Source organism: Mucor mucedo (genome assembly GCF_025094135.1).
Source record: "Mucor mucedo strain NRRL 3635 chromosome Unknown EV154scaffold_229, whole genome shotgun sequence".
Classification (NCBI taxonomy): Eukaryota; Fungi; Mucoromycota; class Mucoromycetes; order Mucorales; family Mucoraceae; genus Mucor; species Mucor mucedo.
The window spans coordinates 1-60,687 of NW_026252513.1; the positions used below are offsets into that span (position 1 = coordinate 1).

General features: G+C 36.1%; 11 protein-coding genes across 11 annotated transcripts; 6 read left to right on the forward strand and 5 right to left on the reverse strand.

The window, feature by feature from the left end:
- Nucleotides 1-8,774: 8,774 nt before the first annotated feature.
- On the forward strand, nt 8,775-9,170 carry EV154DRAFT_488197 (uncharacterized protein; the record flags this gene model as incomplete). Its single annotated transcript, XM_051599073.1, has 1 exon — nt 8,775-9,170. One exon carries the CDS (start codon nt 8,775-8,777, stop codon nt 9,168-9,170), a length of 396 nt encoding a protein of 131 aa, XP_051450718.1.
- A 3,087-nt stretch (nt 9,171-12,257) lies between these two features.
- On the reverse strand, nt 12,258-12,995 carry EV154DRAFT_571451 (uncharacterized protein; the record flags this gene model as incomplete). The annotated part of the gene is made up of 1 exon (XM_051606269.1): nt 12,258-12,995. The coding sequence occupies one exon, from the start codon at nt 12,993-12,995 to the stop codon at nt 12,258-12,260; it is 738 nt and encodes a 245-aa protein (XP_051450719.1).
- A 319-nt stretch (nt 12,996-13,314) lies between these two features.
- EV154DRAFT_571452 (uncharacterized protein) lies at nt 13,315-14,372 on the reverse strand (the record flags this gene model as incomplete). The annotated part of the gene is made up of 3 exons (XM_051606270.1): nt 13,315-13,608; nt 13,670-13,900; nt 14,325-14,372. 3 exons carry the CDS (start codon nt 14,370-14,372, stop codon nt 13,315-13,317), a joined length of 573 nt encoding a protein of 190 aa, XP_051450720.1.
- A 4,389-nt stretch (nt 14,373-18,761) lies between these two features.
- On the forward strand, nt 18,762-20,637 carry EV154DRAFT_582261 (uncharacterized protein; the record flags this gene model as incomplete). The annotated part of the gene is made up of 4 exons (XM_051606671.1): nt 18,762-19,807; nt 19,871-20,063; nt 20,160-20,226; nt 20,288-20,637. 4 exons carry the CDS (start codon nt 18,762-18,764, stop codon nt 20,635-20,637), a joined length of 1,656 nt encoding a protein of 551 aa, XP_051450721.1.
- A 13,141-nt stretch (nt 20,638-33,778) lies between these two features.
- EV154DRAFT_582268 (uncharacterized protein) lies at nt 33,779-35,967 on the reverse strand (the record flags this gene model as incomplete). The annotated part of the gene is made up of 5 exons (XM_051606672.1): nt 33,779-34,436; nt 34,494-34,971; nt 35,112-35,132; nt 35,237-35,401; nt 35,688-35,967. The coding sequence occupies 5 exons, from the start codon at nt 35,965-35,967 to the stop codon at nt 33,779-33,781; spliced, it is 1,602 nt and encodes a 533-aa protein (XP_051450722.1).
- A 5,286-nt stretch (nt 35,968-41,253) lies between these two features.
- On the forward strand, nt 41,254-42,401 carry EV154DRAFT_582272 (uncharacterized protein; the record flags this gene model as incomplete). Its single annotated transcript, XM_051606673.1, has 3 exons — nt 41,254-41,602; nt 42,028-42,244; nt 42,308-42,401. Exons 1-3 carry the CDS (start codon nt 41,266-41,268, stop codon nt 42,399-42,401), a joined length of 648 nt encoding a protein of 215 aa, XP_051450723.1. The 5' UTR covers nt 41,254-41,265.
- An 874-nt stretch (nt 42,402-43,275) lies between these two features.
- On the forward strand, nt 43,276-43,912 carry EV154DRAFT_398212 (uncharacterized protein; the record flags this gene model as incomplete). Its single annotated transcript, XM_051595226.1, has 2 exons — nt 43,276-43,630; nt 43,704-43,912. Coding segments are annotated over 2 exons (564 nt in total), but the record flags the coding sequence as incomplete, so codon positions are not given.
- A 2,969-nt stretch (nt 43,913-46,881) lies between these two features.
- Nucleotides 46,882-49,194, reverse strand: EV154DRAFT_488204 (uncharacterized protein; the record flags this gene model as incomplete). The annotated part of the gene is made up of 5 exons (XM_051599074.1): nt 46,882-47,186; nt 47,248-47,314; nt 47,410-47,602; nt 47,800-48,781; nt 49,155-49,194. The coding sequence occupies 5 exons, from the start codon at nt 49,192-49,194 to the stop codon at nt 46,882-46,884; spliced, it is 1,587 nt and encodes a 528-aa protein (XP_051450725.1).
- Nucleotides 49,195-52,499: 3,305 nt separating this feature from the next.
- On the forward strand, nt 52,500-53,557 carry EV154DRAFT_571460 (uncharacterized protein; the record flags this gene model as incomplete). Its single annotated transcript, XM_051606271.1, has 3 exons — nt 52,500-52,547; nt 52,972-53,202; nt 53,264-53,557. 3 exons carry the CDS (start codon nt 52,500-52,502, stop codon nt 53,555-53,557), a joined length of 573 nt encoding a protein of 190 aa, XP_051450726.1.
- A 319-nt stretch (nt 53,558-53,876) lies between these two features.
- EV154DRAFT_582278 (uncharacterized protein) lies at nt 53,877-54,614 on the forward strand (the record flags this gene model as incomplete). Its single annotated transcript, XM_051606674.1, has 1 exon — nt 53,877-54,614. One exon carries the CDS (start codon nt 53,877-53,879, stop codon nt 54,612-54,614), a length of 738 nt encoding a protein of 245 aa, XP_051450727.1.
- A 1,874-nt stretch (nt 54,615-56,488) lies between these two features.
- Nucleotides 56,489-58,275, reverse strand: EV154DRAFT_488206 (uncharacterized protein; the record flags this gene model as incomplete). The annotated part of the gene is made up of 5 exons (XM_051599075.1): nt 56,489-56,595; nt 56,834-57,108; nt 57,142-57,383; nt 58,106-58,170; nt 58,248-58,275. 5 exons carry the CDS (start codon nt 58,273-58,275, stop codon nt 56,489-56,491), a joined length of 717 nt encoding a protein of 238 aa, XP_051450728.1.
- Nucleotides 58,276-60,687: the final 2,412 nt, after the last annotated feature.

Below are 60,687 nucleotides of genomic sequence, written 5' to 3' on the forward strand. Positions count from 1 at the left end.
TAAACTTCCCAACTGTTCTTTTTAACGAAAAACGGTATCGACCGAGAAATCTACTTATCCACTGTTGTGTTTTAAGGTAAAGTTAAATTATAAAAAGACTATAGGAGTAGTTTGAGACTGTTTACCAGATGTCTTTATTAATAAATGAAATATACGATTATTTATATAAAAGACAGTCTGCTGTGGTCATATCTCTAGTGCTATCTTGAAGCTATCATTGATTAACCAAACATTTATACGATCATTACGTACCCGCTAATTTAGTCTTGTTCTAATAAAGGTTAAGTCTTCTTAACTATCTTTGCTTTAAACTAAATTTTAAGTATTTTTCGGACGTACTAAATTAGACTTGTGATGTAATATCCTTATAGTTCTTACTTTGACATGTATTGTCAAGGTTATTACACAAATGGTATCAAAATGGATAAACCTTTGATAGCTCTAATATGGTTATAGTCTTGCTAGGTCACCACAACCACGCCCCAAGAAATGAATTATCACTGTAATATTCATAAACCTTATCTAAATATCAAATAATGTAGATTACGCGAGGACCCTATGGTTTTGTTAGACTACATCTTGTAGGCTCTCTATAACTCTGATAAAATGTTTTCTGGCCTAAGTCCGACCCTATCACAATACGTGTGACACATTGCTCCCCAATCTGTCTCAGATAGTTGTTGTGGTAAACTAGAACAACTGTTCGGACAACATATTAATCTGAAACCTCATATGGCATATAAGTCGTATACGTTTAGAAATACCAACCGCTCCAGCCAACTTTTAATGTTTATAGATCGACCGTTCAGCCTACCGTTCAAAAATTAAAAGACGACCGGTCAACCCGTCGGTCAAAAATTAAAAGACGACCAGTCAACCCGCCGGTCGAAAATTAAAAAACCGACTGGTTAACCGGGCAATTGACAATTAATAAACGACCATACAATGTACATTGCATCTATTTTAAAATTAACAATTATTTGTTCTGATGGTTTTAAAAAAAAGAAAAACTTATCCGCTAATTTTCTATCACGAAGAGATTATCCTGAGTGTATCGCAGCTCCAACTTCTGTTCAACCCACATATTTATAGAATACAACTCAAAATAATATTGCTACTAATACATTCGCCGTATTCTTAAGCAAACCGGTAAAATCTATCAAAGACAATCCTATACAATATTAGCCATCACTATATGTTTGAAGCCCCGACCAATGGCCCAAACAACTTCAATCAAAATTAAGTCAAAACCAAGAAACATTTATTGTCAAGAATCCACATGTATACAAAATAATGAAAAATACAAATAATACCGATACAACCGAATTAAAAAGTTTTCCATTTCATCAACGAGCTGATTTATTGATATCGTTCATACTGCAATTGGTCATTCGAGTCAAATCTCTGTCTACAATCAAATAAAATCTCGAGTTTGGTGACCAAATATGTAACTTGATAGCACAAACTGGTTAAAATGATGCCCAGCCTGTCAACGTACAAGTTGTCCTGAAAAGAATATCTATCATGCGCCGCTGAAACCATTGAATGTACCACCTGCTTTTTCGTCTTGGCATCATGGTATTGTTGGAGAATTACCAACCACCAAAAATGGCAATCTATGGATCTTAGTTGTTGTAGATTACCCAACCAATTGGCCGATCATGCGTGCATTAAAAAATGCCTGTGGTGATTAAATTGTTAAATTCATATATGAAGAAATTGTGTTGAAATTTGGAAAACCAGTAAAAATATTTACAGACAAAAATCGAACGTCTCCATCAAAAGTACTATGTAAAACAATATATGAATAAGATTAGATCGAAACACACATTTACAAGCGCATATCATCAACGAAGTAATTCAAAATGCGAAAGATTAAATCAAATTATCAAGACCATGTCAAAAAAATTCGTTATTGGCGATGTACACAGTTGGGACGAGTAAATTGACAAGGTGACATTTGCATGCGGCATAAGAAAACACTCTACTACAGTGCATCTATTTTATACTGAACAATTTTCGTTAAAACGGACTTTTTCAGAACTTAAAGGTCCGTTTTTTACACTGGTGATTTTCATATTTTTTGACAGAGGAATCAAATATATTCCGGGAAAGCGTTTAACCGCGATATATCTGGTAGATTTTCATGAATTTTTGCACTGTAAAACACCTCCTGGACATCTTTGGGTCTCGCCACTGTAAATGGGAAATTTTTTTTGCCATCTGTAAAAACGTTTGTGTGAAAAGAACAAACCCGGGCTCAATTAGTTTTTGAAGAACTCTCTAAAGAACATTATAGAGCCGGATTTTCGATAGATGTTAAATTCATCGAGGAGATAGCGTTTTTCCTTTTTTTTTTTGGAAATCGGAGCCAAAAATCAATCAGTATAACATAGATGCATTGTACGGGTTACATTCTACTTTTCTCATTTATGGTACTAGAGTGCATCCTCATTGTAATGGGCCAAAACGTAATCTGTGACATTTTTTAGCATTCATCTCCGACTAGTACAAGTAATATAAAAGGAAATTTATTCATAGCCAGATTTTTTTAATGTGGGGAGGTTTTTTTTTTTATGAAGAAAATTTTTAGAAAGGTACAAAAATAAACCAAACTTCTAGATTCACATTTCTATTTGTCATTTTTAAAGCTCCTGTGAAGTAATACGCTCAAAAACAGTAACCCTTTTGATGCGTTTGTAATTTTAAAGAACGTTCCATCTAATATTACTTAAGTAAACAAAGTTTTCATATTGTAGACGTTCTTACTTAATGTATGTCTACGATTTCTTACATCTTTTTTGTGTTTTACACTTCACCATATTCGATCTCAGTTTAGGTTTAACAGATTATGGCACTGATTACTTTATCTAACGAATATGACCTTTCAAATACATAAATTAAATAAACAACTAGTTGGATCTATTTTCAAAATACTATAAATTATATCTTTTGAATATGAAGTGTTTCTACTTAGTACATAAAATTTGTTTTATCCTTTTGGTGCCCTACAGTGTTGATCATATTTGATCTCAGACTATGATTTAACGGGTTGTGGGACTGATTACTTTATCTAATGAATACGACCCTTCAAATACATAAATTAAAAAAAACAACTACTTGGATCTATTTTCAAAATACTCTAAATTTTATCTTTTGAATATGAAGCGTTTTTACTTAGTACATAAAGTTTGTTTTATCCTTTTTGTGCCTTACAGGGTTGACAGTAAATGTCCTCAGACTTTCATTTAATAGGCTGCGATACTACGCATGCGGGCACTCAAATTGAGAGTACAGGCATTAAGCATTTTATGGTCCGAAGGCGGCAAATAGTATACGCGGGATAATACTATTGGTCGGAAAAGAAACATTTAAAATTTTGAACCTGCTAGTGACAAATATTTCCCCGCACACCTAAAATCGAGTTGTAAAAATCCCGGACCCACTTTTTTTTTTAGAGTAAGAAGTTCATATTCTCATTTTAGTCATGATTAAAATGATATCTGTCCAAAAATATTGGACCTTAATTATGAGGAAAGTGTGGTGGTCCAATTTTAATGTTTCTCTCTGCATAAATTTTTTTTTGGCACATTGAAGTCCAGATGCAATCTAAGCCGCGTATGCCGGGAGACTTTCATAGACCATACGTGAATGGTCGTTGTGAATTGGATGCAAATCTTATCACCGAAGATGCCTTCACCCGTATCCGCCACTTGCGTGAAGTAAGATTTGTAGCCGAAAAAAATATGCGAATTCAAGGTTTAAAAGATAGGGAAGGTGGGATAATGTTATAAAAGGTAAAGAGACACAAACTTCTAAAATAAAGGACTATGTTCTACTATATTTCCACGGTCAATTGGTCACTTTTTAAATTTCAATTGGTGACTTTTTTGAGCCTCAATTGGTCACTTTTTGAGTTTCAATTGGTCACTTTTCTGAAGATCACTTGGTCAGTTTTCAGAACTTCAACTGGTCACTTTTGTTTAGCCTCAATTGGTCAGTTACAGTGCCCCCAGTGTCAATTAACGCTTATTAAGATTAGCTCGAGCTTTTAAACATCCCAATTAGCGCTTTTTATAGAATTCAATTTGCGCATTGCACTGGCCCAATTTTCGCTTTTGACGAAACCAAATTCCATTTGCTGTAGATTATTTTATCTTTACTAAAGCCTGAAAATTCAAAAGTCGTACTATTTAATTATTCAATAAACCTCTATAACACTAAAATTGAAATCAATTTAAAAGCCTATATATAGAAATGGATGACTTGGGGCCATGGCAAGCACATCAAACTATTTTTTAAAGATCCCGATTAAGGACATTAAATGTTTTTTTTTTTTTTTTTTTTTTTTTGTGAAAGGTAACAGTTTTTCCAAATAGAATCTTTTAAAATTTTAATAATATATATGGACGATTAATAACAACATTAAACATTTTCAGTGCCAAGAAATCCGGATTGTCCAAGCGAAGAATTAAAATCTGCAGGCCCCAAAAACCTTCTATCAGATTATTTAATGTTCAAATCCGATTACTGAAATCACGAATGTTGTTTTATTTTTCAATAAGAGCCTTTCATTTTTATTGATTTACTTTTTTTCTGACATCTCCATTTTATTTTACAGATATGAGTTTTCAAAATTATTCAGGTACTGACTTCATCAATGGCCAACGCCCAAACCCTCCTGTGGTAAGAGGCCGACCCAGAGTAAACCCTCCGTCTGCTGCACAGCGTACCTGTTCCATCCTCTCTACTGGAATGAGGAGTCGTCATATTCTCTACGAGGCGTTGTCCAGTAGAATTGAGAATTTCCATTCTATCTTCTTCGAGAGATTCAGATTCTTCGTTGATTCGAACTATTAGGAGCTGCAACGGAGACACGACAAACGCAATTTTTTGTGGGGTTATCATTCTTAAACTGTAATTTTTATCTTTTTAAAATATAATAAAAAAATTGGTTAAACTGAAATTTTGTTTTTAAAAAATAAAGGAACAGATATTTTACTAATCTGCAAAAACTTTATTATTAATCATTTAAAATGGGTCATTTGAAAAGTAACGTCATGGATTTCAGAAAAAAATTTCTTTTGGAAGTTTGAAGTAACCTTTCTGAAAAAAAAAAAAAAAATTAAAGTCCTTAATCGGGATCTTTAAAAAATAGTTTGATGTCCTTGCGAGGGCCCTTGGTTATGCATTTTTTTATGATATTGGACTACATGAGAAAAAAATATGAAGGGGAGCGAGAAATCATACACCAAAGAGAACGAGGGAATCTTTTGTTTCGGACGTTTGGGATTGATTGCATCAATGGGTAGAGCAGCGTCTTCTTCCTCAAGTGCTCTTGAGATTTTGTACCGAGTCTCTATTTGATGCTCATTCAAATAGAATAATCTCTTGAAGTAGTCTATTATTTGTAGAATGTACCCAATTCGGCCAATTTCTTTAGGTACATCGATAGACAAAGGCCCCTCACAAGCACAGAAAAAAATTTTTTAATGGTCCAAATATAGGACTTTTTTTTTCTTCTCCGTTTTTTTTTTTTTTTTTTTTTTTGGTGAAAGGTTACCTCAGATTCCAAAAAGATGTATTTTCTCAGAAATTCGTGGCGATGCTTTTTAAATGGCTTGTTATGGATGATTAAAATTGATGTTTTCTCGAATTGCTAAAATGTCTGGACTGGATTTCATTTTTTATTTTTTTATTTTTTCTTTTGCCCCCTTTCCATAATTTATTTTATTTTTTAAGTTAACAAAAATGAACCCTCTTCAAATTGCAACTGTCATGTCTCAATTACACCTTGATATTATGGAACTTTTAGAAAATTCACGTCGTTTGGAAGAAAATGCCAACAGTCTTCACTCGATTAGTGAACTCTTGATTGCCGAACGCCTTCAATATGGTTATATTGCTAGTGACTTCCAGAGTCAATTCGGTGTTGGCATCACCAGTTTACCCATTTTTTTCGGGGGTGAATATGTCGAGAGAACCTGAACGGTTGTTGGTGCCGATGGTCGTAGAGAGTCTCGTCGATACCACTTTTGGAAATTGGAACACCCTTTTCTGAACGACGATGACGAGAATCAAGTCAACAGTTACCGGGCAACATACCGCATGAGTAAGCATGCATTCGAGCATTTGGTGAACGATCTGTCCTTGCACGAGGCGTTCAACCTTGTCGCACCTAACACCATCCCGATCTACATTCAGATCGCAACGGCTTTATTTCGTTTGGCCAATAGTCATATCGGATATCATCAAGCGTATATGCATTTGGGTGTTTCTTACGGTAGTTATATCAACTTCACCAAACGAACGGTCAAAGCAATCAAAGGAAGACTGGGTCACTTAGTTGCTTGGCCAACTGACCCAGAGGAAGCAGGTGAAGTAGCTCTCGGGTTTGGTAGTAACGATGGTCGCAGGTTGAGCCACGTTATTGGTGCTGTGGATGGCAAGAATTTCAAAATTCACAAGCCTTCTGGTGAAGCTAGTGGGATGTTCAGAGATCGTAAGAATGATTACTCTGTCAAACTGACTGCACTTTGTGACTCTGAGTTGCGATTTACGTACATCAGAGTAGGTGATTCAGGTATTGTAACCAAAGCCAAAAACCTAAAAAATACAAATATGCTAATATGTATTAATCTATCAGGAAGAACACATGATGCAGCCGCATTCACCTCGAGTGATCTCTTTAGAACCATTCTTGCGAACCCTGAGACCTACTTCCCTGGTCGTACGTTTTTGGTTGGTGACTCTGCATATCCTTTGGGTCCCAATTTAATTACACCCTTCCCGGAAAGTCAATGTTTAGTTGACAGCAATAAACGTACATTCAACCATATACATTCGGCCACAAGAATGGCTACTGAAAGAGCGTTCGGTGTACTGGTGGCTCGTTGGAGATTTACTGGTCGATATATCTACCTCTTAGATCAGCTGTCAATCAATGAGGTTATTACTTCAGCCTGCATCTTGCACAATATGTATATTGATCTTCGTGATCCTGGCTTTACAGATGTTGTTCTGGAAAATATCCGTGGTGCTGTTGGTACAGAAGAGGCAAATTCGGATATAAATGGAAATGATAGACGAACCGAATTCCTTACTAGCTTGATCCGTACCAGAACAAACTATAGAAACAGAACAAGGGAAGTATAAAAAAGAATTTATTTACATAAAAAAAAATTAAATGTTATTATCATTAGAGGAAGGAGGGGAAGGGTTGTGGTTGTTGTCGCTAGTATTGGTCGTGGAAGGGGAAGAGGTAGGAGGGGGGTTATTATTTGCAAGAGATAAAGCAAACAATTCGGCCATTCTAGTCATAGCCGAAGTAGCTTCTCTCAACCTCTCCGAATTTTCACGTCTTAGACGGTTATTCAACTCGATTTGCTCTCGATGAAACCGACGATCATCAGCTCTCTCTTGACGAATTCTTTCGTCAATTTCTTCCATACGGTTTGCCATAAACCAGACAGACACATCAACGTTTCGAGGTCGTCTAGTCCCAGGCTCCTCCACATCATCATCATCTTCTACTGTGAATTGTCTACGTCTACCAGAGGTGTGTTGCTCACGATTATCAACAGTTTCACCCAAAAGTGAACTATATAGCACGTGTGGGTTGACCGTTGCTATACGGGTCGTTGCATCTTCCATGGCATCATAAAACCCCCAATGCGGAAGAGGAGCACTACCAGTAGTTCTAGCTGCATCTCGTTTTTCTCTGTAGGATGCAATCATATCATTCCACTTGTTCTTCATCGAGGTAAGACTCCTGGTAACATTCACAGCTTCATGATCGTTAAAGTTTCTCAAAACTGCAGCGTCAAGTGCGGCCTTTTCCTCAGTAGACGAGGTGTTGGTTATTTGCATGGCATAGTCTCTAAACAACTCAATCAAAACGTACGTGCTAGGTGCGGCCCAGTTTCTGCCAGTAGATGATTGACGAGTTGCGCCATCAGAAGAAGCAGACTCAGAAGGAGTTGCTGGAGCTGCTCCAGAAGAAACAGGTGCTTCAGAAGAAGCTGGTAGGTTTGCATCGGTGGGAGCAGTGGGGTTAGTAGGAGGAGTGGGGTTAGTAGGAGGGTTGGGAGGAGTAGGAGGAGTAGCAGCTGTAGAAGCAGTGGTAGGGGTAGCAGGGGTAGTAGGTACCGAGGCAACATTTGATGTGACAGGTACATCAGGTCTGGCAGGTGCTGGTCTGTTGGCTCTGGGTTGACCCCTTTGTGTGTTGCCGTTAAAATCGTTGACAAAGTTTTCGCTGGTGTAATTTTGGAAACTCATTTTTTTTTTAAATTGGATGATAAAAAGGATAGAGAGAGAGAAAAAACGTGAAGGGGTTGCAAATAAAAATTTATTTTAGAAAAAAAAACATTATCGTGAATTCAGTAGTCCGTTTTGGGTTTTTTTTCAAATAATAGAAGGGTTTTTGGTACTGTCAGATTTTAATCCTTTATTTGGATAATTCCTTTTTTCGGCACTGAAAATTTTTCGACCTTTTTTATAATTATCTCTTTTTGTAACATTAATTTTTTAATCCTTCAAAATAGAATCTGATGTAACATTTCACCAAAAATAAAAAAAACGGACAACGAAACAAAAAGCCCTATATTTGGACCATTAAAACATTTTTTTTTGTGATTGTGAGGGGCCAAAGTCTCTGCCAATTGTGTGACTTATTCTTTGAATGTTCAGACCAAGTAGAACCATGTTATAACGAATGCATTGCACCACAACCACCTTACAATTGTTTTTCTTTAACATCAAACGGCGAGAAAATGTGCCAAAAGGAACCAAGTCTATTTAATGAGAACTCAGGATTGGATTTGAAATCTGACGGATTCACTTCTACGTACATAACGCAAAGTAACATTATCTGTTTTTTGCAGGTCGCAACAGTGGTCGCATCTGGTCGGAATATCGCTGTATTTTTATCTTTACAATTTAACCAAATGAGATACTTGTTGTCAGGTCAATCAAAAATAGGCGAAAGAATTGGGTCCAAAAAATGCACCGTCAACTCCGGTTTTTGTACAGGAGAAAGTCGTTCAAAGTTGGGAAGTTTGGTAACCAACTTAGCGAATATCTCGATGATGTTTCAATCCTCTTTGATGGCAACTTCAAATGGTCGGTTTATTTCTATCTTCAACTTTGTTCGGTTGGGTATGATGTAGATAACCCCAAAAAAGGTGAATAGTGACAAGTACATCAAGCTGTCAACTGTGACATGTTTGGTAATTACTTTCGCTCTGATATTGGATGACTTCCAAAACGCAAAACAGAAATTAAATTAACTTAAAATTAACTACGGAAATTCAATTTTCCGAGGTTAATTTCGCATGCCTTCCAAAACGCACAAAAATTAAGATTAATTTTATTAATTCAAATAATTCATAATTTCTTGCTCCCTTTGCTTCCAATTAGCCTAGTAAACCGTTCGGATTTGGTTTACACCAACGGTTCTTACACGGAAGTTGTGTAACCTCCATACAAGGGTCAAAATATCTCTACGCTGTTCCTTATCAGAAGGAAGTTTTGCATGCAGCCTTCCAAATGACCCTTGTATGGCTCTCATTCCCCATTCTACTGCCTGACGATGCTTCGTAATAACGGCATGCTTTTTTTGAGTTGCCACATCACCTCTATCTACACCAACTGCGTTTTCTCTTGGCACACTCAAAATCTTGCCCGCAAATTCTCGCCTACAATTGTGATATATTTTAGGTCTTGTATTTACTAAAAAATGCCTTTTTTTTTCATTTTTTTAGGAACCATCTCCTACTTCTTTTGAAAAGGGTAAAAAAGTCGTTTCAAATAAGCGTAAAAGAGCACAATAAAATTATTTTTTTATAAACAAACTCTTCGCAATTCATTTATTTTACTTTCATAATCCTTAAAGCCTATTGCATGCAAAGTTTTAAAAGAAAATGTAAAAAAGATTTTTTTTTTGAGTTAATTTTTTTTTGAAGTTAATTTTCAAGTTAATTAAGGGGGGTGGGGGGTGTCAATTAACTTTTCTCCATTTAAGCAGTAGAAAATGTCTTAAAATTAAGGTTAATTTTTGGTTACACATCGTAAAAAATATTTTTAAGTCCGTTTAAATTTGATGAATTAACAGTTTTGGAAGTCTTCCATTATTTAGGTTGTTCTCAAGCAAAAAAAAAATTTCAAATCTGATCTGATCTGAAGTTCGCCGTTTCAATTATAAAATCAATTATTTCGTGGAACAATAAATTATTTATTGAAAATACTAAAATTACTACACAAAATCGTACCTTAGTTACAAAAATTTATACAAAAATGAATCCTAAAATAATCAAGTCTCCTAGAGAGAAGATGCTTTATATCGCAAAGTATATGCCACTTTTCCTTCAGAAACTTGAATAGGAGGAACATGTCATGACATGTGAATCTGTGAGGATTGTCATGGAAAAATACCAACAGATTTTATTGACAGCAATAAACGTAGTTCCTAGAGTAATGTTTAAGCAGTTCGAAGAAGACGTGTTCTAGTCCAGTCCTATTGCCAGAAACAGAACAAGAACAGAAAGAAGACTACTTGGTGACACGAGAGTCAGAGTAAAAATGATAATAAAGGAAAGTTTATTTCAGAGAAGGGGGAGGGGTTAGGACTAAGATCCAGAATAACGTTTTTCTAATAAATAACTAGTATCTATTTATAGTATTTCTTATACATGGGAAAAGCTACGATGGGTTTAAATTATGGATTAACAAGGGACTTTACCGAACAGATATCATGAGCAGATTATTTGACAAGGATGAGTAATTGAGATTCGACCAGTAATAGCAGGCTGGATTTAGTTGACATTGAATATTTAGATGGTTCGGGGAATGTCTCTGATTTGACACGGGCGGGAAAACTGGATTGGGAAATGAAGTAATAGATGATCGGAAAAAGATTTACTAAGATTGAGTCAGACAAGAGGCGGGAAGTATATTAGAATACAGATTGGTGGTAGGTTTTACAAGGAATTCAGGAAGCGGGCAACATATACAGATATGATTTTGGGTACAAGGTTTTACAGGGAGTTTGGTAGCGGACAAGGTAGACTGATATTAGATTCTAGGACAGGGTTTCACAAGGGTTTAAAATCAAGGCATGATCTAGGACATGATGAAATGAGTTCATGACACCTATCCACTTTAGACTCATTAAAAACAAACGATACTTGTCCATTACTCATGATAATTTGAGGGATGATGACAAATCTCAAAGCTACAAGGCGCACTATAGAATGAAAAAAGCTACACTCAATCAACTGATCAAAATTTTGATCAGTATTTCGCATAACAGTACACCCACGTACATGCAAGTGCCAGTTGTGCTCTGGCGTTTTTGTAATTGTCATTTCTGTTACAGAATGATGAAAGCAACTTCGGGATTTGGCCAAGGCTCCCTCTTCAATTTTACGGAAAGGTTTCTAGAGGCAGTAAAGGACCAATTAGGCCACTTGATTTCATGGCCATCAACCGAAGATGAATTCCGGAAGGTAAAGCATGGTTTCGAGTTCCCTTACCCGGATGATTTGTCAATTAAACGATTGCCAAATGTCATTGGAGCTGTTGATGGCAACTTAATTGTCATTCACCGACCAAAGGAAACGTCCGAGAGCTATCGTGATCGTAAGTCAAATCTCTCCGTGAATTTAACAGCTGCTGTCACTTCTGAATGCAAGTTCAATTTTGTGTATGCCGGTGAAAGCGGAAGATGTCATGACGCACACGTTCTCAGCAAAATCGATATTGCTAAGGAGATGTTGAAGAATCCTAAGAGGTACTTTTTCGAAGATGCGTATATTCTGGGAGATTCGGTGTACCCATTGAGCTACCATGTCATTACGCTGTACTCTCAGCTTGGTTCTAATCTTGATCCCAACAAAGCAAGATTCAACGCCAAGTTCAGTGCAATGCGGCAGGTTGTTGAAAGAGCATTTGGTATTCTTGTGAAGCGATGGAGATTTTTTGGACGTATGTGTACATCCAAGACCAATTACGTTTGGTCATAATTGTTAATACCAGATGTATTTTGCATACCTTTTGCATCAATGCTAATAATACGTTTAATACAACTGATGAAGAATTAGTCGAGTTGTCACTTGTTTCAGGAAGTGATTGTCCGGCAACATTTGAAACAAACACTCCTTTGGAACGAACTGCTGGATGACAACGACGAGATCTTTTAAACGTTTATGTTAACACGTTTTTGAACTAGTTTCAATAAAAATTATATGACATGAAATTTATTTCAAACCATTTTCCATCAATTCAAGAAACTTCTTGTAAAACTCCTTCTTCTCTTCAGATTCAACGTGTTGAACAACAAGAGGCTTGCTCATAATCTCCTCGAGCTTTCTTGTCATACCTTCCGTGATTTGCTTCATCTGTTCCAAAGTTTCATCTCTAGACTTCACTCGAGCTAGCTCCTTTTCTTCCTTGACAGATTTCCTCTTCTTTTTTTGTTCGCCTATGGAGGAAGAGGGAGGGAAAGAGCAAGGGGGGCAAGAATCTTCGGAGACGACAACATCATCATTGTTATCCTCGCCGTCTCGAACACTATAAGCTCTTTTTAAGGAGCTATATGTGGCCTTTGGGTGAAGCTGGGGGTCCTTATGCAAATAATTATGCATTTTTTGAAGGTACCTAAGAAGTGGGCCACCTCCCGAACCGGTCGACGTAATGGTCTCCTTTTTGTTCTGATACGTTGTTTTCATAGTATCATATTTCTCGAGAAGAGCTTTTTCGGACCTGAAATAACCTTCATTGTTGGGAAGGAGGGCTTGGCGCTTGTTGTATTCCAACGTGAACGCTTTCCAATGCTGATTGTTGATTTGAACTCTGTTTGGTGACAAAATATTGTTGTGAGTATTGATAGCCAAATAGTAGTGTCCATATAATTCTGCAATATGGTACATATCATCTTTGGTATACTGTTTCTTAGTAATCTTTTCCTTTTGTTCGAATATGTTTTGTTGCTCCATGGTAATGTATTTAGGAAAAAGAAAGAAAAGAAAATTTGGATTTTTTAAAAAAATTGGAAAATATTCGTGAAATTAGAAATCATGGGAAATTTCCTTTTATATCACTTCGGTAGAATTCAGATGGATTTTTTTCATCTGAAGTTTACTGAAGTTTTTATTACACAAAATTCCATGGAAGGTAACTCCGCACTTCAGATCAGATGAAATCGGAAATATTTTTTTTGCTTGAGAACAACCTTAGAAGGTATTCGGTATCGGCGTGCTTGGCGATTTCGGAAAACATCTGTCCTTCCGGGAGTAGTATTATCTGTTGACTTGCTTATACTTTGTGAGCTTGGGTTTGCAAATTGAATCCGTGCTTTCTTGATCTGTCTTTACACGATTTGATATATGGATTCCATTTTTCTTCGATCGATGAACCGGCAACAGTAGATGAGGAAGCACCAGCAGTAGATAAGGAAGCACGAGCATTAGATGAGGAAGCTCCAGCAGTAGATGAGGAAGCTCCAGCAGTAGATGAGGAAGCACCAGCAGTAGATGAGGAAGCACCTGCAGTAGACGAGGAAGCGCCGGCAGTAGATGAGGATGAGAAGGAAGACGCACCAGGCACAATCTACAACAGATTTTTTTACTTTACCCATACATTTATCGATATCATGTTTTTAATACTATACTTTTGGTGATTGTTTCAGTGTCAAGATTAATCTCTCTGAGGCAGCATTTGTAGCTTCATCTAAGACTTTGCTTCCAATCACCATTGCGTTCGTTGGAGATTTTGATTGTTGAAAAATTGTCATAATATCTACTTTGGCCTTGCGTGTGTATGATTTTTGTATGACATCCTCGTACACTTGCTTGAACTTTGAAGTAAAAGACTTCAAAGCGTCGTTATATTCAACAAATGTCTGAAACCAAACAATCAAAACTTCTATGTGGTTTTCATCGTTATTGATGAAATCTTGTATAGTTTCTCTTGACCTTTTAGTTTTGACATAACACAGTGGCGGACTATGTGGTAAAAACCCGCAACATGTTGCGTACTTATACCACTTCTGGTAGCTTTTAAATACCACTTGATGCTTCTTTTTATCACAATATAGCAATCTTTCACTCAATAAGAAGTACGTAAATTATTGCATCACTTTTAACTACATTATTATTGATGCCGATGAGCCTTTATACTGTTGTGCAATCCAGAGATTCATTATATAATAAAAAACAGGGTTTAAATGAACACGTTTTTTGTTTAATTCAATTTTTATTTCGTATTTTATTTTATTTATTATATGGTATGTACATATCATCTCCAAATCGAAAAGTTAAACTTACCTCCGTAATACTTCTTGCACTTCCTATTAACGGGACAGTTAACGCCATACTAGCCTAACAGCGGCTTTTGTATACATCTAACATTCGAGAGTCCCACGAGATGTAGCGTTTTGTACATAGACCAAATCATTTATCAGCCTAAAAAAAATTGCGGCCTAAAAGAAAACGGTTATAGTCTAAAGAAAAATATATAGCCTAGAAGGAGAGATTGCTTGGCATAAACCTGTTGTTCAAGTCCAAATACGGCTCGACATCTATACAATTCTCTAAAAAAACATACTGAAATTGAAAGGATGATTACTTTTAGAATATGGCAAATGTGTGCACAAATATTCTTGTTACTTTAAAGTATAACGACATAATAATATCAATTCGTATTTCATATGTCATGTTTACCTAGTTTGTATGATTTAACGGTATCCATTACTTAAATAACAGCACTGACAACACGAAACAGAATTCGGGGCTGCCTTAAAAAAGGTTATAAGCGAAAGAAAGGTAGAAAAACTAAGTTAACAAATTTATTAATTTATAGCAAATTATTTAAAGTGCGAATTTCGCTAAAACATCTTCTACAGTGGTTGATTGTAACACTTTTTTGTGGAAGCATATCATCCATTTTTTTACGTATATCTTCCTTATTGGTCAAAGAAGAGTTATATTACTCGTTTAAAACTTGTTTGCCTTAATTTAACTATACTCATAAAGTTAACGATTATCCTGCAGTTCCTTCAGCTGATTGGTAAGTTGGTCGTACCATTCTCTGCAATGCGTACATAGTAGAGTGTTTTCTTATGCCGCATGCAAATGTCACCTTGTTAATATACTGGTCCCAACTGTGTACATCGCCAATAACAAATATTTTAACATGATCTTGATAATTTGATTTAATCTTTCGCATTTTGAATTACTTTGTGAATGATATGCGCTTGTAAATGTGTGTTTCAATCTAATCTTATTCATGTATTGTTTTACATAGTAATTTTGATTGAGACGTTCGATTTTTGTCTGTAAATATTTTTACTGGGTTTGCAAATTTCAACACAATTTCTTCGTATATGAATTTAACAATTTAATCACCACGGGCATTTTTTAATGCACACATGATCGTCCAATTGGTTGAGTAATCTACAACAACTAAGATCCATCGATTGCCATTTTTGGTGGTTGATAATTCTCCAACAATATCATGATGCCAAGACGAAAACGCAGGTGGTACATTCAATGGTTTCAGCGGCGCATGATAGATATTCTTTTCAGCACAACCTGTACGTTGACAGGCTGGGCATTATTTAACCAGTTAGTGCTATCAAGTTACATATTTGGCCACCAAACTCGAGATTTTAGTTGATTGTAGACAGAGATTTGAATCGAATGACCAATTGCAGTATGAACGATATCAATAAATCAGCTCCTTGATGAAATGGAAACATTTTTAATTCGGTTTTATCTGATAAATCGATGATAATTTAGGAAAAATGACAAGATTAACCAGATTGCAAAAATTAACTGAACTTTTATTAACATAAATTTTAGGGGTCCTTTATATACATATTGAATTCGACCTCCTTCTTAGACAGGGCTAGATGACAGGCAAGATTATGACTGACATGCCATATCTTGAAAGTAAGTAATCCAATGAGAATCATATAATAGAAGAAAGAGTTGTACACGTTTCTATAATAGGTCTGTAGTGTCACTTGACGCGTACATTTAAAAGTCATCAAAGTACATTCAAAAATTTATCATGTTTGTACTTTTAAACCTCGCTTGTCATTGGCCTCCGCTAATCTGATTATTACAATATATTAATAATGTCTTTTTAGAATAATTGTATAATAAATGTATACTTTTGTACTTGTATTTAGCTTGATGAATATCGTGCTAGTTTGTTAAGTCAATTGTGAATATTTAATATGCAACATTAAAAGAAGTGTTTATAAAATTATCGTAATGGATAAAAATATGCTGTGTAGATCAAGCATACATGAATATATAAAGCTCGATCACAACAGTATCGGTATTATTTGTATTTTTCATTATTTTGTATACATGTGGATTCTTGACAATAAATGTTTTTTGGTTTTGACTCAATTCTGATCGAAGTTGTTTGGGCCATTGGTCGGGGCATCGAAAATATATTAAGGTCTAATCTTGTATAGGAACGTTTTTGATAGATTTGACCGGTTTGCTTAAGGATACGGCGAATGTATTAGTAGTAATGTTATTTTGGGTTGTATTCTATAAATATGTGGGTTGAACAGAAGTTGGAGCTGCGATACACACGGAATAATCTCTTCGTGATAGAAATTTAGGGGATAAGTTTTTCTTTTTTTTAAAACCATCAGAACAAAAAATTGTTAATTTTAAAATAGATGCAATGTACATTGTATGGTCGTTTATTAATTGTCAATTGCCCGGTTAACCAGTCGGTTTTTTAATTTTCGACCGGCGGGTTGACTGGTCGTCTTTTAATTTTTGACCGACGGGTTGACCGGTCGTCTTTTAATTTTTGAACGGTAGGCTTAACGGTCGATGTATAAACCTTAAAGTTGGCTGGATCGGTTGGTATTTCTAAACGTATACGACTTATATGCCAGTATGAGGTGTCAGGCTTAATATGTTGTCCTAACAGTTGTTCTAGTTTACCACAATAACTATCTGAGACAGATTGGGGAGCAATGTGTCACACGTATTGTGATAGGGTCGGATTTAAGCCATAAAACATTTTATCAGAGTTATAGAGAGCCTACAAGATGTAGTCTAACAAAACCATAGGGTCCTTGCGTAATCTACATTATTTGATATTTAGAAGAGATTTCTGAATATTACAGTGATAATTCATTTCTTGAGGCGTGCTTGTGGTGATCTAGCAAGGCTATAACCATATTAGAGCTATCAAAGGTTTATCCATTTTGATACCATTTGTGATATAACCTTGACAATAAATGTCAAAGTAAGAACTATAAGGATATTACATCACAAGTCTAATTTAGTACATCTGAAAAATACTTAAAATTTAGTTTAAAGCAAAGATAGTTAAGAAGACTTAACCTTTATTAGAACAAGACTAAATTAGTGGGTATGTAATGATCGTATAAATGTTTGGTTAATCAATGATAACTTCAAGATAGCACTAGAGATATGACCACAGCAGACTGTCTTTTATATAAATAATCGTATATTTCCTTTATTAATAAAGACATCTGGTAAACAGTCTCAAACTACTCCTATAGTCTTTTTATAATTTAACTTTACCTTAAAACACAACAGTGGTTAAGTAGATTTCTCGGTCGATACAGAGCATTTATTTTAGAATAAACGTTTTTCGTTAAAAAGGACAGTTGGGAAGTTTAAAGCCCGATTTCTACGTTAGCAATTTTTAGATTTTTGAAGAGAAGTCTAATTTATCGCGATAAAACGTTTAACCGGGAGATACCTGATATAATATTAGGAATTTTTCAATGTAAAACACCTCCAGGAAATCTTTGGATCTCCCCACTGTAAATGGCAAATTTTGTTTTGCCATCTTCATAAAACTTTGTGTGAAAAAAAAACAATTGGCCTCTATTAGTTTAAGAAGAACTCTGTAATAAAAAACATAATATATCCGTATTTGTGATACATGTGAAATTCATCGGGAAGATCGCGTTTTTTTTTGTTGGAATTCGGAGCCAGAAATTAATCATTATAACATAGATGCACTGTAGTGAATACCGCAATTGTTGATTAAATAAGGATTGTAGGAATTTGTCCAACTGTTGGACGGTGGATAAAGGTATAAATAAGAGACTGTGACAATGAGTCCAATCTGATATTTGCAATATCAATGCTGTTGGTTGACCTGGATTTATCTGTCGAAGCCATATTTTGACCTTATTGTCATCACATGTAGCACCCCGAGAGAGTTGTCTCATAATCGCTTTTGTAAACAGTTTCTAGCTCAGCCGTACAATGTCTGGAAAGGTGGGTATCAACAAAGGGATTCGACGAGGTAAGTATAACTAAACATGGTAAATCCAATAATTCATGTTGGTCATTACGTATCGTTTAGCGACAAGCTCAAAAGTCTTGAACCACTGACAAATGTTAACATCGCTAATACAATATGGATCCAATACTATTTTTCTATTCTGCTATATAAGCACATTTGATCTTGAATTCAAAAAGAGTCGGGTGTGCTTGTAGTGGTAGCAAAATGGAAATTTGTTTAGTGATTCAGAAATATTTATAGGCAATTCTTGGCGCACCACCAACTGCGTTAAAATGAAAAAGTTGACGTCGATTTTTTTTTGGCTGGCGCAACCACTAGAATATGACGCATCACCCTACTATGAAAAACATTAAATCAATTTATAAACAAAAGTAGTTCATTTCGTTGATGATGAAGAACGAATTTTGCATTTTTAATTTGGTTCGTTTTGAATCATTTACTAAATGACGGGTAAACGTGGTCAGACTCCTACTGTCAGCAAACGTCAGTTACGCACCAAAAATAATAAGGTGAAAACGAAAACAGCTGAAAGATACCACCAATCACCAGAGGAACCGGATACGTCTCAGAATCGCAAAAGAAAAACGCCCGTCAATCCGAAATCAAGCGAGAAGAGACCACGGGTGTTAGCAGCTGATGTACAATGGTGCATTCTGAACGTCAGTGATCTTACTTTAAAGGTGTTTGCCCTGGAGTATGGCCACTACAATCGCAGGCGCTGCCACGCTCGCTATAAGACAATCCTTACGAACATGTCCGAAGAAGATCATTCTCGCCTCCTTGAGGAATTTGAAAATTGGTGTCTCACGCTTGATTGCACAGTGTTTTGGAAGGAACGCCAGCGAATTCATGCTTTGGAAACTACTGCGTCCAACTGCTCCCAACTGATCAATGATATGTTATTATCTGATTCCCAGAGCCTTTTGGAGCCTCAGAATCAATCTCCAACAATAGAATCACCAACTCCACGTCCAACACAGGAAACAACTGCATCACAACCTATAGCAGCAACAACTACAACTGATTTGGATCAAGAGCATGCTAAAATTCGAAAAGGGAGTGACAACGAAGAGAAGCATTGGATTGTTGATGGGAACGATATTACTTCTCTTTTCCAAAAATACCGGCATCAAGCAGACATCATTCCTAAGCCTGTCCCTTTGGAATCGAACATCCAGGAGATATTAGCCTTGTCGGGTGTACTCTTCCTGGCGAATGAACAGCATAGCGAACGCAAAGTGACTGTTTTTGGGGAACAAGTGCTCAAGAATTTGCTAGAGTGTCAGACTCAATCGCTACTCAGCAAAGTGCCACACAATACCCCGAATTGTACCAATGATGACTTCATGGAAATGGTGAATGTGGTATCCAATATTGACAAGGAGGGTATGTCTCCAAAAAGTGCCAATCTCCGCCTCTTGACTCTAGCCACTAGCATGGATCAATTCAAGTCTAATGTTGTCGAAGGCATTGCTGATTTGTCAATATTGTAGTGTGGTGAAAAAAAGTGCGTCTAAGTACTAATATCCTTCCTCATCTATTTTCATTGTAGGTTGGTGAAACTACCGCTTGAACCCGTCGCAGACAAGAACCAATTTGGAGAAGTAGACGTACAAACCAGGTATTATGATCCATGGCTGTCGTCCATTTTGGCAGATACTACGAAGAAGGTCGTATTACGATGGCCGAATAAGAAGGATACATCAACCACTGGCATTCGTCCAGACGCCATTGTATCTACCTTGGTCTAACGTGCCTTTGGGCAATCCCTTGGTTTCGGGGAAGTGAAGCTTGGAGCTGACAGGACGAGCAACCATTTCCTATGCATGAACACGGTCAAGCTCACCGTATTAGCACGCAACAGCGTATTGAAGTGTGACCATCCCATCCTCACTTCTCAAGCTTATGGTAAGAAGGAAAATGTTGCTACAGTGTTTATGGGTCATAACTATTTCAAAATGTTTTGTAGGATTTCAATTAGTTTTTTACATGACGCAAATGATACATACTAATTTCTTTACCAGGATTGAAATTGGCCGCATCACCCTGCCTGAATCATTGTCCTGCCTTCACTCGTCCGTCACACTAAAAAATATCCGTACGCTATTGCGCGTCACCCTTATATTTTGGCATTGCTGTTACCAAGCAGATTCACCAACAGTTGCCGTTGCACCTGTCAGTACGCTATCCCCAAAGGTTACATATCCAATCGAAGCCTCAACGTTTTCTCCCTCTGCAACTCCAGATACCACACAATTATTGCAGATGATTAATAACACCACTTCAAAGTCTCGTGACTATAGCATCCAGTATAATTAAAACCCATGCTATCAAATATATTTTTACTAAAAGTATTTGGACAAAGTGACCAATTAAGAAAAAAACGACTTAGCTTGACTTAAATTTATGCCTTGCATTTCTTCTCTGTCATTTGTTCATCAGAAGTATTATATTCATCTACATATTGTATACTTGCTGGCTTGGTTGATACGAAATAAAAGACGCTACTTGTTAATGTGCTAAATCACACATATAGATTAGAAATATAACAAATTCATGTCTCGTCATCACTAATATATAACAGCTAGATCATGATCATGCATAAAAAAACCGACCTCCGGCCGGTTTTTTAGGCGTTCTTCAGACTGCCGATCGGGACCTGCGGCCCTCTCGTGTGACTGACGTTTTAGCTTATTTGCCGATCGGGACCTGCGGCCCTCTCTAAGACTGAATGAATTAAGTTTTTATTGTTTATCTAAATTATTTTAAAAGTTTTATCCATAAGGGCTCGTGATAGCTTGTAAACGATACATATTTGCCTGAATCAATCACTTGGTTGCTGGTAAAAATATTATCGATAAATGTGTTTTTTTTTGTTGTGGATGTAACTGTATCCATTAAAGGTGATGTCAAATTATATTGACTCAGGAGGTTTACAATGCTTGATTTTTTTGAAGAATAAGATGCAAAATCTACATTAAAATCCCCACCAATAGTAACTGATCCATGAGGGTGGTCTAAAATAAATTGCAAAGCTTCTAATATTATATCGGTCGAAGCATTTGGTGAGCAGTAAACACTGGCAAATAAACTACTATCAATGACCACAAGCGAAACACTGACTGAGCAATTTCTATCTTGAAAGTATTTACTATCAGAAGTATACGTGCGATTGTTTAAAAAGGTGTTATTTATAAAACAACACGATCCAACTGGTTTAGGATTTCCGGTTTGACCATCCTGTCTTGAGGCTAAAATAAAATTGTCTAGTTCAAAAACTTCATTGTTAGGCAAAGTCCATGTTTCACAGAGCAGAATGATATCAGAATTTATATACACTTGATCTCTTTGTATTTGGTCGATATGGGCTCGTAAACTTTGGACGTTGTGTGACAAAATTTGTATGATTGATTCGTCTCTTACAGTCAACTTATCAAATAAAGGAACGAATTTGAAAGTATCATGTCTTTCTAATTCATTTCGCAACGAAGAAGCACCATTACTGTATCTCTGGCCAAAGAAGAAGGAGGAACAAATTTGTTTTTTTTGCAAATCAACACCAAACCTTTAGCGGAAGTTGCTCTGGAACAAGCAACGTACTTTAACGAACGGCTCATTGTTCTTCTACCACAATCATTAACTACTACACCTGGATACGTACCACCCTGCGATTTATGCACAGTCATGGCTTCGGCAGGAACAATTGGAAATTGAGTCCTGTTTAGCTTGATGTGCGACTTCAAGTTTCGACGAATAATCAAGGTGCTTGGTTCAACACAGGTCCATAAGTTTGGAAGACCCAACGTTAATCTCAGTGTTACTTGTTTATTACGAAGAGCTCTTCTACTTCTCTCATCATCGAACAGAATCCAAACACGGATCGGTTTTCTTACCGTAGTATTGGCGTTAGATTTCAGTCTACCGTAATCAATTCGTTTCAAAACACCAATGACTCCATTTACTAAGCCATCAGACGTATCGATGTTAACTGTCATCATATACTGTGCATCGACTTTCAGTATGATCTTTTTTGGTAATCCACGAGTTTCACTCAATGATGCATCTTCTCTTGCTGAATGGAGCATCTGATTGACAGCGGTTTGACTTCTACAGTCACCGAGCACACGATCGTAGGCCGTGGAAACAGCCCCCTCGGTATCCATACTATTTAAAATGATATCATTGGTTGCCTTTACATTTCTGTTTGCATGGAATAGATTGATCGATTTAATTTTGCTGGGGGGAGGCAGAACTATTTTACCCTCCTCTAATAACTTCAATTGTTGTTCATCTAGCACCGCAACACAACTTTGGAACAAGGCTATATCAACCGGTGTCATTGAACCAGTGGCCAAGTTGTTCAGGGCAACAGCAAACGGAACATCATCACGTTCGCGCATGATTTCCATTAATTTGTGTACTTTGAATAAAGACCAAAGATCAAAATCAAATAACGAAGAAATTGTTAAAGTTGTGTCGGAGGCAAAGACCGAAGAACCACCCACTGGTGGTAGTTGTAAAAAGTCACCAAAAACAATAACACTTATACCTCCAAAAGGGATTGATGGTTCGAACATGTCTCGTAAACGCTTATCAATCCATCCAAAATGCTTTTTGCTGACCATGCTTATTTCGTCAATGATGACAAAGCGAAGATCTTTTAATGCGACTGCCATAGAGTGACCGACATCAGCAGACAATTGATTGATACATTTATCACCATTTTGGGATATGGGAAATTGGAATGCGCTATGTAGCGTCTGTCCTTGTATGTTGAATGCAGCTCTACCAGTTGGTGCAGTAAGAAGAACAGAAGGAGTTGACATATCACGCTCCCTCCCAAAATCAAACTCTCGCAAAAGAGACTGGTAAATGGCACAGATAAGCTTACTTTTACCAGCACCAGCGCCACCAGTCACAAAATTGTAAACTGGAGAATAGGTATTGCTACCATCTCTCAGAACAAACTCGGCTTTGTTATATCTAACATGACCAATGAGACTAGTCGGGTATGACCTCTGCTTGAAATTTAGGGTCGCCATCAGATTGAAGTAATCAATATCAGGTAATACGTTTGGAAGAACTAATTTTTCAAGATACGTTTTACGAGAACTTGTATTATCGGCATTATTGTTGAGATCCTCGTTAATATCGGCTCGGGTGTGATAATCACCTTCACTAGAATCATCCATCTCAGCAGCATATCTGGCAAAATCATTTTCTTCAGCGCCTGGCTCAGTACGATTGATTTCAGGATTGTTTTCACTGTCTTCATTTTCATCATTGTTTTCTCGGTCAGCTTCCTCGTCATTCTCTCCTGATAACTGTCTGTTATATTCGTCAAGTACAGCATCATCAATTCGATTGAATTCTGCCCTGGCCTCTTCAACTTCAGTGGAAAACTGGCGATACACTCCCTCACAATCAGCATCCATAAGCTCTACGGTCTCATCACGCCATGGCTTATACAACATCAAGATTGCTCGAAAATAGTCTTCGCGGTCTGAATCAATATTAAATTTGTAATATCTGATGACTTTCGACTTAGTACGACGTTTGATCCATCCATTGTTATCTCCATTCAGCTGGTAAACTTCACCAGGTAAACCACCATGATCATTACCGCTAAGATCAGACGGAATGACGCTGTCATGATTGTCATCAATCTCACCATCGCCCTGATCCTCCTGATCACTACCATTAAATGGTCTACCTGAGGATCTTTGTCTAGGCTTTTTTCTAGAATATTCAAAATATGCTGCAAATTGGGCCAGATTTAAGTTTTCGAAAACTACAGGACGGACAGTGTAATGCTCTACAATCGAAGGTTCAAAACAATTTGTCGAATCAGGGTTACGCATAAATTCTTCATTTAGAGCCTCTGTTTTTTTAACCATGTGTACCCGATTGCAGGGTTTTGCGGTTGGAACGAAAATACATCCCGTGCTGGCTTCTGACATACGTAACTGCAAAATGTTGTAGGAAGCTTCTTGAGCAGAAATCTCACAAGCATTATAATAAGTGGTTGCGATTGATCGAAGCATTTCCAGATTGTTGCTATTAGGGGTTTCTTTGTGTTTTTCAAACACTCCCTTTAACGCCTGGCTCATACCTTTGTCCGACTTATTTACATAGTCAACTACATAGGCACAACAAGCATAAGGATCCAAAATAAACTGAATGTCCATATTTGATCTGAACATACCAAAATTTTGGGATTGTAATTATTGATCATAATTGCATTTGGATTACGCTTGATGAATATTTTGTTCATTTTTAAGCTGGAGCGTACAGCCTTATGGTATTGGTAAACAGAAGCCATGTTAATTTTAAGAAGGAACTCTTCGAAAGTAAAATTGTTGGTGGACAAGCTTTCAATGTTATCTTGAATGAAGTCCCTAATTTTTTTGTAGTCATTTCGGTGCATTTCAATTTGAGCTTCAGATTCTGTGTCCTCATTTAGGGGTACCAAAATAATAGTGCGATCCATTGGTAGAAATGGTATATTGAAGCGGCAAATGACACGACCACCTCTTTTACGCTGACAAGAATGAGTGTGTTTATGTGTTTGCCGTTTCAACAAATGTTTCCAAGTATCTTCAGTGCATACTCCCACATTACGTTCATGGGGGCTACCATCCCACTCCTTCTTGCAACTGATAACGGAATCTACAAATTCGCAAATTTGATCTGCTTCAGGTGATTCAGGATCCATTTCGTCTACATAGCATGGAGCATCTTTGAGCCAGATCAGCATATGAACATGGGGAGAGCCTTACCGTATGATTTAGATAAAGCATGCCAAAATGTTTATGTATTTAATTAACCTACCTCTGTGTTGGAATTCGATTCTGAAGAAATACTCGCTAATTCGTAGCCGGCAAAAGGTCCGTTAGGATCTTTCCAGGTTTTCTTCAACTCACGAAATTTATAGTCGAAGTAACGAGAACAGGTCACTGGATCACTTTGGATTAACCTTGCTTTTTCGGCATAGGCCATTTCTTTTGCTTGATCTTCCGTTATAGTAACGTCATCTACAACTTTTTTCAAGATCACTAATAATTCGGGCCACTGAGTTTCGGCAGCCGAAAGAGTCACGAAAAGCGTTGGAATACCAAACTGACGGATCATGGCCATTACGTCTTTTTTCTGGGCTTTCCAATATTCTGATGAGGAACGCACACCATTTAAAACTCTATAAGCTCGATCTTCGTTTAAATAGCTATCAACCATCTCGTCGTTTAACATCTCATTTACGCTATATGCCCCACCATTCCCCTTCGATTTTTGTCTAAGCATGATATTGACATTACTTGCCAATTTTTTTAGCATCAATGATCGATCAAGATAAAATAAGACGTCAGATCTTGTGACACACCTTCTGTCTTTTCTACGAGCAAACGATTTGGCCAAGTTTGAGGGTGATACCTTCTTTACCCTATTCTGTACCCGTTTGCCACAAAATACTTTTGGGAACGATAAATAAATACTATCTTCATCTGTAAGAAGTGAAAGAGGGATTCTATTTTCGCCAGGGGCCATTCTTAAGCTGACATTGGCAGGATGGGAATCATCTGGAACAATAGCCGTTTCGTTACAGCCAGGATTTGGCTCAGTATCTTCTTGGTCTTATGGAAATAATTATGTAAACATATTAATGATATAAAGCTGAATATACGAAGTAGCCCATACCACTTTGGGTCTCAGGATTATCATTTTCCTGATCAACCTCTTCAATTTCTTCTTCCTCAAGTTCCGCTTCGTTATCACTATTGTTTTGATTTTCATTTGTATTATTTGTGGGATCCTCATTTTCAGACAAGTCTTTAAAGAACAAAACAAACGAAAACGAAAAAGAAAAGAAAAAAAAATAACAAGTAAGACAATGTTCACTAACGGATGGTATCTATATTTCATACCAATATCCGTCCCAACATAGTTTGTCTCAACCATAGCTGATTCCATCCAAGTGTCATCCAACTCAATCTCATGTTCTATATAAAGAGGCTGCGTCTGCAAGAAGCTGGCAGCTATCCACACTTTAGCTGTGGAAATATTTCCCTTGATATAATCTTTTAAATATCTCATTCTACGAGCCAGGCTCAAATGAATAATGAAGCTATCATCCAATTGACGAGGGAGTGCCGAAACAGTCGTATCAACATTGACGGGCACGTTAACAATACCACCTTTGCTTCTGTATTGCCCACTGTTGCCATGTAGTGTCCAGATTGATTGAAATACGTGTCTGGCAGCAACTAATCGTTCCTCCAATCTTGTCAAATCGTCCAAGCAACAATGTGTCTCGGGAAAATCTAATCCATCAGCCAGTGCCAAAGCTGGTCTGACATTCTGCTTAATTTTATCTCTACAAAGATCGCAAAATCGAGCTGTCGTGTTTACATCAGTTGTGTTACTCGTGTTTACTCGGTTATTGTCTACGAGCCAAAAAGCCATTTCCACAATACTCTCGTCGCAATTCCACTCATTCCGTAATTTTTCTTTGGTGGCCTTGGTGTTGCAGTATTTACGAAAAAATAATCCACCGCAACAGCTGCATACCTTGGTACAGCCTTTTCTAATTAGACTCTCATATTTCTGTCTGACTCTTTCCCAGGCAATTTCCTATTTATAAGCATGTTAGTTTTCCATTTTTTTTTTTTTTTTTTTTTTTTTTAGAAATACAGTTAATTACTTCAGAATTAAGAGGTCTTCTGTTGGGTCTTTCAGAACGATCATCATCACCATCATCATCCCCAGATTCAACATCTGAATCAGATGAACTGCTAGAACTTGATTCTTCAGGAATGTTACTTCTATTTTCAGGAATGTCATTTCTATCTACAGGAATGTCACTTCTATCTTCAGGAATGTCACTTCTATCTTCAGGGACCAAACTCGTCTCACGGTTTCTTCTTGCTCTTTCGGCTTCTGCCTCCAAAAAAAGAGGATCATTTTGAGCACGATTATGTACGTACTGCCTCATACGGGCCCGGTGTGCTTCATTTTCCTCCGGGGTACAGCTGTCTCGTTGTTTACGCTTCAATAAGTTATTTCTTTCCCGAATTCTACGCGTTTCCTCGACCTCGTTTTCTTCAATTCTCTGCTGTCGTAATCGCAATTGATACTTTCTTTGCGCCAACTTATTCTTTTCTCTTCTGCGTTCAGCCTTTTCTTGTGCCGTAAGCAAAGCAAGTGACATTTTACGTTACTGAAAAAAAAATAAAAAAAAAAAAGAACCCAAAACAAGCAGCCCTTTAAATTATCAATTTTCCTTGGCCAGTCACTCCATCTAACTTAAATCGAAGGCCGTGAATCATCAGATAGTCATAATATGGATATCATGTTTGGCCGTTCAGGACTTACAGCCCTTCACTCACTAAGTAATTTAAATCATGTAAATGCTTATTGTATATATGCTATGTTTGGCCGTTTGGGACTTACAGCCCCTCACTCACTAATCAATTTTAATCATGTAAATGCTTATTGTATGTATGCTCTGTTTGGCCGTTCGGGACTTTCAGCCCCTCACTCACTAATCAATTTTAATCATGTAAATGCTTATTGTATGTATGCTCTGTTTGGCCGTTCGGGACTTACAGCCCCTCACTCACTAATCAGTTAAAATCATGTAAATGCTTATTGTATGTATGCTGTGTTTGGCCGTTCGGGACCTACAGCCCCTCACTCACTAATCAATTTTAATCATGTAAATGCTTATTGTATGTATGCTCTGTTTGGCCGTTCGGGCCTTACAGCCCCTCACTCACTAATCAATTTTAATCATGTAAATGCTTATTGTATGTATACTCTGTTTGGCCGTTCGGGACTTACAGCCCCTCACTCACTAATCAATTTTAATCATGTAAATGCTTATTGTATGTATGCTCTGTTTGGCCGTTCGGGACTTACAGCCCCTCACTCACTAATCAATTTAAATCATGTAAATGCTAATAGTATGTATGCTCTGTTTGGCCGTTCGGGACTTACAGCCCCTCACTCACTAATCAATTTAAATCATGTAAATGATAATAGTATGTATGCTGTGTTTGGCCGTTGGGGACTTTCAGCCCCTCACTCGCTTATATATTCAAATTTTTAAAAAAAGTGTGACTTCTGAAAAGTGATGATATTTTTAAGCACTGTTTTTGTTGGACATAGTATTTTTTTTTACCCTTTTTCCTTAGGCTTTCTAACTCCGTAAATACTCCGTGAAGAACGCCAAAAAGGAATTCACTAAAGATGGTCACTATTTAAAGTGTCACGGTATCGTAATACTAATGTCCAAACTTAAGACAAGTTCTTGTTATTATTTCTCTATTTACTATACGTAGCACTAATTGTCCAATATAGATATTGTTATTGATAGCATACTCATATTGTTAAGAGTAGCATCCTCAGCCTTGTGGTATTTAGCCATATTATACCGTAGTCGCATTTGGTTACACGATCATAATCCACAATAATTGACATTATTGTGACTACTAATAACCTCTATAAAAGCAGAAATTAATTATTCCACTAGACGGATCCTTCTTGTTGAGAAATTCGAGAGTGATAATAGCGAATTAAGAAAAAATGTAAAATTTAACAAAGTGAAATTATCAAACTGCAAAAATAAACTCAGGCTTTATTAAACAAATAAAAGGGGGTCTTTATATACACATTATTTCAGACATTGATCACAGATGGGCTGATGACGGTCGTGGGTAGATTTATCCAGATAATACTCGGATGTAATGATCCCATATAGAAAGGCCATAATGAGATGTCAATAACAATAACAATAACATTCATTCTTAAACTGTGTATGTCTTGTAGCACAACATTCAGGGGAAAATGTAGTTCTTATTAAAGATAGCTGTGGCACCTCAATGTGGCTGATGTAACCTTCATATGTTTTCATATTATGTTATTATTTAAATGTATGCCTTATACTTGTATGAAGGATGATATGAGATCAAGCCTGTACATAAAGTAAATGATCAGTATTTAATATAAAGTACCAATAAGAATTATATTTAGGATTATCAAATGGAAGATTTAAGAAGTGTAGATAGAGTCATATATTAAGTATATAGCCTCGATCACGACACTTGTCTTTTTGTTATTATAAAAAAACAATAAAGTTATCAAAAGTTTCATTTTATTTTTTGACCCTTATTTATCACAAGCCTCGTCCATTTCATTTATTAAAAACACTCTTTATTTTTCCTCTTATCTTTAGTTGACTTTAACATCAAAACACTCTGACAAGAATTCCAATTGATCCTATTTTTTTTTTTTTTGCCTTTTTTTCTGCCAGACTATCCCCATTAAGCCTACGTTTGCTACAAAATATACAAACATCGATAAGATGTTCTATATTTAGGATTACATATTTACCCATGTCTTAGATAAAAATAATCAACAGAGTGGATAAATGATCAAACATAACTACATGTTCTACCACAGCCAATTAAACATAAAAACCTTATGCATCTTTTAACAAGCCACCGTTACACAATATCTTACCGGTATTTAGTATTTTAAACAGAACAATAAGAGTGTCCCAGATCGGTTGATTCAGGGCGACGTTATTTGAAATCAATTCTAACGAGTAGAATTCATTTAATGTAAGGCGGGAAAGTAAGTATAGATTTATTACAAGACCAGAAAGGTTGACTCAACACAACTACCAGGGGAAGTTGTTCAATATAAAAAGGATCAATTATTTCATCGCAACAGAGTTCTTTTAGTCTATTTTTACCTCCAATAAAGATATACTTTTTTCTCATTACTTTTTCATTGTAATATTTTTGTCAAATACCACACCTTGGTTTTGACTTAATTCTGATTGAAGTGGTTCGGGCCATTGGTCGGGGCTTCAAAAATATAGTAAGGGCTAATCTTGTATAGGATTGGCTTTGATATATTTGACCGGTTTGCTTAAAATTACGGAAGATGTATTACTAGTAATGTTATTTTTGGTTGTATTCTATAAATATGTGGGTTGAACAGAAGTAGCAGCCGGAATACACTCAGGACAAACTCTTCGTGATAGAAAATTAGGAGATAAGTTTTTAAAAAATCAGAGCAAAAAATTGTAAATATTAAAATAGATGCACGGTACATTGTACGGTCATTTTTTAATTGTCAACTGGCCGGTTAACCTGTCGGTTTTTTAATTTTCGACCGGTGTGTTGACCGGTCGTCTTTTAATTTTCGACCGGCGAGTTGACCGGCCGTGTTTTAATTTTCGACCCGTGGGTTGGACGGTCGATGGATAAACGTTGAAAGTTGGCTGGAGCGGGTGGTATTTCTAAACGTATACGACTTATATGCCATATGAGGTTGCAGCTTAATATTATGTCCTAACAGTTATTCTAGTTTACCACAACAACTATCCGAGACAGATTGGGGAGCAATGTGTCACACGTATTGTGATAGGGTCGGATTTAAGCCAGAAAACATTTTATCAGAGTTATAGAGAGCCTACAAGATGTAGTCTAACAAAACCATAGGGTCCTCGCTGTTCTATCAAACAATATAGACAGTTTATAAGATAAAGAAAAAGGTAATTGTGAGACTGGGTAAATTGAATATCGTTTTATTATTGAATTAGAGGATGGTTTATATAGGAATTGACAAAGTCCTTTTGGTACTTGTCAATTAATAGAGCAAGCTGAGAGAATGATTTATAATGTGAACATATTGCAGTAAGCATGTGTGGACCATGCGTGCATTGTAAGCTGTGATATTATTTATAAGTTGTTTTTATCATTTGTTAATGCAGATGTTGCGTGTAAACCGCGTGTACGTGAGGTGACACAAAATAACTATTTCGAGTTTCTTCGCTAAAGTAACTCACAGAATAGTGCTTGTATACAACACTCGGGTAATCTACATTATTTGATATTTAGATAAGGTTTATGAATATTACAGTGATAATTCATTTCTTGAGGCGTGGTTGTGGTGATGTTGTGATCGAGCTTATATACAGATATAACTTTATCAACAATTCTTTCTTTCCTATTTGATAACGTTTCTATAAATCATTATTGCATTACTATTTAAATTAAATACATGCTATTACACTTTATTTAATACGCATTGATTACTAATCAATATATTGAAAAGGATAGTCATACATTTATTCCAGAAAATACAATCCAATGATACGATTGCTCGTCAATAACAAGATTCTCGAAGGTACCATAAGATGCTCGATCAGTAATGGACAATACGCCTATTGTATATTTGACAGGTTTCACTCTAATGATTGATATTCAGCCAGCCCTGAATATGTATGCAAAGAACCCTATTGATTGTATAATAGGGGTATTCAATCATGAAAATAAAGTAAAATAAAAAATTAAGTAAAAAAGAAAGGTCCAATAAGATTTAATTTTAAAAGGATGCAAAAACGTCCTGCTAAAAATTCTATAAAAATAAAAATTCATGGACTTTCTATTGGCTTATTTTAATTTTATTTTTTACTTTTATTTTATTGTTATGATTGAATACCCCTAATAAAGACATTAATTTATTTTTGCAGTTTGATAATTTTACGTCGTCAAATTTCTTATTTTTGTTCTTAATTCGTTGCTTTATCTCTCGAATTTCTCAGGTGACCTAGCAAGGCTATAACCATATTAAAGCTATCAAAGGTTTATCTATACTGATACCATTTGTTATATAAGCTTAATAATAAATGTCATAGTAAGAACTATAAGGATATTACATCACAAGTCTAATTTAGTATGTCTGAGAAATACTTAAATTTTAGTTTAAAGCAAAGATAGTTAAAAAGACTTAACCTTTATTAGAACAAGACTAAATAGTGACAATGTAATAATCGTATAAATTTTTGGTTAATCAATGATAACTTCAAGTTAGTACTAGAGATATGACCACATCAGACAGTCTTTTATATAAATACTCGTATATTTCATTTATTAATAGGGACATCTGATAAACAGTCTCAAACTACTCCTATAGTCTTTTTATAATTTAAGTTTACCTTAAAACACAACAGTGGTTAAGTAATTTTCTCGGCCGATACAGAGTATCTATTTTAGAATAAACATTTTTGGTTAAAAAAGACAGTTACGAAGTTTAAAGCCCGATTTCTACATTAGCGATTTATAAATTTTTTGATAGACAAGTCTAATTTATCGCCATAAAACGTTTAACGGGAAGATACTTGATATATTTTTGGGAATTTTTGCAATGTAAAACACCTCCAGGACATCTTTGGATCTCCCCACTGTATATGGCAAATTTTGTTTTGCCATCTTCAAAAAACGTTTTGTGCAAAGAAAACATTCGGGTCCTATTAGTTGAAGAAGAACTATATAATAAAAATATAATAGAGCCGTATTTCTGATTTCGAAAAAATAAAAAAAATAAAAAAAAAACGCTATCTTCTGGATGCATTTGACAGGTATCGGAGCCAAACATTGTTCCTTATAACATAGATGCATTGTAGTGAATAACGCAATTGTTGATTCAATAAGAATTGTAGGAATTTGTCTACCTGTTGCTGGGAGGATAAAGGTATAAATAAGAGACTGTCGCAATGAGTCCAGTCTGATATGTGCAATATCAATGCTTTTGATTGACCTTGATTTGTCTGTTGAAGCCTCATTTTGATCTTATTGTCATCATATGTAGCACCTCGAGAGAGATGTCTCATAGCCGTTTTTTTAAACAGTTTTTAGCTCAGCAGTACAATGTCTGGAAAGGTGGGTATCAACAAAGTGATTCGACGAGGTCAATATAACTAAACATGTTCGATCCAATAATTCATGTTGGTCACTAGGTATCGTTTGGCGACAAGCTGAAAAGTCTTGCACGAATGAGGAATGTTATCATCGCTAATACGATATGGGTCCAATACTGTTTTTCTATTCGGCTATATAAGTACATTTGATCTTGAATTGAAAAAGAGTCGGGTGTGCTTGTAGCGGTAGCAAAATGGAAATTTGTTTAGTGATTCAGAAATATTTATACACAACGGAAAATAAAATGTAATCTAGTGTTATCTGGTGTAATCTGGTGTAATTTGGTGTAATTTGGTGTAATTTGGTGTTAACATTTTAATATCGTCACTCGAACATTAACACTAAATTACACCAAACTACACCCACTTACACCTTCTTTAAAAGTGTGATAAAATATAAAATGGTTGCAACACGAAATCACACAAAATCACAAGAAATCACACCAAACTATACAAAAGCAAATCAATGACATTTTAAATAATTGTAGGAAGGATGGGTTTTTCTTTGGTTAACTCTTGATACACGTAGAATTTGCACGTAGTAATTTTTTTTCACGTAGTGATTAAAATACCGACAGGAAAAATTGAAAATGCTCACGTCACTCTTTTGAGTTTGTGCCTGACTCCTTTCTGAAGCAAAGAAGCTTAGACTCTTTTACACGTGTTGCTGTTTGGTAGTAGTTTAAGATTTTAGATTTAATAAAAAAAGATTGAATAATCAGTCTTGCAAATGTCAGGGTGAGCATTCATGAGTCGTTTATGATCGTGATTCAAAACAGGCTTTTCGAATTTCTTCATTCTGCCTTTTGTAGTACGAGCGAACTCAACATAATAGAAATGCGAGGACGAAAGAAGGAGAGAAATGGGGTTTTCTCGAGCACTTAATTCCATGTGCACGAGTGGAATAAATACATGAGACTCGTAGATCGTACGCACTTCACCTGTTTTCAATATATTTTCTGTATAACCATACAAAAAAACTGGCCTCTCATACGTATCGGCCACAATCTGTGGACAGACAAAAGTGCTGAACCACAACATGTTATCCTCAGGTAACAAGCAGGGCGATTCGACTGTAAGAAGCTTGGTAAGCATCTTCTGCTCTTCATAATTTACCACGGCTTCTGTTCCTACAGCTCTGTACAAAGAATCTTTATACTTGAGATATGTATTCAACATATCCTCTTTGACATTTATCCAGTTACTTTGCGTTTTATACACATTATAACTGACTGCTCGGAATCCGCAATTACCATCTGCCCCGGCACTGTGGATGGCAGCCACTGAATTTATGGGGTTGACTCGAATCCACTTGAAGACGGTATCGCTTTTCAAATTGCGATAAGATAATACCCTTAAAAAAATGTTTAGGACATGTTATTGAATGTCTTTTCTTTCGTCTGATACTCACCTATCATAACCAGCTGAGTTTTCCTTTCTCAAATTGATGCTCTTATCTGCCTTCATAAGTGTATGTTTAATGCTGGTGGCGTGCGCTTTTTCTTCTTTGTTTTTAAAGACCAAAGTGAGTTTTCTTTTCTTTTGCTCCAAAGCTACATGTCGTTCTTCTATCTCAAAGATTCTTCTTTTCTTTTCCATATTTTCTTCTTCTTTTTGTTTCTTTTCTTCTTTTTTAATGTCCTTTTTTTGACTTTCTTCAAACAATTCTTTTGCTATTTGCAGTCGTTTGGTTCCACTTTTTACTCCTTTTGCAGAGGGTCTGCCTTTTCTATTGGAATTAGTTGTAGGAGGTTTCAACTGATCTATTTTGATAGCAGGATTTAAAATTTTATCATTAGCTTCTTCTAAAACAGTCAATGCATCTGCTATTTGCTGCTGTGTAGAGAAGTCTGCAATTGAAGAATACATTTTGTGAAGGACCTGCTCAACTTTCAACATTAGTTGTTTTCTACCACTTCAATAACACAAATCATCGTCTGAATATGACATTTTGTTATTGTAATTATAGAATTGTTAGCGCACTTTCTTATAGAGTTCATTGCCCAGCAAGACGTTAGGATCGCCTTACCGGTTCTTCTTTCTACGGGTTCTAATTTATAAATGTTATTATTTACTATATTTTGTTTAATACATATTTCATACAGTCTTAATGCTATGACATATCATCACTCATGTGTGAGACAATGAACTTACCTTCACTATTTTGCTTTTGTTCGAATTTTTTATCATCCGCAAGTGGTATGAAATTGTAATCATTATCTTTTTCCTTATCACTGACTGATAAGACTGAAACAACATCACTTTTATCATCATGTTCGACAGACGTTTCTTCTTTTTTGGGATCTCTATAAAAAGTAGCTTTACGAAACATACAGTAACAATTAGTATAAACTATGCTTAATACAAGATTTATTTAAATACTCATAGATTCAAGACAAATTACTGGAACTATATAGTATATACTATCCATCCTTCTCTATACACATACACACACCCATATTGACAAACCCTTTGTAATTTAACTTACTCTCTTTTTCTTCTTTCTCCTAAACCGTCTTATCTAAGCTATACTTATCTTCTAATCCATCAAAATCTAGTAATGATAATTAAGTATGTGTGGAATCTTATAAAACTATTCACTTACTTTCGTCAAATTCAAGTCTCCAGCGCTTATCGACTACTTCGAGAGGGAGAACATTCGAATTTGCAGCAATTACACAGGGACAAGGTAGCTTGTAATTGATACGATCAGCACAGTTACAGTTCTCTCCTCTTGTCACAAATCCAGTTCGAAGAGAATAGATCGTGTTTTCTCTTATTTTGTCCATTGCAAAACGAACGACTTTGAACTTCAAATTTTCGTAACGGTATTCCATGTCTTTGTCAAAGACGTTAGCATCAATGCTAATTCTTTCAAAATCCATCTTTCGATAACGTTCATCTCTCTAAAAAGTGGGAAAACGTGAACATATGCATCATATGGGGGGTTTCTTTTTTTCTTTTAACAATCAAAAACTGCTTACTTTCCTCTGATAGTATGCATGCATACGTCCCGTGGTCATAGCTAATTTTGCCGCAGATTGGTTTCCCAGAGCCTTTTTTAATCCGGAGTGAAAGCTCTCTGCTTTTGCTGACGTACGATTTCCCATATGAGAAAACTGGTTGGCATAAAAACCAACCCAGTGCTTCTTTTCGTCTTCTTCAAGCAAGCTGTATAAATGCTCAGTTAAGATATAATGTCCCAACCACGATTATAAATCACGAACTTACAGTTCTTTCAAATAGATCAAAGCAGATCTACCATTGTCTTTGAAGCAGTCAGTTTCGCTAACTATCTGCTCAAATTTGGAAACAGCATCGAGGTATTGTTGTTCCCTATTGCTTCCGACAATAGCTTTAAACTGTTCTTCAGCAAGGCAACGACGGTATCTATATTCTACAGCATTTACTTTTCCAATTGGAAGTTTAGTTTCCATAGTATTCCATAAGTGCCAAGAACACAAAAGATGGTGGCTTTCTGGAAAAACATTATCAATAGCGTTTCTTAATGCTCTTTCGTTATCTGTAACAAATACATTTGGAATCTCGTAATCTTTTTTCCTCGGGCCAGATAGCATTTCTCAATTTCTCAAGAACCCACGTATATGCGGCTTCCGTCTCGGCATTTACAAAAGCTGCAGCCACAGCAAAGGTTTGTAATCTATTTGTACCTCTTACTGAGGATACATTACTAGTTCCAACAATGTTGATCAACGAAAACTTATGTGCGTTTGTTTTGTATGTTGCGTCAATAGTGATTGCTTCAGGCCATCTTCTTGTCTCGTATATAGAATCTTCATGAATAAAAAAACGCTTTTGACTTCTTGATCTGGCTTGACTTGGATTCGAACAACATATCCAATATCTTCCAAATGGGTGATTAAAGAATACATTTCTTTCCCGTCTTCATTTTTCAAGAACAAGGTTTGGATGTTTTGAATATCCTTTTTGATCATGTTGTTGATACCCAAGGCAGTCAATGTCTAAAAAAAACAGTCAGTGAAAATGATCTAATTGTTTGTAAATGATTTGATGCTTACATCCATAACGCTAGTTACAGGATCCTTATGGCCACTAGCCAAAATGCTATAGATACGTTCCATAATCTTTGGACTCTGTTTGCGATTGATAGCGTAAGTTGTGAAATCCTGAGAAAAGGGATGGTTGTGTTCCATTTGGGATCTAGTGATTGTGAAGTGGTATAACTTAATAAAAGCGGGAAACTTGAGTTTTTGGGTGCTTTTTTTATATTTTTTTTTTGAATCCTCGTCTTTCTCTTCGCTTTTGTTGCCGGAATCTTCGACTGTAGTAGGGCATTTCAACAAAATACGCTTATCACCACCGTGTTTGCATATATACTGGAAGTCTCCATTGGCAGGATGAGAGTTGGCAATAGAAAATATGACATTAAATTTGTTTCCAAAATCTCGAATAGCCTTTTTTAAATCGTCTCTCGTTTCAAAATGTTGTCCGACGCAAAATTGAACACTGAATTCAGAATGCATTTCGTCGCAAGTGCTTCTTAATTGAGAGAACATTCTTTGAGTTTATTACAAATGTCAAGGTTAATGTTAATACAATTATAGTTCTAATAAAAAAAGGAAGGAAGCTGTCAAAAACTTCCAGTCATTTATAAATTTACAAAACGGTGCCTGAAAGTACATTTAAGAGAGTGACGTGAACATTTTCAATTTTTCCTGTAGGTATTTTAATCACTACGTGAAAAAAAAATTACTACGTGCAAATTCTACGTGTATCAAGAATTAACCTTTTCTTTTTGTATGTTTAAAATTATTTATAAGCCATACAGTAGTAGAAAACTGTGAAACTGTATTCTACTGTAGCCCTTTACACATTACATGCATTATGTCATCATTCATAATCGAAGGAATATAGAAGGTCAAACCAACAATATCATCGATGGCTGCTATATATACAGAGGAAAGTACGTTTGATCTGTTCATGTAATAATTTGAGCCATTATGCAAAACCATGGCTTCTAAGGTTACCATTGCATACAAGATGCTGCCATCTAAACTAAATACAGTACTTATAATTACTGTAGCGTGCTCAACACGACCATCTTCATTCTTGAAGTCTACCACCACGGATCTTTTGGTTTTTCTTTTATGACTGAGCGATTGCTTGGTACGAGGAATACAGCAAGTTGGATAATAATTTATATTATCCTGATTTGAAAGATATGGATATTTATACATCATCGCTTCCACTTCTTCTTGTGATGAAGTTGTAAAAGCTCAGTTATGGTTATAATTTCTTTTTTGTTCACTTGCAATTCCTCAACACCCCAAGCTCGAAAAGCAAGAGAATGATAATTTTTCATCACTGTTAGAGCATTCTCGGCAGGCTTTGATCTTGATCTAATTAACCTCTTCACATTACCGATCGTTCTTTCTAAGACTCGTGCGCTTGAGCAGCGAAGCGGTCCAAGCTGACGTATCATTTCAGTAACGTGAGTCAAGTAATGTTGATTGATCGTAAAAGCCATGTCTTTACACACCTCCGGCAGAAACTAGTGCCATACCACAATTAATCTGTAAATACGCATAAATACATAAGGCAATTTGAAAGTTAGTTATGTGCTAAACAACATTCTACTACATTTACCTATCAATCTCGATAAGATCCATGGTGGAAATTTCGTACTGTTCCGTCATACGACAGACTTTGGACAAGCATTGCAAGGCATAGCAAGTCTTGCCTATAATTTCTGGCACTTCTACCAGATTCGTCCCAACAGGAACAGGCACATCTTCTCTTTTCATCTTTTTTTGCGTCGTGCTTTTTCGGCTGCAACAATCTCCATTGCTTGCATTTGTAGCTCTTCGACGACCAGCGTGGGTACGATATACTGCATGAAGTCAATCATATCCACACATCTTGCATTTCCTGCACTGTTAGCCATGTCTGTTTTATGGATATTAGATACGATGTATAAATTGGAAATAAAAAAGCACAAACAAAATACAAGCCATTAAAAACTTAGCAATGAGCTGGCCGTCTAAAGCACTACTATCGATACAACGTTGAATGGTGACCATTCTGGATCCAACGTTGTCACGATACTTGTTTCGGAGAAACAGTGGGTTTTCATGCCCAAACAACTGCTTATCGTCAACCATCATCTTCCACAGTTGCTTGGCGATGTTTGACCCCCAAAGATGGAGTTCATCCAGACCGAGGAAGGAGTATCTCTGGAAGCTATTCAGCAAAGAAAATGGTGTTGGCTTTTTGATTCTAGCACTCTTTTGAATATGTATTTCAGTATCATTAGTAAATTTGAATATAATTATTTAGCTACACTTTTTTTCCTGGTTACATATAGCAGTACCTTATCACCATGACAAAACGCATTGGAATCTCTATAGTCATTTTTTAAAAAAACCCCAACCTTGTCCATTTTTGGGGGAAAAACTATTGCCCGTTTTTTACTTGATTGCATACCTCGAATGGTACACATACGGCAACCAGTATAGGACGTATGTCCTGAATGACAACAAAGATCCGCTACTCCAGGTATATCCCCTACAACATGAACAAGCTTGGCCTTATACGTACAGGTGCCATCAGAAGCCATGGAAATCTCAGCCTCCTCGAGTGTTATCAGCTCCTTTAAAGTGGGGTAAAGGAAGCTGAAGATATCCCATGGCTTTTTTTCCGTGGTGATTATTCCCAAGATAAGAACATTTTCGGCCTTGAATCTTTTTGAAGTAAATATATGTTCAAAAAATCAGTATTCCATTTCAAATTCAAATGTTATCAGTACAATACCTCAATTCTGCAGACAAGTCCAGAATTGTCACCATCAACAGCGTCATACTTTGACCTGTAGCACCTCTTTTAAAAGGTGAAAATGCATCGGCATGTAAAGCCAATGAGAGCATTTTATCAGCTTCTAAATCTTGGTTCTTCCAGGCACTACCATCAAAAACATCTTTGTAAGATCTGGACGAAGATTGTCTCTCTTCTCTATATGTGTTGATGTTGTTGACATTTCTTTGTTGAGTCAGAAAATTTCCGAGTTGCTTTGCGAGAGATAACTGCGTATGAGTTTCTACAGGTACACCTGTGGCATTATCGGTGTATCTAGCAGCTTTACAAAAAACATTTGGACACTAAGTCTGTCCTCTCTCTTGTTCATCATCCACAAACATGTAACAGCCGTTACGACACATGTCGTACGTATCTGAATCTACTCTGGATATGTTCTTGCTGGAGATTGCATCGCATTTGTAGGGTGACAGCAAATGGAGGTGTTGTTCTAGTAAAAAACGTCATAAATAAACAATTATTTAGATATAACATTTATCAATTTACCGACCTCAAGATCTGACATATACTCATTAAATGCTGCAATTAATTCTTCTGAGGCAGTTTTTGATACTGCCCGCTTTGTCATGTTGTCTCTTATTTTTAAACTGGCTTTTTTAGTCAAATCAAGAGGTCTCGTGCAGCCTTGAGTGTCAATATAAATCGGTGTTTCAACGGTTTTCTTAAAAATTTCTAATTTTTTCTTCACATCTTTTTTTTCCTGGGTCAAACATTCTTCTTCAGGATCCATGTTCTGATCTTGAAATTCTTCATCTGCAAGCAGTCCTTGTGATACCTCAACGAACGCGACATTTTCTTGTTCGTAATCGTAATCCATAGGTTCGTCTTCGTACGTTTCGGTTTCTGTAGACACATTCTCGAACATGGTGCCAGTGTTCTGCAAGTTTTGTAAGATTTGTTGGCCCATTGCGGTATTTCCATTTATTGAAGGACTAATGCTAATATTTTTTGATACTCGACTATAGATTTTTAATGATTGTTGAACCTTATGATTATTAAGGTGGTTTGAAAAATATTTCAACTTAACTTTTTTTTGACAAGTAGGGCAGTAATGTTTAACCATTTTTTTAAAGTGTCAGAAAGTGTGAAAAGAAAATTGGACGACGAGTCTGTTTTTCTTTTATTGTTTTTGACAGAAATAGATAATGACACTAATAATTACCAGCTTGATTATTTACCATGGATAAAAAGTTTTCACTACTTTCTTCTTTTTATTTTTTTTTATTCTAGATATGCCTCCTAAAAGAAAACAACCCATCGAACCTACATCCGATTTGCTCTCGTCTATAGAAGCAATAGTAGAAAGAGCCTTGTTAGCTCAAAAGAAATAGATGGATGATATGATTACGGCAAAGGTGGATGAAGGCTGTTCAACGTTGGAAAGGAACATCATTTGCCTTGAAAATAAAATCGACACTTTACAGGAAGCCTTACAAAGTTTGACTGAAAGAGGTGTCCAACTTGGTGAGTCTACTGTTTCTTCTGGTACTGTTCCTTCTATTACTGTACCGAAGGCAGTTTCATACAAGGACAAGAAACTGGAGATAGCAATCTTGCTATTGAAACAAGTAGAAGGATTGTCTGAACCTGACAAGGAAGCTATTATAGAGAATTTGAATCGTTCTGCCCTTTCTATTTGTCGTGCTTTCGCTTCTCAAAATCACATGGGTAAGTACACAGTGTGATGTTTGAGATATTAAAATAGATAAAACAGAATAAAAAGAAGTAATAAGAAATGAGTCTCTATTAATCCTTTATTAAAGTTATGGAGAGAAAGTCATCGCAAAAGGGAGGACGCTTTTTATATCAAACATCTGGGAGATTGAATCTGGTAAGGAATAGGCAGTGGCTTGTTTCTATCTTCTGAAACATGGCAATTAGAATTACATGGTCTTAAGTCAATCAATACTTTCTTATATTGATTGGCCCAAATTATTAAGTGAAAAATTCTCATTAGCTGACACTTCAGTAACAGATTAATGAGAATCAAAAACAACCAATAATAATATAATTTCCCAATATATAATCTGTAACAAGATTATACTGGTAATATGAGAGTACCACTCGAATATTATAATTTAACCACATTGAAGGTCATTCTATACGATATTTATTGGAGGAAATACGACACACAGGATGGGGATCCTTGAATGGCACTGAGCAATGGACAATGCTCAAATCGATGCAAGAGGAAGTAGTGGAAATCGATCCAAGGTTTGGTTTCCTTAAGTATTGTGCTTGTCTTTGGCCATGCGAATTTATTTTGCAGCCCAAATGGACACAAATGTCCAAGAATTTCCGAACAGAAAGGTAAAGAGCAACATGAAAGAAATAAAAGTCTTCCGGTACTAACCTAGATATTTAATTACGTAGGCAAAACGCAGAAGCAAAGAAGATCATAGGAGAATATCATTATCAAATGACACCTTACATAAAAATCATATTTTTAGTTATCCAATTTTTGTAATAAATATAATAAGGTTTTAAAAGCATCATTAACTTACACCATGAAGGTGGGATTAGGGGCATATACGTGTTAACATAATTCAAGTGTAATAAGATTGATTTAGGTGTTAACACCAGCTAGGTGTAATGAAATGTGATTAGGTGTTAACACTATTTGGTGTAATTTGGTGTAACAAGGTGTCAACATCAGACTGCCAATGGGAGCGGATTTTTGCACCGAAATGGTGTTAACACCAAATTACACCAAAATTTCCCGATGTGATAGGCCATTGTTGGCGCACCGCCAACTGAGTTAAAATGAAAAAAGATGACATCGATTTTTTATTTTTGGCTGGCGCACACACTAGAATTTGTCGCATAACCCAACTATGAAAAACAGGAAATCAATTTATGAACTAAAGCAGCCGATTTCGTTGATGATGAAGAACTAAGCCTTCCTTTTTATCTTAGTTCGTTTTGAATCATTTACTAAAATGACGGGTAAACGTGGTCAGACTCCTACTGTCAGCAAACGTCAGTTATGCTCCAAAAATAATAAAGTGAACAGGAAAACAGCTGAAAGAGACCACCAATCATCAGAGGAACCGGATACAGGTCAAAATCGCAACAGAAAAACGACTATCATTTGAAAATCATACGAGATGCGACCACCGGTGTCAACAGCTGATAGACAACGGTGCGTCTGTAACGTTAGTACGCTTACCTTAAAGGCGTTTGCCCTGGAGCATGATTACTATGAACGCAGGCATTGCCACGGTGGATGTAAGACCATCATTACTAATATGTCCAAAGCAGAGCTATCTCGCCTCCTTCCGGAATTTGAAAAATGCGTATTCTAATTACTAAAATCCTTCCACATGTATTTTAATTGTAGGTTGGTGAAACTACCGTTTGACGTCATCACAGACAAGAACCAATTTGGAGAATTAGACGTACAAACCTGGGATTATGATCCATTGCTGTCATCCATTGTGGTCGATACTACGAGGAAGATTCTGTTACGATGGTCAAACAAGGAGAACACATCAACCACTGGCATTTGTCTAGAGCCCACTGTATTTACCTTGGTCCAACGTGCATTTGGGCAATCCCTTACTTTAACAGAAGTCAAGCTTAGCGTTAACAACACCACCAATCATTCCCTTTGCATGGACAAGTTAAAGCTCGCCGTCGTATCGTGCAACAGCGTCTTGAAGTATGACCATCTTATTCTCACTTTTCAAGTTAATAGTAAGAGGAAACATGTTGCTACAGTTTTTATGGATCATAACCATTTCACAATGCTTTGTAGGATTTCAATTAGTTCTTTATACGACACAAATGATACAAAGCAGTTTATTTACAATAATAAAAATTGGCCGCATCACCCTGCCTTTAGCATTATCCGGCCTTCACTCATTCATCGCTCTGAAAAATATCCGTACGCTATTAAGCGTCACACATTTATTTTGGCATTGCTGTTACCAAGCAGATTCATCACCGTCTGTCGTTGCACCTGTCAGCAAGCCATCTCACACATCCCCTTTCAAACTCCGCTCCTGATTCTGGCGGTCATTTTTATGCTTGTATGATGTTTTAATCTCTTTCCTAGCCCGACTTATCTTGTTTTCTGCGTGAAAGAGAATTCAAAATATGCCATCCAAGATGAGATCCACAAATTAAAGCCTTAGGCTGTGCTGTATTATGTTTTAAAACATGCGCCTAATATGATTGCAGGTTCCCCTCACTGAAAATTGAGTGGATACTATACGCATTATTCACTATTTATTCTTTATTGCCCCTTTTCTTTGCCTAAGACCATGATTTGAATTGAATTTTTTGCATAATAAAATGTCGTCACCGAACATTCTTTCAAGCCAAAAACTTACTCAGAATTATTAAAAATATCATATGAAATTATTATATTTTGATTTTAACATTTTTTTTTGAAGACCTAAAATTGACCAAAACACAAAGGGTATACCTTGAGGAAAATCTCACATTTTACAAATGCAGCTGTTAAATACCCTTCCTGCAGGTTTAATAAAACGTGTTTCTATTGAACTATAGCCCAACTTTAATGCTTTTTACATTGGTGTTGTTTGTAGACCAGCTTTTGTAATTAAAAATATTATATTTAACGCATAACTGAAAAAACAGTTTCTGTAAGACAAAGTATTTTTTTTAAACAGAACATTACGTTGAGAAACATTTCAAAAGATGCGCCTACTTTTTCCGCGCATTTTGGTTATACCATTGCTATAGTAAAAGTTCAATATCCAGGCACTTTACATTGACAGGAAAGTTATAACATGTCATTTCTGACCAGATCCATTGATACTAACAATAGCTGGGGCCACACTGAAATTAGCTGGGCCACACTGAAATTAGCTGGGCTCACACCGTAATTAGCTGGGCTCACACCGTATTTAGCTGGGCTCACACTGTAATAAGCTGGACCCACACTGCAAATAGCTCGGCTCACACTGTACTAAAATCGCACTATTTAACATATAAAATCGCATATAAAATCATTCCATCGATCCTTGAACGACAGGTACATAATATCATAACACTCATAAAAAATAATAGCATAAAAAATATCCTGAGTTATACATTTAAAACTCAGGGTTACTAGATATTCCAATAGAAGATCCCATTTCGAATAATAGATTGGCTACACTGATAAGGCTCATCAGTCATTAGTAAATACAGCCAATAATACCAAGTGAACACAAACGAGCCCATAATTTTACCCACGCTTTAAATAACTATAAATACCCCCCTTTCTTTCAGAGATGAAAGAGGGATTCACTTTTAATAAGAATAAAAAAGCCTACAAGCAATATTAATCTTATTCTGCCTGTTTTTTTATCTTTTATTTTTCCGTGTCAAACAAACCGTTTTTCCACACACACTGTAAACGGCTGGGCCCACACTGTAATTAGCGGGGGCCCATTTGTTGCTATCTAAATGTTAAAACCTTTAAAAACCTTCAATTGTGTGTAACTCTGGGCTCTAATTTGATCCCCGCGATCGACAAAAACCTTTAAAAACCATTAATTCTGTGTAACTCTTGTTTAATTGGCTGAAAGTTGAACTTTGCTGGTACACGCTTAATTAGTGTCAATTTGTTGCTATGTTGTGGTATTTGACAAAAATATTACAATGAAAAAGTAATGAGAAAAAAGTATATCTTTATTGGAGGTAAAAATAGACTAAAAGAACTCTGCTGCGATGAAATAATTGATCCTTTTTATATTGAACAACTTCCCCTGGTAGTTGTGTTGAGTCAACCTTTCTGGTCTTGTAATAAATCTATACTTACTTTCCCGCCTTACATTAAATGAATTCTACTCGTTAGAATTGATTTCAAATAACGTCGCCCTGAATCAACCGATCTGGGACACTCTTATTGTTCTGTTTAAAATACTAAATACCGGTAAGATATTGTGTAACGGTGGCTTGTTAAAAGATGCATAAGGTTTTTATGTTTAATTGGCTGTGGTAGAACATGTAGTTATGTTTGATCATTTATCCACTCTGTTGATTATTTTATCTAAGACATGGGTAAATATGTAATCCTAAATATAGAACATCTTATCGATGTTTGTATATTTTGTAGCAAACGTAGGCTTAATGGGGATAGTCTGGCAGAAAAAAAGGTAAAAAAAAAAAAAATAGGATCAATTGGAATTCTTGTCAGAGTGTTTTGATGTTAAAGTAACTAAAGATAAGAGGAAAAATAAGAGTGTTTTTAATAAATGAAATGGACGAGGCTTGTGATAAATAAGGGTCAAGAAATAAAATGAAACTTTTGATAACTTTATTGTTTTTTTATAATAACAAAAAGACAAGAAGGATCCGTCTAGTGGAATAATTAATTTCTGCTTTTATACGAGGTTATTAGTAGTCACAATAATGTCAATTATTGTGGATTATGATCGTGTAACCTAATTCGACTACGGTATAATATGGCTAAATACCACAAGGCTGAGGATGCTACTCTTAACAATATGAGTATGCTATCCATAACAATATCTATATTGGACAATTAGTGCTACGTATAGTAAATAGAGAAATAATAACAATAACTTGTCTTAAGTTTGGACATTAGTATTACGATACCGTGACACTTTAAATAGTGACCATCTTTAGCGAATTCCTTTTTTATGCATGATCATGATCTAGCTGTTATATATTAGTGATGACGAGACATGAATTTGTTATATTTCTAATCTATATGTGTGATTTAGCACATTAACAAGTAGCGTCTTTTATTTCGTATCAACCAAGCCAGCAAGTATACAATATGTAGATGAATATAATACTTCTGATGAACAAATGACAGAGAAGAAATGCAAGGCATAAATTTAAGTCAAGCTAAGTCGGTTTTTTCTTAATTGGTCACTTTGTCCAAATACTTTTAGTAAAAATATATTTGATAGCATGGGTTTTAATTATACTGTATGCTATAGTCACGAGACTTTGAAGTGGTGTTATTAATCATCTGCAATAATTGTGTGGTATCTGGAGTTGCGGAGGGAGGAAAACGTTGAGGCTTCGATTGGATATGTAACCTTTGGGGATAGCGTACTGACAGGTGCAACGGCAACTGTTGGTGAATCTGCTTGGTAACAGCAATGCCAAAATATAAGGGTGACGCGCAATAGCGTACGGATATTTTTTAGTGTGACGGACGAGTGAAGGCAGGACAATGATTCAGGCAGGGTGATGCGGCCAATTTCAATCCTGGTAAAGAAATTAGTATGTATCATTTGCGTCATGTAAAAAACTAATTGAAATCCTACAAAACATTTTGAAATAGTTATGACCCATAAACACTGTAGCAACATTTTCCTTCTTACCATAAGCTTGAGAAGTGAGGATGGGATGGTGCCACTTCAATACGCTGTTGCGTGATAATACGGTGAGCTTGACCGTGTTCATGCATAGGAAATGGTTGCTCGTCTGTCAGCTCCAAGCTTCACTTCCCCGAAACCAAGGGATTGCCCAAAGGCACGTTAGACCAAGGTAGATACAATGGCGTCTGGACGAATGCCAGTGGTTGATGTATCCTTCTTATTCGGCCATCGTAATACGACCTTCTTCGTAGTATCTGCCAAAATGGACGACAGCCATGGATCATAATACCTGGTTTGTACGTCTACTTCTCCAAATTGGTTCTTGTCTGCGACGGGTTCAAGCGGTAGTTTCACCAACCTACAATGAAAATAGATGAGGAAGGATATTAGTACTTAGACGCACTTTTTTTCACCACACTACAATATTTACAAATCAGCAATGCCTTCGACAACATTAGACTTGAATTGATCCATGCTAGTGGCTAGAGTCAAGAGGCGGAGATTGGCACTTTTTGGAGACATACCCTCCTTGTCAATATTGGATACCACATTCACCATTTCCATGAAGTCATCATTGGTAAATTCGGGGTATTGTGTGGCACTTTGCTGAGTAGCGATTGAGTCTGACACTCTAGCAAATTCTTGAGCACTTGTTCCCCAAAAACAGTCACTTTGCGTTCGCTATGCTGTTCATTCGCCAGGAAGAGTACACCCGACAAGGCTAATATCTCCTGGATGTTCGATTCCAAAGGGACAGGCTTAGGAATGATGTCTGCTTGATGCCGGTATTTTTGGAAAAGAGAAGTAATATCGTTCCCATCAACAATCCAATGCTTCTCTTCGTTGTCACTCCCTTTTCGAATTTTAGCATGCTCTTGATCCAAATCAGTTGTAGTTGTTGCTGCTATAGGTTGTGATGCAGTTGTTTCCTGTGTTGGACGTGGAGTTGGTGATTCTACTGTTGGAGATTGATTCTGAGGCTCCAAAAGGCTCTGGGAATCAGATAATAACATATCATTGATCACTTGGGAGCAGTTGGACGCAGTAGTTTCCAAAGCATGAATTCGCTGGCGTTCCTTCCAAAACACTGTGCAATCAAGCGTGAGACACCAATTTTCAAATTCCTCAAGGAGGCGAGAATGATCTTCTTCGGACATGTTCGTAAGGATTGTCTTATAGCGAGCGTGGCAGCGCCTGCGATTGTAGTGGCCATACTCCAGGGCAAACACCTTTAAAGTAAGATCACTGACGTTCAGAATGCACCATTGTACATCAGCTGCTAACACCCGTGGTCTCTTCTCGCTTGATTTCGGATTGACGGGCGTTTTTCTTTTGCGATTCTGAGACGTATCCGGTTCCTCTGGTGATTGGTGGTATCTTTCAGCTGTTTTCGTTTTCACCTTATTATTTTTGGTGCGTAACTGACGTTTGCTGACAGTAGGAGTCTGACCACGTTTACCCGTCAATTTAGTAAATGATTCAAAACGAACCAAATAAAAATGAAAAATTAGTTGTTCATCATCAACGAAATGAACTACTTTTGTTCATAAATTGATTTCCTGTTTTTCATAGTAGGGTGATGCGCCATATTCTAGTGGTTGCGCCAGCCAAAAAAAAATCGACGTCAATCTTTTTCATTTTAACTCAGTTGGTGGTGCGCCAAGAATTGCCTATAAATATTTCTGAATCACTAAACAAATTTCCATTTTGCTACCACTACAAGCACACCCGACTCTTTTTGAATTCAAGATCAAATGTACTTATATAGCAGAATAGAAAAATAGTATTGGATCCATATTGTATTAGCGATGTTAACATTTGTCAGTGGTTCAAGACTTTTGAGCTTGTCGCTAAACGATACGTAATGACCAACATGAATTATTGGATTTACCATGTTTAGTTATACTTACCTCGTCGAATCCCTTTGTTGATACCCACCTTTCCAGACATTGTACGGCTGAGCTAGAAACTGTTTACAAAAGCGATTATGAGACAACTCTCTCGGGGTGCTACATGTGATGACAATAAGGTCAAAATATGGCTTCGACAGATAAATCCAGGTCAACCAACAGCATTGATATTGCAAATATCAGATTGGACTCATTGTCACAGTCTCTTATTTATACCTTTATCCACCGTCCAACAGTTGGACAAATTCCTACAATCCTTATTTAATCAACAATTGCGGTATTCACTACAGTGCATCTATGTTATAATGATTAATTTCTGGCTCCGAATTCCAACAAAAAAAAAACGCTATCTTCCCGATGAATTTCACATGTATCACAAATACGGATATATTATGTTTTTTATTACAGAGTTCTTCTTAAACTAATAGAGGCCAATTGTTTTTTTTTCACACAAAGTTTTATGAAGATGGCAAAACAAAATTTGCCATTTACAGTGGGGAGATCCAAAGATTTCCTGGAGGTGTTTTACATTGAAAAATTCCTAATATTATATCAGGTATCTCCCGGTTAAACGTTTTATCGCGATAAATTAGACTTCTCTTCAAAAATCTAAAAATTGCTAACGTAGAAATCGGGCTTTAAACTTCCCAACTGTCCTTTTTAACGAAAAACGTTTATTCTAAAATAAATGCTCTGTATCGACCGAGAAATCTACTTAACCACTGTTGTGTTTTAAGGTAAAGTTAAATTATAAAAAGACTATAGGAGTAGTTTGAGACTGTTTACCAGATGTCTTTATTAATAAAGGAAATATACGATTATTTATATAAAAGACAGTCTGCTGTGGTCATATCTCTAGTGCTATCTTGAAGTTATCATTGATTAACCAAACATTTATACGATCATTACATACCCACTAATTTAGTCTTGTTCTAATAAAGGTTAAGTCTTCTTAACTATCTTTGCTTTAAACTAAATTTTAAGTATTTTTCAGATGTACTAAATTAGACTTGTGATGTAATATCCTTATAGTTCTTACTTTGACATTTATTGTCAAGGTTATATCACAAATGGTATCAAAATGGATAAACCTTTGATAGCTCTAATATGGTTATAGCCTTGCTAGATCACCACAAGCACGCCTCAAGAAATGAATTATCACTGTAATATTCCGAAATCTCTTCTAAATATCAAATAATGTAGATTACGCAAGGACCCTATGGTTTTGTTAGACTACATCTTGTAGGCTCTCTATAACTTTGATAAAATGTTTTATGGCTTAAATCCGACCCTATCACAATACGTGTGACACATTGCTCCCCAATCTGTCTCAGATAGTTGTTGTGGTAAACTAGAACAACTGTTAGGACAACATATTAAGCCGACACCTCATACGGCATATAAGTCGTATACGTTTAGAAATACCAACCGATCCAGCCAACTTTTAAGGTTTATACATCGACCGTTAAGCCTACCGTTCAAAAATTAAAAGACGACCAGTCAACCCGCCGGTCGAAAATTAAAAAACCGACTGGTTAACCGGGCAATTGAAAATTAATAAACGACCATACAATGTACATTGTATCTATTTTAAAATTAACAATTTTTTGTTCTGATGGTTTTAAAAAAAAGAAAAACTTATCCCCTAAATTTCTATCACGAAGAGATTATTCCGAGTGTATCGCATCTCCAACTTCTGTTCAACCCACATATTTATAGAATACAACCCAAAATAACATTACTACTAATACATTCGCCGTATCCTTAAGCAAACCGGTCATATCTATCAAAGACATTCCTATACAAGATTAGACCTTAATATATTTTCGATGCCCCGACCAATGGCCCAAACAACTTCGATCAGAATTAAGTCAAAACCAAAAAACATTTATTGTCAAGAATCCACATGTATACAAAATAATGAAAAATACAAATAATACGGATACAACCGAATTAAAAATGTTTCCATTTCATCAACGAGCTGATTTATTGATATCGTTCATACTGCAATTGGTCATTCGATTCAAATCTCTGTCTACAATCAACTAAAATCTCGAGTTTGGTGGCCAAATATGTAACTTGATAGCACTAACTGGTTAAATAATGCCCAGCCTGTCAACGTACAAGTTGTGCTGAAAAGAATATCTATCATGCGCCGCGGAAACCATTGAATGTACCACCTGCTTTTTCGTCTTGGCATCATGATATTGTTGGAGAATTACCAACCACCAAAAATGGCAATCGATGGATCTTAGTTGTTGTAGATTACTCAACCAATTGGACGATCATGTGTGCATTAAAAAATGCCCGTGGTGATTAAATTGTTAAATTCATATACGAAGAAATTGTGTTGAAATTTGCAAACCTAGTAAAAATATTTACAGACAAAAATCGAACGTCTCCATCAAAATTACTATGTAAAACAATACATGAATAAGTTTAGATCGAAACACACATTTACAAGCGCATATCATTCACAAAGTAATTCAAAATGCGAAAGATTAAATCAAATTATCAAGATCATGTTAAAATATTTGTTATTGGCGATGTACACAGTTGGGACGAGTAAATTAACAAGGTGACATTTGCATGCGGCATAAGAAAACACTCTACTATGTACGCATTGCAGAGAATGGTACGACCAACTTACCAATCAGCTGAAGGAACTGCAGGATAATCGTTAACTTTATGAGTATAGTTAAATTAAGGCAAACAAGCTTTAAACGAGTAATATAACTCTTCTTTGACCAATAAGGAAGATATCCGTAAAAAAATGGATGATATGCTTCCACAAAAAAGTGTTACAATCAACCACTGTAGAAGATGTTTTAGCGAAATTCGCACTTTAAATAATTTGCTATAAATTAATAAATTTGTTAACTTAGTTTTTCTACCTTTCTTTCGCTTATAACCTTTTTTAAGGCAGCCCCGAATTCTGTTTCGTGTTGTCAGTGCTGTTATTTAAGTAATGGATACCGTTAAATCATACAAACTAGGTAAACATGACATATGAAATACGAATTGATATTATTATGTCGTTATACTTTAAAGTAACAAGAATATTTGTGCACACATTTGCCATATTCTAAAAGTAATCATCCTTTCAATTTCCGTATGTTTTTTTTAGAGAATTGTATAGATGTCGAGCCGTATTTGGACTTGAACAACAGGTTTATGCCAAGCAATCTCTCCTTCTAGGCTATATATTTTTCTTTAGACTATAACCGTTTTCTTTTAGGCCGCAATTTTTTTTCGGCTGATAAATGATTTGGTCTATGTACAAAACGCTACATCTCGTGGGACTCTCGAATGTTAGATGTATACAAAAGCCGCTGTTAGGCTAGTATGGCGTTAACTGTCCCGTTAATAGGAAGTGCAAGAAGTATTACGGAGGTAAGTTTAACTTTTCGATTTGGAGATGATATGTACATACCATATAATAAATAAAATAAAATACGAAATAAAAATTGAATTAAACAAAAAACGTGTTCATTTAAACCCTGTTTTTTATTATATAATGAATCTCTGGATTGCACAACAGTATAAAGGCTCATCGGCATCAATAATAATGTAGTTAAAAGTGATGCAATAATTTACGTACTTCTTATTGAGTGAAAGATTGCTATATTGTGATAAAAAGAAGCATCAAGTGGTATTTAAAAGCTACCAGAAGTGGTATAAGTACGCAACATGTTGCGGGTTTTTACCACATAGTCCGCCACTGTGTTATGTCAAAACTAAAAGGTCAAGAGAAACTATACAAGGCTTCATCAATAACGATGAAAACCACATAGAAGTTTTGATTGTTTGGTTTCAGACATTTGTTGAATATAACGACGCTTTGAAGTCTTTTACTTCAAAGTTCAAGCAAGTGTACGAGGATGTCATACAAAAATCATACACACGCAAGGCCAAAGTAGATATTATGACAATTTTTCAACAATCAAAATCTCCAACGAACGCAATGGTGATTGGAAGCAAAGTCTTAGATGAAGCTACAAATGCTGCCTCAGAGAGATTAATCTTGACACTGAAACAATCACCAAAAGTATAGTATTAAAAACATGATATCGATAAATGTATGGGTAAAGTAAAAAAATCTGTTGTAGATTGTGCCTGGTGCGTCTTCCTTCTCATCCTCATCTACTGCCGGCGCTTCCTCGTCTACTGCAGGTGCTTCCTCATCTACTGCTGGAGCTTCCTCATCTACTGCTGGAGCTTCCTCATCTACTGCTGGAGCTTCCTCATCTAATGCTCGTGCTTCCTTATCTACTGCTGGTGCTTCCTCATCTACTGTTGCCGGTTCATCGATCGAAGAAAAATGGAATCCATATATCAAATCGTGTAAAGACAGATCAAGAAAGCACGGATTCAATTTGCAAACCCAAGCTGACAAAGTATAAGCAAGTCAACAGATAATACTACTCCCGGAAGGACAGATGTTTTCCGAAATCGCCAAGCACGCCGATACCGAATACCTTCTAAGGTTGTTCTCAAGCAAAAAAAATATTTCCGATTTCATCTGATCTGAAGTGCGGAGTTACCTTCCATGGAATTTTGTGTAATAAAAACTTCAGTAAACTTCAGATGAAAAAAATCCATCTGAATTCTACCGAAGTGATATAAAAGGAAATTTCCCATGATTTCTAATTTCACGAATATTTTCCAATTTTTTTAAAAAATCCAAATTTTCTTTTCTTTCTTTTTCCTAAATACATTACCATGGAGCAACAAAACATATTCGAACAAAAGGAAAAGATTACTAAGAAACAGTATACCAAAGATGATATGTACCATATTGCAGAATTATATGGACACTACTATTTGGCTATCAATACTCACAACAATATTTTGTCACCAAACAGAGTTCAAATCAACAATCAGCATTGGAAAGCGTTCACGTTGGAATACAACAAGCGCCAAGCCCTCCTTCCCAACAATGAAGGTTATTTCAGGTCCGAAAAAGCTCTTCTCGAGAAATATGATACTATGAAAACAACGTATCAGAACAAAAAGGAGACCATTACGTCGACCGGTTCGGGAGGTGGCCCACTTCTTAGGTACCTTCAAAAAATGCATAATTATTTGCATAAGGACCCCCAGCTTCACCCAAAGGCCACATATAGCTCCTTAAAAAGAGCTTATAGTGTTCGAGATGGCGAGGATAACAATGATGATGTTGTCGTCTCCGAAGATTCTTGCCCCCCTCGCTCTTTCCCTCCCTCTGCCTCCATAGGCGAACAAAAAAAGAAGAGGAAATCTGTCAAGGAAGAAAAGGAGCTAGCTCGAGTGAAGTCTAGAGATGAAACTTTGGAACAGATGAAGCAAATCACGGAAGGTATGACAAGAAAGCTCGAGGAGATTATGAGCAAGCCTCTTGTTGTTCAACACGTTGAATCTGAAGAGAAGAAGGAGTTTTACAAGAAGTTTCTTGAATTGATGGAAAATGGTTTGAAATAAATTTCATGTCATATAATTTTTATTGAAACTAGTTCAAAAACGTGTTAACATAAACGTTTAAAAGATCTCGTCGTTGTCATCCAGCAGTTCGTTCCAAAGGAGTGTTTGTTTCAAATGTTGCCGGACAATCACTTCCTGAAACAAGTGACAACTCGACTAATTCTTCATCAGTTGTATGAAACGTATTATTAGCATTGATGCAAAAGGTATGCAAAATACATCTGGTATTAACAATTATGACCAAACGTAATTGGTCTTGGATGTACACATACGTCCAAAAAATCTCCATCGCTTCACAAGAATACCAAATGCTCTTTCAACAACCTGCCGCATTGCACTGAACTTGGCGTTGAATCTTGCTTTGTTGGGATCAAGATTAGAACCAAGCTGAGAGTACAGCGTAATGACATGGTAGCTCAATGGGTACACCGAATCTCCCAGAATATACGCATCTTCGAAAAAGTACCTCTTAGGATTCTTCAACATCTCCTTAGCAATATCGATTTTGCTGAGAACGTGTGCGTCATGACATCTTCCGCTTTCACCGGCATACACAAAATTGAACTTGCATTCAGAAGTGACAGCAGCTGTTAAATTCACGGAGAGATTTGACTTACGATCACGATAGCTCTCGGACGTTTCCTTTGGTCGGTGAATGACAATTAAGTTGCCATCAACAGCTCCAATGACATTTGGCAATCGTTTAATTGACAAATCATCCGGGTAAGGGAACTCGAAACCATGCTTTACCTTCCGGAATTCATCTTCGGTTGATGGCCATGAAATCAAGTGGCCTAATTGGTCCTTTACTGCCTCTAGAAACCTTTCCGTAAAATTGAAGAGGGAGCCTTGGCCAAATCCCGAAGTTGCTTTCATCATTCTGTAACAGAAATGACAATTACAAAAACGCCAGAGCACAACTGGCACTTGCATGTACGTGGGTGTACTGTTATGCGAAATACTGATCAAAATTTTGATCAGTTGATTGAGTGTAGCTTTTTTCATTCTATAGTGCGCCTTGTAGCTTTGAGATTTGTCATCATCCCTCAAATTATCATGAGTAATGGACAAGTATCGTTTGTTTTTAATGAGTCTAAAGTGGATAGGTGTCATGAACTCATTTCATCATGTCCTAGATCATGCCTTGATTTTAAACCCTTGTGAAACCCTGTCCTAGAATCTAATATCAGTCTACCTTGTCCGCTACCAAACTCCCTGTAAAACCTTGTACCCAAAATCATATCTGTATATGTTGCCCGCTTCCTGAATTCCTTGTAAAACCTACCACCAATCTGTATTCTAATATACTTCCCGCCTCTTGTCTGACTCAATCTTAGTAAATCTTTTTCCGATCATCTATTACTTCATTTCCCAATCCAGTTTTCCCGCCCGTGTCAAATCAGAGACATTCCCCGAACCATCTAAATATTCAATGTCAACTAAATCCAGCCTGCTATTACTCGTCGAATCTCAATTACTCATCCTTGTCAAATAATCTGCTCATGATATCTGTTCGGTAAAGTCCCTTGTTAATCCATAATTTAAACCCATCGTAGCTTTTCCCATGTATAAGAAATACTATAAATAGATACTAGTTATTTATTAGAAAAACGTTATTCTGGATCTTAGTCCTAACCCCTCCCCCTTCTCTGAAATAAACTTTCCTTTATTATCATTTTTACTCTGACTCTCGTGTCACCAAGTAGTCTTCTTTCTGTTCTTGTTCTGTTTCTGGCAATAGGACTGGACTAGAACACGTCTTCTTCGAACTGCTTAAACATTACTCTAGGAACTACGTTTATTGCTGTCAATAAAATCTGTTGGTATTTTTCCATGACAATCCTCACAGATTCACATGTCATGACATGTTCCTCCTATTCAAGTTTCTGAAGGAAAAGTGGCATATACTTTGCGATATAAAGCATCTTCTCTCTAGGAGACTTGATTATTTTAGGATTCATTTTTGTATAAATTTTTGTAACTAAGGTACGATTTTGTGTAGTAATTTTAGTATTTTCAATAAATAATTTATTGTTCCACGAAATAATTGATTTTATAATTGAAACGGCGAACTTCAGATCAGATCAGATTTGAATTTTTTTTTTTGCTTGAGAACAACCTAAATAATATCAGAGCGAAAGTAATTACCAAACATGTCACAGTTGACAGCTTGATGTACTTGTCACTATTCACCTTGTTTGGGGTTATCTACATCATACCCAACCGAACAAAGTTGAAGATAGAAATAAACCGACCATTTGAAGTTGCCATCAAAGATGATTGAAACATCATCGAGATATTCGCTAAGTTGGTTACCAAACTTCCCAACTTTGAACGACTTTCTCCTATACAAAAACCGGAGTTGACGGTGCATTTTTTGGACCCAATTCTTTCGCCTATTTTTGATTGACCTGACAACAAGTATCTCTTTTGGTTAAATTGTAAAGATAAAAATACAGCGATATTCCGACCAGATGCGACCACTGTTGCGATCCTGCAAAAAACAGATAATGTTACTTTGCGTTACGTAGAAGTGAATCCGTCAGATTTCAAATCCAATCCTGAGTTCTCATTAAATAGACTTGGTTCCTTTTGGCACATTTTCTCGCCGTTTGATGTTAAAGAAAAACAATTGTAAGGTGGTTGTGGTGCAATGCATTCGTTATCATATTGTTCTACTTGGTCTGAACATTCAAAGAATAAGTCACACAATTGGCAGAGACTTTGTCTATCGATGTACCTAACGAAATTGGCCGAATTAGGTACATTCTACAAATAATAGACTACTTCAAGAGATTATTCTATTTGAATGAGCATCAAATAGAGACTCGGTACAAAATCTCAAGAGCACTTGAGGAAGAAGACGCTGCTCCCCCAATGGATGCAATCAATCCCAAACGTCCGAAACAAAAGATTCCCTCGTTCTCTTTGGTGTATGATTTCTCGCTCCCCTTCATATTTTTTTCTCCTGTAGTCCAATATCATGAAAAAATGCATAACCAAGGGCCCTCGCCAAGGACATCAAACTATTTTTTAAAGATCCCGATTAAGGACTTTAATTTTTTTTTTTTTGTGAAAGGTTACTTCAAACTTCCAAAAGAATTTTTTTTAAAATCCATGACGATGCTTTTTAAATGACCCATTTTGAATGATTAATAATAAAGTTTTTGCAGATTAGTAAAATATCTGTTCCTTTATTTTTTAGAAACAAAATTTCAGTTTAACCGATTTTTTATTATATTTTAAAAAGATAAAAATTACAGTTTAAAAATGATAACCCCACAATAAATTGCGTTTGTCGTGTCTCCGTTGCAGTCCTAATAGTTCGAATCAACAAAGAATCTGAATCTCTCGATGAAGATAGAATGGAAATTCTTAATTCTACTGGACAACGCCTCGTAGAAAATATAACGACTCCTCATTCCAGTAGGAAGGATGGAACAGGTACGCTGTCCAGCAGACGGAGGGTTTACTCTGGGTCGGCCTCTTACCACAGGAGAGTTTGGGCGTTGGCCATTGATGAAGTCAGCACCTGAATAATTTTGGAAACTCATATCTGTAAAATAAAATGGAGATGTCAGAAAAAAAGTAAATCAATAAAAATGAAAGGCTCTTACAGTGCATCTGTTTTACAATGAACAATTTTCGTTAAAACGGACATTTTCTGAACTTAAAAGTCGGATTTTTAGACTAGTGATTTTTATATTTTTTGACAGAGAAATCTAATTTATCGCGGGAAAATGTTTAACCGGGATATATCCAATGGATTTTTATGAATTTTTGCACTGTAAAACACCTCCCGGACATCTTTGGGTCTCCCCACTGTAAATGGCCAATTTTGTTTTGCCATCTGTAAAAAATTTTGTGTGAAAAAAAAAATCAGGCTCTATTAGTTTGTGGAGAACTCTCTAATAAAGAATGTAATAGAGCCGGATTTTGAATACCTGTTGAATTCATCGAGGAGATAGAGTTTTTATATTTTTTGAAAAATCGGAGCCAAAAATTGTTCATTGTAAAATAGATGCACTGTATTGAAAAATAAAACAAAATTCGTGATTTCAGTAATCGGATTTGAACATTAAATAATCTGATAGAAGGTTTTTGGGGCCTGCAGATTTTAATTCTTCGCTTGGACAATTCGAATTTTTTGGCACTGAAAATATTTAATGTTGTTATTAATCGTCCATATATATTATTAAAATTTTAAAAGATTCTATTTGGAAAACTGTAACCTTTCACAAAAAAAAAAAAAAAAAAAAAAAAAAAAAAAAAAAAAAAAAAAAAAAATGGGGCTCCCCTTCGGGTCGCTGATCCCATTTTTTTACAGGCGTATCAGACTTTGTCCTCCGACCACATATTTTTTGACCTACGCTACGCTCCGGTAAAAATACGCGGTTCCCGGAGGACCCATCAGATGATAACATTTTTATTCTATTAATACGAAAACATTTTATTTAATTCACGTTAATAGCCATAACGGCTCGTAAAAACTAGTGAAAGAAATATATGTTCCAGAATCGACAATTTCTTTGTTTGTAAAAATATTATCGATAAATGTCTTTTGCTTAGTAGTGGAAGTGACGGTACTGGGAAGAGATGATTTTAAACCTTTTAGTTCTAATAAATTCAAAATCGCTGATTTTTTGGAAGATTCTTCAGTAAAATGCACGTTAAAGTCACCACCAATAACAATATAATCATATTCTTGATCTAAAACAAAATTCAATGATTCCAATAGTAACTGCTGACTTGTACGCGGAGAAGCATATATGCTGCAAAATAAGCTAGAATCAACATTAACAAATGATACACTCGCAGATGAATTATTGTCTCCTATAAAAAGTTCAGATTGTGAGGCATACTTGTTACACAATCTATCAGATATATAACAGCGAGAGCCTAGAGGCTTTCTAACAGTACCAAAACAATTTGCTGAAGATACCATTTTAAACCCAGGAATATCAAAGCAATCATCACGAAGAGTCCAGGTTTCATTCAAAAGGATAATATCTGAAGAGATATAAACTGGATCGTTTACAATCTGATCAAAATGAGCCTGCAAACTTTGGACATTATGTGAAAGAATTTGAAAACTCTTTTTTTCCTTAAGTCTTGTAAATACGTATTTGAGAACAATAGTTTTTTGTCGTTGTATTTCCAAATACAAATCGGATGTGCTTCCTCCTTCTAAAGACTTCGGTGCTAAAAATTTGTTGTTCTTGCTTATGATTACAAGACCTGCAGCGGTTGTAGCTCTTGAACAGGCAACATAAATTAATGACCTGCTCATTTTCGAACTCGCATAATTATAAACAACCACGTTGTTGTAAGTACCACCTTGCGACTTATGAATGGTAGAGTGCATCTGCTTTTCAGTAGTTCCTAACGTGTTTTGTGACATTTTTGAGCATTCATCTCCGACTAGTACAAGTAATATAAAAGGAAATTTATTCATAGCCAGATTTTTTATGTGGGGGGGATTTTTTTTGTTTTTTGAAGAAAATTTTTCAGTGGAAGTAATATTGGGCCTCCGGCTGCGATTTCATAGGCCGGCTCTAAACAGCTTCAGATCAATATTTCCAGCCTTTCAATAGATAAATTATTTTTAAAAAGGGTCACGCATCTTAAGAATATTTGTTTTAATGTAGATTTTAAAATTCAAGTAGTTCTACTAAGTACACAAAAAAGGATGAAGTTATTTCAAGCCATTGCTAACGATTAAATATAGTCTGTGCGCGGTTTTTTAAATCGTGAGCACAAACCAGTGGTTATTTCAAACTCCGGCCACGGCTAATGATATTAGCGGCAGGTTACTATTGGCTCTAAAACCTTTTTGTACAGGTTGTGTCATTTTTTCCCCGCCCCCACCTAAAAAAAAAATGTTGAATCCAGAATCTGTTATGTTTTTTAATTTAATATATGTAGATTCTCATTTTAATCAACATAAAAAACAATCCTAACCTTTCAGATAGGATATTAATATATAAAAATAATAGGAATTAGGAATTGTAAAAAACAGTCACAAAGTTACGAATTTTTTGAGGGGGTGCGGGGGAAACCCCCGCAAGAGGGG